Raw genomic sequence first — 72,089 nt, 5'->3', positions numbered from 1 at the left:
CCAAACTGATAGGATCCACTGACAATACAGCCTGACTTCTTGCATAACCGGAACCTGGCAATGAGGAAACGTTGGATGAAGCCAAATTGAGCAATAGCCTACAAAAAAAAAATGGTGTGTGTGGGGGGACTGTGGTCTTTCAAAATATCATGAAAGTCAAGGCAAGATGGAGCCACTCTTCCAGAGTGAATAAGACAAAAAAGACATAATGACTAAATGTAGTACATGATTCTGAACTACATCTTTTGCTACAAAAGGACAGGATTCAGATAGCTGGTGAAACTTGAGTTAGGTCTAAGTCCCAGTTGGTAGTAATGTATCAACATTCAGTTCAGTTCAGTTCAGTCACTCAGTCGTGTCCGACTCTCCACGACCCCATGAATCACAGCATGCCAGGCGTCCCTGTCCATCACCAACTCCCGGAGTTCACTCAAACTCATGTCCATCAAGTTGGTGATGCCATCCAGCCATCTCATTCTCTGTCGTCCCCTTCTCCTCCTGCCCCCAATCCCTCCCAGCATCAGAGTCTTTTCCAGTGAGTCAACTCGTCGCATGAGGTGGCCGAAGTATTGGAGTTTCAGCTTTAGCATCAGTCCTTCCAATGAACACCCAGGACTGATCTCCTTTAGAATGGACTGGTTGAATCTCCTTGCAGTCTAAGGGACTCTCAACATTAATTTCTAATTATATTCAAGTCGGAGGATGTCTGTCCTCATAGTATGCACCAGTATTCCTTAAGTGATGGAGCATTGGATCAGCAATTCACTTTCAAACGGTTCCAGAAAGAATTCTTCGTACTCTACTCAGATCTTTTCTATAAACACGAAGTTGTCTCAGATTGAAAACCTTATGCCAAAAAAACCTCCTTTCTTTTTTTCCTGGGTACAGTGATTATTCATTTCCCTTCTTTTATTCTATATAGCAAGCCAAAAGAAATATGGAATTCTTTAAAGAGAAAATTTAAATAAAAATCCCCAAATATTCAAAATTAAATAATTGAGAAGTTGGTGTTCATGAACTTGTTGGTAATGGTGGCTGCTGTGTTTGAGGTTATGGTTAGGAAGTTGGAAAACAAAAAGTGGAGAGGGAGAGAGTGGTAATAATAATAGCATCTGATGTATACTGAATGCTCATCCTGCAGTAGTATTTCTTGTCACCATTTTGCATGTTCATTCCTTCACTGGTTCATAACAGTCCTATAAGGAAGTCAATTTTGTTAGCCTCATAAGTTGATAAAACTGAGGTGCAGAGAGATAAGGTAACTTCCCTAATGGAGGAACGAGGATGTGAATCCAGGCAAGCTGGCCCCAGGACCTGTGCTCTTAATCACTAAAGGAAGAATAAGGGCATTCAAGGGACAAAAGAGCAGTCAAAGCACCGGGAAGATTTGAAGAAGCCCGAGACATTGTTGAGCAAACATTATCAACTATGCACATTTGTCTGAGGCTTGCCAGGAGCCCACTCATGTTAGTAAAAAGGTCTCTCTCCCTGTACTTCTGGTCAAGAGTCATAGTGTAAACATTTGGAAAGGGGGAAGTGATTTATAGCAGAGGCACTGATTGAGGACCTGTAACTTGGCAAAGTGTACCATGAACTTTTCATCTTCTTCTCTGAGTCACACCCACATGGTGAACGTGCAGTTTGCCTGTTTCTTGCTGCTGCTACTGCTGCTGCTAAGGCACTTCAGTAGTGACCGACTCTGTGTGACCCCATAGAGGGAAGCCCACCAGGCTCCCCCGTCCCTGGGATTCTCCAGGCAAGAACGCTGGAGTGGATTGCCATTTCCTTGCCTGTTTCTTGGAGGGGTGTTAACTCACATATTCAAGAAAAGGCAAGGCTGAGGTCTTGACTGATTTAGTTGCTAAAGGTACAGTGAATCACTCTTAGACAGTTTATCACTTTACTGACAGAAAAGAGAAGAATAGACCAAAAGTGTCAGATGCCTCTCATCTTTGTCCCATACATTAAAAAGGATAAAAATGGGGGCTTCCCTGTTTGTTCAATGGTTAGGAATCTGCCTTGCAATACAGGACACATGGGTTCAGTCTCTGGTTGGGGGAAGATCCCACCTGCCAAGGAGCAACTAAACCCGTGTGCCACAACTACTGAAGCCCAAGTGCCTAGAGCCCGTGCCCTGCAACAAGAGAAGTCTGCTCACCACAATGAAGGGTAGCCGTTGCTCACTGCCACTCAGAAAGCCCTCGTGTAGCAATGAGGACTCACCACAGCCAAATAAAGAAATCTTCTTTTTAAAAAAAATAAAAATAAAGGATGAACATGAAACAGAAGGGACTGGATGACTCCAAGGCCAGTTGTGGGGAGCTAATTCTAGACTGCAGTTGAGCAGTTTGGTTTGAATTATTCTGTAGCTCTTGTTCCAAGGCAGGTAGGGCAGAAAGTCCCACACCTTGTAGAACCTGGGAGGCAATGTCTTCCGCCAGCCACCCAAGAGAGATGTGAAGGTGTGTGGGAGATGGCTCCTGTAGCCCTCCATCCTCTCGGGTTCCAGGAGGACCACAAGGTGTTCCCCTAAGACTCAGATAAGCTATGGTTCAACCCTTCACCCGTGTGGATCCCTGTAAGGTCACCAGGTGATATGGTAAAGTCATTCCCCTATAAAGAGCAGCTGAAAGGTAGGATTTAGAGCATGATCTAGTCATGGAGAATGTCTGCTGGGCACTGGAGAGCTGCCTCTGGGAGTGCTGACATCTTTGCTGGAGGGAAGGTGTAGCAGATGCTATTCTGGTCCTCTAACAAGATGGTGACGTTAGCTGTGAATGTGAGGATGGGCCATCGATTGGGAGTATGGGGTCATCAGAGCCCAGACTCTTCACTGAAAGACCTTTCTGCTTCCCTTACACTAATCTGCTCTATAAACCCCTCTGACCAAGTTCACCCCTGCTCAAGAACCCATATATCTCACTACAGATCAAGTCTTGCCACGTCAAGTCCCAGTCCCAGGCCACCAGAAATTAGTTTTTTTATAGCCATACTTTCTCATTAACTCATCTGACACAATCCATAGGCTGTTTGATCGTAAACTAAAGATTTGTTTGAAATCTGCCATGGTCAGGGTCTGTGAACAAACAATGCTGGGCAGAGAAAGATGGAAGAGACTTTTCCCACACATCTTTCTTTTTAGTTTACTTACTTGTCTTAATTAGTTTCTTAAAACATTACGAATTCTAGTTTTAGCTCTCATCTTCTCTGCTTATCCAAATCTTTGAACTTAAGAACAACTTGAATTCACAAAGTCATCTTTGAAAACTCCAGCCTGGACAAATTCACTTTTTTCCATTTTTGAGGCTTCCTAGATTTTTACTTCAATTTGGTCTTGATTTATGGGTCATTTCCTGTGTTTCTCCCTCATGGGCTCATATTCTATTTGGACTTCCCTGCAGTGTCTATAAAGAGGCTAAAAGTTAGCCTTAAACAATAATGGACTGATTTTCATTAGAAAGTGTGAAAGTGTTGGTCATTCAGTCCTGACTCTTTGCTTTCCCACAGACTATAGCCCATCAGTCTCCTCTGTCCATGGAATTTCCCAGGCAAGAATGCTGGAGTGGATTGCCATTCCCTTCTCCAGGGGATCATCCTGACCCAGTGATTGAACCTGGGTCTCCTGCATTTCAGGCAGATTCTTTACTGTCTGAGACAATAGGGTAGGGAAGCCCTGCTGCTGCTGCTGCTAAGTCACTTCAGTCGTGTCCGACTCTGTGTGACCCCATAGACGGAAGCCCACCAGGCTCCCCCGTCCCTGGGATTCTCCAGGCAAGAACACTGGAGTGGGTTGCCATTACTTTTCACTAAATAGGACTCAATCAATATGGTAGATAGTCAGGAATATATATATATATATATATATTTTTTTTTTTTTTTTGCTTTTCTCCAAACTCCATGCGGTTGGTACACAAAGCTGTGACATTTGACTGTTACATGCTTGTGGTTTTCAAGACAAATTTTAAGACTATTTCCCCTTATTTAGGCCTTTGCTTTAAGCCATTTTGACCATCCAGTTTACAGCAAGCAGAAGAGACAGTGTCTCCAGTGTGATTTCCCAGTTACTGTCTCTTTTCACCTAGAAGGAAGAGTGTGAAATGAAATCTCAGGCTGATTCTTTTATTTTTCTTATCTGTGTCTTGAATCTACATTCAGCTGGCTTCTTTAGAACTCTCATTCTTCTCACAGAGACAAAAAGGACACAGTATATCGTTCCATCTGTTTGTGTCATCTTCGGTTTCTTTCATCAGCATCTTATTGTTTTTGCCTCCTTAGGTATATTTATTCATAGGCATTTTATTCTTTTCTGTGAAATGGTAAGTGGGATTGTTTCCTTAATTATTCTTTCTGATATTTTGTATAGAAATGCAACCTAATTTTATATCCTGCAGCTTGATCAAATTCATTGATGAGCTCTATGTAGTTTTTGTGGTAGTGTCTTTAGGATCTTCTATGTATAGTATCATGTCATCTGCAAGCAGTGATAATTTTATTTTTTCATTTTTAATTTGGATTCCTTTTATTTTTTTTTCTCTGATTGCTATAGCTAGGACTTCCAAAACTATGTTGAATAAAATAGGCAAGAGTGGACATCCTAGATTCATTCCTGATCTTAGAGGAAATGTTTTCAGCTTTTCACCATTGAGAATAATGTTAGCTGTGGGTTTGTCATATATAGCCTTTATTATGTTGGACTTACTGAGTTGCTTCTAACAGTTTCCTTTACTATAATTAAGAAGAGGCAGGAGTCATGTTATATTTCCAAAATCTACCACAGAAGCACATCAACCAAACATGCTCACTAAACACTTGTTGAATGACTAACTGAACTTCCACTCCCAATTATGAACTTAATCTCCACAAAAATTCATTCAAAAAACACACCCCAAATTAATTTAGAAACAGTGGCATTTATTTCCTTTTCATTTCTTCTCATGGATTATTTATTAACAAATGCTTGCTGGAAAAGCTTATTATTTAAGTTTTTAAAGGTGAAGAAATACAAATCAGAAGAAAGAGCTCAAATTCTGGCCACATTATATATATTTAAGTGACTTTGGCAATTAATTCATTGCTTTCAGCTTCAGACTTTCTTTTTTATAAAATGGAATTAAAGCTCTTTATCATCAGGGGTTTTATGAGAATGAAGTGGATACCATATGCAAAGTGTAGGGTCTGGCACAGGTTGTTAGTTCCTAATAATATTATCAAGTGTGTAGGATTTTGTGTTAGGATCCAAACATGAACAAGAAAAAGTCCTTCAAGATGTTTACAGATTAGTCCTGGGAAAGAAGAATGTGTTTTATATTTACACAGATCATCAGATCAGGAGATGACTGCCATCAGCAGATGAATGGATAAGAAAGCTGTGGTACATATACACAAAGGGGTATTCAGTTCAGTTCAGTTGCTCAGTTGTGTCCGACTCTTTGAGACCCCATGAATCACAGCACGCCAGGCCTCCCTGTCTATCACCAACTCCCGGAGTTCACTCAAACTCATGTCCATCGAGTCGGTGATGCCATCCAGCCATCTCATTCTCTGTCGTCTCCATCTCCTCCCACCCTCAATCCCTCCCAGCATCAGACTCTTTTCCAGTGAGTCAACTCGTCGCATGAGGTGGCCAAAGTATTGGAGTTTCAGCTTTAGCATCAGTCCTTCCAATGAACACCCAGGATTGATCTCCTTTAGAAGGGACTGGTTGGATCTCCTTGCAGTCCAAGGGACTCTCAAGAGTCTTCTCCAGCACCACAGTTCAAAAGCATTACTCAGCCATTAAAAAGAATACATTTGAATCAGTTTTAATGAAGTGGATGAAACTGGGGCCTATTATACAGAGTGAAGTAAGCCAGAAAGAAAAATACCAGTACAGTATACTAACGCATATATATGGATTTTAGAAAGATGGTAATGATAACTCTGTGTGAGACAGCAAAAGAGACACAGATGTATAGAACAGTCTTTTGGACTCTGTGGTAAAGGGTGAGGGTGGGATGATTTGGGAGAATGGCATTGAAACATGTATATTATCATATGTGAAATGAATCGCAAGTCCAGGTTCAATGCATGAGACAGGATGCTCGGGGCAGGTGCACTGGGATGACCCAGAGGGATGGGATGGGAAGGGATTTGGGAGGGGAGTTCGGGATGGGGAACATGTGTACACCCGTGGTGGATTCATGTCGATGTATGCAAAACCGATACAATATTGTAAAGTAATTAGCCTCCAATTAAAATAAATGCATTTATATTTTTTTAAAAAAGTTTGTTACAGAGATAGATTCCCAGAAAAGGGGCATGCCCCACACAGAGCAGTAGGGTGCATGGGAAGCACTAGCTTTGTCAGGAAGGTGTGGTAGGGGAGTGGGCAGGAGCCTTTACTCTGGTTTCTGTGAGAAGGGATGGGGAGACAGGGTAAGCAGGTTTAGGATAGGCTAGTTTGAATAATTTCAGTGGGCTCTGTCTGGCGTGTAGGCACTGTCCCTAGCTGTTTTGTACCTGCCTGGGCCTCAGGGGGTAATTGAGGCAGGCAGACAGTGGCCCAGTGTCGGGGCTCCCCAGGGAGGTGGCTGGCAGTGTGGACTGTAGATTGGCTGGTTTGCTTAGAAAAGCACATTCCCAGGTGAGTCATTTGCTGTCTAGGAATTAGTTAGCCCTGGGAAGGGTAGTCCCTCCAAGATCAGCAAGGCCCCAGAATGTCAAAGCATCAGAAATATGGACTAAAAAGACATAAATAATACATGGACTCAGGACACAGGAAGCATGGGAGTAGCCAAGCCTGAATGTCTTTTCAGGTCTGACTGTGCCCCAGCCCTCTTTGTCTCTACGATCAGTACACCCTGTTAGCTTCATCACAGCACTGATGACTAGTTCTTTATTTGTTTACGTGTTTATTGTCTGTTTATCCATCACTCTGTGAGTTCTATGAAAGCAGGAAAATAGCTTGCTTTGTTAACTGTTCAGTCTCAGTTCCTGACAGTGCTGGGCACAGAGGAGATGCTTAGTAACTATCTGTTGAACAAAAAATAGAAAACTGTTGTGTTTGATGGTTTTGTATGTGTCTGTTCATGTGCACATATTACTGTTCATGTAAGCGTGAGAACGTTTGTGTTTGTGACAGTGTGTGTGTGTGTTGCACGGAGGAGGTTCCAGTCTTTAGCTAAGCCATCCATGTTGACGACTAGGTTTTGGTGAAGACAACGTTAGGTCTACTGCTAGATGGGCTCACCAGAAATCTATTAGCACAGGGATCTGAGGAGCTTCCTGGGAGAGAGCTCACCTCCAGGACCAACAGACCAGCTGGAAACAGTGCCACACACTTCAGAGGTGGAAAGGGAGAAGCATCTGTGTGTGTATCACTCTGTTTCTCCTGGATTGATCTAGCCTTTTGTGAACTTGGAACTTGGCATTTATGAGAGAGAGGTTGTTTCCAAACTGAAAGAACTGTTTTGACCAAAAGCTCTATTATATTTTAGTATATGCCGTGTTACGCAGACTCCAACCAAAAAATCAAAACCATATCCGGTGAACACACAGGAAAAATTTTACTTGAAAGATAATTTACAAGGTGCTAGAAAGGCAGTTGAAGCAACCAGGGGAAAGATGAGTCAACCCAGAGATTAGAAGGTTCGGGAAGCTTCTACTGCTTCTTGGCCAGGAGGGACAGGGAGGGCAAGTGGGGTCCAGGCTGGGGCTGCGCCACTGAAGCTGGGTCAGTGGTGGGGCTCCCTGGCTTGTGTTGGACCACAGGTGAAAGGGCGTGTCTGGAAGGAGCCTTAGAGAAGTGGAGTCGCTGCCTGAGATGTCTCCTGAAGTAGAGAGAGGAAGAAGCATCCTGTTTTCTCCCTTTCTCTCCCCTAAATCTTATCCCAGGGCCTCCTGTTTGCCCTCCCTAACCAAAATGCTGTTGGCCAGGAAGTCTGGAAACCACAGTTTGGAAAACTGAGCTTCCCATAGTGCAGGGCAGAGAGGGTGGATGTGCACAGAGAGGATTTGAGAACAAAATGGAAACAACCAGCAGACATAGGGCAGTACCGGTTCCATATTCTGTCAAAATGTCATTAACATAAAAATAAAGGATGACATTGACTCGGTACCACTTCACCACATACAGCCTTGGCCCTGTGAGAGTTCTGGCTTGGGATAGTTCCCCAGGAATAGATGAAGCCTTCTTGGGCAGAGAAAGCAGTAGAAGGGGCAGGATTGAGTATGTGTGGCAGTAATAAATGATCTTCTTCATGTAGTTTATAAAGTAGCAGAAAAATAAAAGGTAGTTGTAACTCGGCAATATATGGAAATGAACAGCAGGTGACATTTATTAGGTGTTAATCTTGGGTTGGTACAGGTACATCCTGGGTCTACATAATTATATTAAATCCTCATAATAGCACCACACCCTCAAGCGGGGCCCCCACTCCTGGACTTGCATATAAAGTGGACTATGCTTTGATATGTCTTCCTCAGAAGGTTCTGAGTACCCCTTCAGTGGTGGGGGTGGCTGAGTCCAGCAACGTCATTTGGTTAGGTAGCCCTGAGCTGGGACTGGGACCCACCTGGACTCTGATCTCTATTTATCCCTTTCAAGGTTCATTCTTTCTTTCTTGCACTAGATACACCGAGGAGCTCTAGGGCTTGGGCTTACAGATAGGATCCTCCTGGGGCCCCATAGCTGAGTCCTGTTTGCAGGAGGGCAGCCTTGAAAGCAGACTGTTCCCCTGGCTAGCAAGTATTTAATTTGCATGATTGCAAGGGGCTGGACTGCCAAAAGGCTTCTGACATTTATGTTTTGGTGACCCAAGTTATTTATATGTATGCGATCTTGAAAAAAAAATTTTTTCCCTCACGGTCACACCCCTTTGGGACTGCCTTGATGTTAGCTGTTCAATTCAGTTCAGTTCAGTCACTCAGCCGTGTCCGACTCTTTGCGACCCCATGGAATTGCAGCACGCCAGACTTCTCTGTCCATCACCAACTCCCAGAGTTCACTCAAGCTCATGTCCATCAAGTTGGTGATGCCATCCAGCCATCTCATTCTCTGTCGTCCCCTTCTCCACATGCCCCCAATCCCTCCCAGCATCAGAGTCTTTTCCAGTGAGTCAGCTCTTCACATGAGATGGCCAAAGTATTGGAGTTTCAGCTTTAGCATCAGTCCTTCCAATGAACACCCAGGATTGAGCTCCTTTAGAATGGACTGGTTCCAAAGCATCAATTCTTCGGCGATCAGCTTTCTTCACAGTCCAACTCTCACATCCATACATGACCAGGGGAAAAACCATAGCCTTGACTAGACGGACCTTTGTTGGCAAAGTAATGTCTCTGTTTTTTAATATACTATCTAGGTTGGTCATAACTTTCCTTCCAAGGAGTAAGTGTCTTTTAATTTCATGGCTGCAATCAGCATCCACAGAGATTTTGGAGCCCAAAAGAATAAAGTCTGACACGGTTTCCACTGTTTTCCCATCTATTTCCCATGAAGTGATGGGACCAGATGCCATGATCTTTGTTTTCTGAATGTTGAGCTTCAAGCCAAAGTTTTCACTCTCCTCTTTCACTTTCATCAAGAAGCTTTTGAGTTCCTCTTCACTTTCTGCCATAAGGGTGGTGTCATCTGCATATCTGAGGTTATTGATATTTCTCCCGGCAATCTTGATTCCAGTTTTTGCTTCTTCCAGCCCAGTTTTCCTCATGATGTACTCTGCATAGAAGTTAAATAAGCAGGGTGACAATATACAGCCTTGATGTACTCCTTTTCCTATTTGGAACCAGTCTGTTGTTCCACGTCCAGTTCTAACTGTTGCTTCCTGACCTGCATATAGGTTTTTCAAGAGGCAGGTCAGGTGGTCTGGTATTCCCATCTCTTTCAGAATTTTCTGGAGGCCTTACAAATAGCTGTGAAAAGAAGAGAAGCGAAAAGCAAAGGAGAAAAGGAAAGATATAAGCATCTGAATGCAGAGTTCCAAAGAATAGCAAGGAGAGATAAGAAAGCCTTCCTCAGCGATCAATGCAAAAAATAGAGGAAAACAACAGAATAGGAAAGACTAGAGATCTCTTCAAGAAAATTAGTGATACCAAGGGAACATTTCTGCAAAATGGGCTTGATAAAGGACAGAAATGGTATGGACCTAACAAAAGCAGAAGACATTAAGAATAGGTGGCAAGAATACACAGAAGAACTGTACAAAAAAGATCTTCACGACCAAGATAATCACGATGATGTGGTCACTGACCTAGCGCCAGACATCTGGGAATGTGAAGTCAAGTGGGCCTTAGGAAACATTACTATTAACAAAGCTAGTGGAGGTGATGGAATTCCAGTGAGCTATTTCAAATCCTGAAAGATGACGCTGTGAAAGTGCTGCACTCAATATGCCAGCAAATTTGGAAAACTCAGCAGTGGCCACAGGACTGGAAAAGGTCAATCTTCATTCCAATCCCAAAGAAAGGCAATGCCAAAGAATGCTCAAATTACCGCACAATTGCACTCATCTCACACACTACTAAAGTAATGCTTAAAATTCTCCAAGCCAGGCTTCAGCAATACGTGAACCGTGAACTTCCAGATGTTCAAGCTGGTTTTAGAAAAGTCAGAGGCACCAGAGATCAAATTGCCAACATCCGCTGGATCATGGAGAAAGCAAGAGTTCCAGAAAAACATCTATTTCTGCTTTATTGACTATGCCAAAGCCTTTGACTGTGTGGATCACAATAAACTGTTAGCTGTTAAATGTCCTATTTTAGATGAGAACAATACTATAGAGCAACTATGGAATCCCAGGTCTTTAAAAAGACATTTTTACTTTAGGTCCTGAACTAAATGAGAACACAGAGAAGGCGTGACCCTAGGTGTTCCCCCCAGATAGGTGGGAGGCACTAGAAGTGGTAAAATATCTTGCCATGGTAGATATGTGACAAGTTTAGGGTGGGTAGAGGTAAATTTCAGAGAAACATGGTTACTAAATGCCATTAATCTGAGTCTATATTATTTCAGGGCTAAAGGGACCTCAAAATTGTCAACTGGGGCATTCATCAGGTAATGTGTTTCTCTGAACTTTAAATGAATAGAAAACTGGAGGAAAGCAAAAGAGCCTTAATCCTTTTAATCCTGATACAAAACCTTCTTTTCAGAGTTCTTCCAGGGAAAGGACTCTTAGAGTGTTTTGCTTACCACTGCCCCCTACCCCGCTCAGTGTCTCATGTAAGAGCTTGTGGTGTGAGAGAGCCTTGAGGGTGCTTTAAGTTAAGGCTTTGTTTCCCATGGGAACATGAGGGAAAGTGGAAAAAACCTTCAATTTGTTTAGAGAGGAAACATGACCTTCACGCTGTTCTTCCTAGGGGCGAGTCAAGTGGTCCTGACTGAAATCCAAGTCCTTGGCATATAAATACATGTGCGTGCAGAAGCCACTGCCACGCTTGGTACAGCAAGGGGAACCACTGGCTCAGGGGACTCCTTAGGTTTTCCAGTTTAATTTTAAACTCCAGGTAAACATCCCAGGTAACCCACCATGAAGCTGGTCACTGTGTTCCTGCTGGTGACCATTGGCATTTGCAGTTACTCTGGTAAGTGGCCTGGAACACATGGTCTCTCTCTACTTTCTTGATAACAGGAACACAACTAGTGAGCCGAGGCTCCTGGTGGTATATGGTGAAGGGACTTTTTTGGTAGGGTCAGAAGGGACTTCAGATGCCTCCTGCTCCCAGCTCCAAACTCTAATCCAACACAAGTTATCCCTGGTGTATCCTACAAAGAAATTAATCAGCTCCCACTGAGGGTCAGCAAATGCACTTCATTACTGAGCTTTGGCCACCACTGATTTTCCTTAATTTTGAATTAAGATTTGATTCTTTCATGTTTCTGAAATTATATGGAGTCATCCTTGCTCGCATCTCTAATCAGATTGCCATGCTGGTTCTCTTGAGACATAGCTACTTTTATATGTTCATACAATTAACAGGTATTTGTTGAATGGCTATAATCTGTTGGGCACTGGGTAGGCTTGGGAGACTCAGACCTGAATCAGACATGCATATTTCTGTCAAGGTTCTTATAGTCTGGCAGAGGAGTGAAGACTTCTACAGAAGTCACTATTGTTCTGGTCCACTGTGATACACGATGAAACTACAGATAGAGCTCTGTGGCAGGGGTGAGGGGTGAACAGTTCCATTACTAGGTAGGGTATAGAAGCTGGCTTCTTGGAGAATGGCAACCAATCCTTTCTTTTTGGAGGGAGTCATTTTAGCTGTAGGAAGATACATTTGGGTGTATCTGCAGAATACATCATAATGGCTGCTACTTATTTGGAGAACAGAAAGCTTTGAGGATCTCCCCCCTGAAATACATAGGTAAATACAGAGAAGACACTCACCAAAGTGCTGAAAGTAAGAAGTAGGGAGATTGATCATGAGAAACTGTGTGATACCCATGCTACAGTGGTGACTCTGACTTTTGAATTTTTGAACTAATTTGTAACTTTGCCTATTTGGGCTATTTTGTCATTCTTTAATGTCTAGGGGTACCTGAGGAGAGGTGACAGCAGAAAGATGGGTGGGAAGGATATAAATATCCCTTTTCTGGAGGAGAACTTTGGGTAGGAAAATAGGCAGTAGAAAGTGAAGGGAAAATAGGTGTACAACCTACTTTTTTTTTTTTTTTGAATGAGAAAACAGAAAGGATTGCAAAGGAGGATGAAGTGTTAGCCAGCAATACAGGGGGTAGAGTGCCAGCAGGAAGATGTGTGTCTCATGTATGTGTTTCTACATCTGTGTATTTACATACATGCACATGTATTTTGTAAAAATATGTATAATATGCATTTCCCCCATTCTCTAACATCTTCTATGTTAAAGTTATCTTGCTGAAGATATAAAATGCAGTTGTCCCAAAAAAGAGTCATGGTTGCTCCCCATTACCCTTGGGGGAAAAAAATCTCAGACTCATTCATATGACATTCAAGTCTGAAAATCTGACCTCACCCAGGTTGCAGCCTCACCTGCTTAGCACATCCAACTGGAATTCTGAAGAAGACTCACCATCCTGTGTATGGTCTTTAATCTTATTATCTTGGTGTCTTGGTCAATTATTTTCCTGTTTCAAATGCTGCTCCCCTTCTTTACCTGTCATCCTGATATTTAACTCAAGACACAACTATGGCAGCATCTATTCTGGGAAAATTCCTGTAACACTCTCCTATATTAGAATTAATCATCACTTCTGTGTTTCCATAGAGCTTTGTCCATAATATTAGCATAGCACATGCTGCACTGTGGCATACATAGATCTTTACTGTCCATCAGATTGCATGTTTTCTCTGAGTCAAATATCTTATTTTATTCATCTGTGTATCTGCACCAACTGACTTAGAGTTTCTACTCAGTTATGTTTGCAGCACTGAGTTGAGTTGGTTGGGAGCAGTTTCCTGGGCTCCAGTTGGGTCCATTCATGTGTCCAAGTGGAAGGTCATTATAGCATCTTTCCGCTGGTTTCAAACTCATGGGCTGTGGTGAAAGCCACATGCAAAATATGCCCCCGTCCAGTCAATCAATGGCATCTACTGAGTTCATACTGTGTACCAGGGTCTGTTGTAGGCATGGGGTACAGTAGTGAATAAAATGCAGTCCTTATTCTCAAGGGATACATTCCAGTGCGAGGATGAAGGTAAAATAAAGACAGAAAGAAAGATGTAATATTTTAGGCAGTGGCAAGAAAAATAAAGAAGGAGGGTGACTGGTGACGCCATTTTAGATACATCTCTGAGAGTGTAACATTGGAGAAGAGACCAAATAAGTGAAGAAGAAAGACATGTAGCTATCTGGTGAAGGAAAGTTCTAGAGAGATAGAAGAGTAGGTGCAGAGGTCCCGAAGCAGAAGTTTTTTGGGAAGTCAGGATGCATAGGGCTGGAATGGAGCCGCCGATAGAGTGGAGGGTGGTGAGGTCTCACTTGGGATCTCTTCTGCTCTGCAGCTACCGCCTTCCTCCTCAACAATTTGCCGCTTCCCGTGGACAAGGCCTTGCCTTTGCCTCTGGATGCTCTCCCACTAATGGACCCACTTAAGCTTCTTCTGAGTACTCTGGGCATTTCCGTTGAGCACCTTGTGGAAGGGCTGAGGAAGTGTGTCAATGAGCTGACACCAGAGGCTTCCGAGGCCGTGAAGAAACTACTGGTAACTGCAGCTTGCGGGGCTAACTTGGTCAAAGGGAAAGGTTTACTCACCCTGAGGGCCCTTCCTCTCCAGCCCACTCCCACCCGACCTGTCCTCATTTGTGAACCTGTGTTTCCCTACCGTGGATGGTACCTGTACACATTTAGCATGTCCTGGAATCTCAGGGCAGGTGCAGTATCCACAATTCTAGAAGGAATTTTTGAATGAGAAAGACTTGTGTTCTGGTTGTAAAATGTGTGCTACTTCCCAGCTCTGTGATTCTGGGTGGGACTCAATCACTCTTGAACTTTTGTTTCCTTGTCAGGATAATGGTGGTGAAATAGGATACTGACTACTTGCTAATGACATGTAAACTGCTCTTATTTTTAATATTGTCCTTTTGACTTTCAGGAGGCGCTCTCACATTTGGTGTGATGGCAGAAAAAGCAAGATGATGCTCCCCCTCCCTCTCCCGCAGAAACTCTTTCCATCCTAAAATGTAGCAGCCCCCAAGAAGAATGAATAAAGCATTGAAAAGACTTCAGTTTGTCCTGTTTTTGTTTGGGGGACTCTATTCAGAAGAGCCAAGCTAGATAGTCTTGTCCTGGGGTTATAAACTCTAGACAGTCTGTTGTTATAAAGACAACTTAACATTTCCATTTCTTTTCTTTTTTTAAGATGGTACTTTATTTATTTTTGCACATTCATTTCAATATTATTCACCTTTATTTTTTATTTTTTTAAAATTAAATTTATTGGAGTATAGTTGCTTTACAATGTTGTGTTAGTTGCTGTACAACAGAAACTAACTTAACATTGTAAAGACAACTCGAATTTTCAGTAAGGCATAATCATTCTTTCCCTTTCCTTTTTCTTATTATCTGATGCTTTTTCAGACTCCTCACATTCTTATTTCCCTACTTCTAAAGAAATTTTAAAAGATTTTTGTTAAAATATAGTTGATCCACAATATTATAATTACAAGTATACGATAGCGAATCACAATTTTTAAAGGTTGCACTTCATTTGTAGTTATCTGTAAGGGTGTATACAATACACCCTTGTAGCTTAGTTTATACATAGTGGTTTGTAGCTCTTTATTTTATACCCCTATTTTGCCCCTCCCCACTTGCCTCTTCTCACTGGTTTGTTCTCTATAGCTCTATATTCGTTTGGTCTCTATATCTGTGAGTCTGCTTCTTTTATGTTATATTCACTAGTTTGCCATATTTTTTAGATTCCACATATAAGTGATATCCTACAGTGTCTGTCTGTCTTTGACTTACATCACATATCACAAAGAAACTTTAAAACATGAAATACAACAGAAATTTCCAAGTATTGTCTGATAAGACTAAAGTGCTGCAAACCTCGTTGGTTGGGAGACTATATCACCGGAATGTGAGCTTGTACTAAGTCTGTAGTTAAATTAGGGCCACCCCATAGCTTCACAGAACTAACACCAAGTTAGGGTGCTATTATATCATTCTAAAATATCTTCCCTTTCCCCAGTGCTACATGTACAATGACTCCAGAATTATCTTTTCCAAGATAAAATTCTAGCTGTATATGACCACCTACAAAAGAGATTTCAAGCTCCTTAGCATGGTATATAGGGTCTTTCATGATCTGGACTTATTTTACATGCCTATTCCTTTCTTCACAAGTGCTCCAGCCCCAGTCATGCTGAAAACATAACTACATCTCTTTGCTGCTAACACATTTTATGCCTTAATGAAAAAATCAAGCTTCTTCTCACCTGGAATGCCTGCCCTGGTCTGCCTCCAGACTTGGACTTGTGCAAATCTTGGGACTATTTGCCCTTCAATCCATTCCCCACGTTCCCCGTGCTCTACTCCATGTTGGGGGAACTGAGGGGATGAGATGCTGATCCATGCAGGTGGTTCCCAGGTTGATCTCTCCGGTAATTACGAAAGTTGACGTTGTTGTTCAGTTGCTAAGTTGTGTCCGACTCTCCGTGACCGCTTGAACAGCAGCACGCCAGGCTCCCTGTCCTTTGTTATCTCCCTGAGTTTGCTCAAACTCATGTCCATTGAGTCAGTGATGCCATCCAACCATCTCATCCTCTGTCGTTCCCTTCCCCCTTTGCCCTCAATCTTTCCCAGCATCAGGGTCTTTTCCAGTGAGTCAGTTCTTCTCATAATTTGCCAAAGTATTGGAGCTTCAGCTTCAGCATCAGTCCTTCCAATGAATGTTCAGGATTGATTTCCTTTAGGATTGACTGTTTTGATCTTCCTGTTCAAGGAATTCGGGGCCCAGGCAGGAGATGATAGTGGAAAAAGGGGAAAGACCATAGTGTGGCTTCCTCTCGTTCTCTATTTGAGAGAAGTCAACTGTCTGTACTGGGTCTGAACCGCCAGTTCCTGCTGGAGAAGTTTATTTTGGTTTTAGTTTTTGCCAGGTGACCCAGTCCTTGGACTCTGGTTATACTATCTCTTCTTTTTCTTTCCAGCTGAAGTTCATAGTGGCTTTCTGCTGTTATCAGGTTCTAGGTTGCCTTACATCACCTACTTAATTGTTTTAGATATTCTGTCATCAATTGAATAAGTTCTGTGCATTACATTCCTTCTGTTCTATGCATTAAAATAGTTTCTGTTTCTTGGTTGGTTCCTGACTAATACAATGTTAACTGTCATCTCCTCTCTGGAAAGTATCTTGATACCTACCCTTCCTTAACCCCCATATTGAATTTTTTTTTAAATTTAATTTAATCTTTGGCTGTGTTGCATGGCATGTGATATCTTAGTTCCCTGACCAGGGATTGAAACTGTGCCCTTTACAGTGGAAGCACAGAGTTTTAACGATGGACTTTCCTAGCTGTCAATATAATCTCCATGTTAAGTGTGAGGGGACATGAGCAAACCTATGGCTGAGTCACGTTGATGTTTGGTGGAAACCAATGCAATACTATAAAGCAATTATCCTCCAATTATAAACAAATAAACAAGAACTCTAAAATATATAGCTGCAACCTATATTTTTCCTTTGAGAAGAAGAAAATTAGTTACTTATAAATCACCTCCAGCAGAAACTGTTTTTTAACGTTCAGCTCAAAAGATGTTTATATGGATTTTTTGTCTTTTTAAAACACACGCAGATGTTCTAATTCCCCACCTCAGTATATAGTACTATTTTCCTTTTTGGAAGGGGTCAGACACTTGGGAATCATTCAAAGTATTCCCTCTTCTCAGAAGCCTAATTTTAGCTGCATCTACTAAGAACAGACTAGGTTGCCTAGCTGTGGTAATGTGTGCGTGCGTGCCTGCTAAGTAGCTTCAGTGGTGTCCAACTCTTTGGGACCCCATGGGCGTAGCCCTCCATACTCCTCTGTCCATGGGATTGCCAAGCAATAATAATGGAGTGGGTTGCCATGCCCTCCTCCAGGGGATCTTCCCTATCCAGGGATCAAACCTGCTTCTCCTGTGGCTCCTGCATTGCAGGCAGATTCTTTACTGCTGAGCCACCAGGGAAGCCCAGCTATAGTAATAACTAACTCCAAATCTCATGTGCTTACATCCACAACATTTTAATTTTTTTTCATACTGTATGGCCATCTTGGGTTGGCTGTAGCTCTCCTTGTGTTGCCTGAATTCTGTGGCCCTGAACTCTCTTTATCTGGAGCATTTCAGATCATCATGGCACACGGGGAAAGAGAACTTAGGTGATAGTTACTTGGAAGTAGTCAAGTAATGTGGTAATTTACATTGTTTTAACCCATTTTTGGCATCTTCCATTCATAGAATTGTATATGCCCTCCCTAAATAAGTCATGCATGGTCATATGACTTGCTTTGGTCAATGAAACAGGACAGGATCACTTGAAAGTAAAAGCTTTAAAAGTTGGCCTAAGTTCTCTTTCCCCATGTGCTGTGATGGAAATGCAACCCAAGATGGCCATACAGTATGAGAAAAAAACTAAAATGTTGCAGATGTAAGACCATGAGATTTGGCGTCACTTATTACTTTCTAATTGGTAACAAAACCCTGCTAATTATAAGACTTTTTCATATCTATTATATACATTTTCATTATCACTACTGCTACTGCTTTCCCCAAAACCTTGTCATTTGTCACTTGACTACTTTGTTAATCTCCCAAATATTCTCTGTATTCCCAAAGCTGATCTTTTCCAATCAGCCACACAGAAGGAAAAGTGATTTCTTAAAATAGAAAAATCACTCCAGCTTCAAACTTATTGAAAGAATTTTAGTGCTGATTAAAAAAAAAGAGACACTATTTTAAACCAACAAACATACTCAAATCACAGATTTAGACATACTTATTTTCATACTTGGTCTTTCCAGGTGGTGCTAGTGGTAAAGAATCCTCCTGCCGATGCAGGAGACATAGGAGAGAAGGCTTCAATCCCTGGTTCAGGAAGATGCCCTGGAGGAGGGCACGGCAACCCACTCCAGTATTCTTGCCTAGAGAATCCCATGGACAGAGGAGACTGGTGAGCTAAAGTCTAAAGGGTAGCAAAGAGTCAGACATGACTGAACCAACTTAGCACGCACGCATTTTCATACTTATATCAAAATCTTCTTTCTCAACTGTGAAATCAGATTGATAGGGACCTGATTTTACTTATGTCTGTATTCTCAGCACATAGAACAGAGTCTGTAGGTAGTCAGTGTTGGGTTTGTGTTTATTGAATGGATGGATTTCTTTCTGTTAAGTTTTATCTTGTTGGGTTGATCCTTTTGTTCTCTCCTATCAGTTGTATTAGTAAGCTGTTCATTTCTCCTAGTTTGCTGCATTTTATATATTTAAGAAAGATGATGATGATTTTATTCAAGGTGCTAAATGGAGAAGCCTGGGACAAGAGTTCTGTTTCACCAAGTTTCAAGTAATAAATGTAACACAGCAGTCTGAAGGCTTTATTCCTGGGGGTGTATCAAAGGGAAAGACTTAGTTATGGACAGACTATGTGAGGGAACATAGGCAGAGCCCGATAAACATTTGGCAGAAGTTGATAAAACATATTATCAAAGTGACAACACCAAAAGCTGTCAAGCATATAGAAAAACTGGATCACTCATACATTGTTGATGTGAATATAAAGTGGTACAGCTACTCTGAAAAAATATGTTGACAGTTTCTTTAAAAATTAAGCATAGAACTATACCATACAGCCCAGCAATTACACTCTTCGGCATTTATCCAAAGAAATAAAATTTATGTTTATGCAAAAACCTGTACAAAAATGTTCATGGCAGTTTCATTTATAATAGTCAAAACCTAGAAACAATTGTCATTAAATGGATGAATGGTTAAACAAACTGCTATATATTTATCTACAGAATTGGAATACTACCAGCAATAAACAGAGAAGGAACTATCGATATACACAACAGTCTGGATGAATCTTTGGAAAATTATGCTTAAAAAAAAAGTGAATTATGTGAAAAAAGTCAATCTCCAAAAGCTAAATACTGTATAAGTCCATTATATAAACATAAACACTATCAAAATGACAAAGTTATAGAAAAAGAAAACAGATTTCTGAGTTCCAGGGGTTAAGAAGCAGACAGGAGTAAGAGGGAAGTGAATGTGTTATGTAAGGATCCCATGAGAAATGTTTATGGTGATAGAAATGCTTTGTATTTGTATGTATTGATGTCAATACACTGGTTTTGAAACTATAGCATCATTTTGCAAGAAACTTAGTAGAGAATATGGGGCTTTCCAAATGGTAAAGAATCTGCCTTCAATTCAGGAGACCCGGATTTGATCCCTGGGTCACGAAGATCCCCTGGAGAAGGGAATGGCTACCCACTCCAGTATTCTTGCCTGGAGAATCCCATGGACAGAGGAGCCTGGCAGGCTATGGTCCATGAGGTCACAAAGAGTCAGACACGACTAAAGTGACTTAGCACACATTGGGAAGATAATCAGAATATAGAAATACTTATTATATGCAATTTAATTAATATAAGCAATATAACAATATATGATATATACTATATGCATATATAATTATATACACATGTGTATAGTTATATATACATATATCTATATGTATATAATTACATCAGTTCAGTTCAGTCACTCAGTCGTGTCTGACTCTTTGTGACCCCATGGACTGCAGCACACCAGGCTTCCCTGTCCATCATCAACTCCTGGAGATTGCTCAAACTCATGTCCATTGAGTCAGTGATGCCATCCAACCATCTCATCCTCTCTCATCCCCTTCTCCTGCCTTCAATCTTTCCCAGCATCAGGGTCTTTTCCAGTGAGTCAGTTCTTCCCATCAGGTGGCCAAAATATTGGAGCTTCAGCTTCAGCATCAGTTCTTCCAATGAATATTCAGGATTGATTTCCTTTAGGATTTACTGGTAGGATCTCCTTGCGGTCCAAGGGACTCTCTAGAGTCTTCTCCAACACCACAGTTCAAAAGCATCAATTCTTTGGTGCTCAGCTTTCTTTATGGTCCAACTCTCACATCCATACTTGACTACTGGGCTTTGTCAGCAAAGTAATGTTTCTGCTTTTTAATATGCTATCTAGATTTGTCCTTTGTTTTCTTCCAAGGAGCAAGCGTCTTTTAATTTCATGGGTGCAGTCACCATCTGCAGTGATTTTGGAGCCCAAGAAAATAAGGTCTGTCACTGTTTCCATTGTTTCCCGTCTGTTTACCATGAAGTCATGGAATATGTAACCTTAACCCCTTTCTTCCATAAATCCAACAAACTCAAGAAACCCATTCATAGTTTTATGTGAGTTTTCAAAACATTTTTGGCACATTTAAAAGCAACCAGGATTTCCCTGGTAGTCCAGTGGTTAGGACTCCATGCTTCTACTGCAGAGGGCACGGGTTCGATCCCTTGTTGGTGAACTAGTATCCTACATGCCCTGTGGCCAAAAAAATAAAGAAACATGCATACATGAATAAGCCATACTTTATCTAAACTGACATCAATGTGAATATTTAAATCATTTCTAGTATATTTTTTGTTACTTTGAAGAGTTCTACATATTTGCATTTATTTTTCTGTTTATCTTTTCAGAAAAATCTTGGAAGTAGAAATGCAATGCCAAGAATTCTTTAGTGTTAAAATTTTGATAGCCACTGACAAAGTTTCATATAAAAGAGCAACTGGGATCTGAGGTTATTTAAGTCAGAGACGATCCATTACCAAAGATGAATTAGGGACCCAAGACAAGGCTTCTGGTGTAATTGTTCTGCCTGAGAAAGCAATAAATTTCTTTACTGGCTTGATATGTTGGAGGGTCAGGAGATGCAATATATGACATTCTATTTCTGGCCTCCGTGTTTAAGTCAAGTAATACAAACAAACAGATAGGAAAGTAAAACTTGCTGCGTTTAAATAAAGCTTGGAAAGGAATCGGCTGAAAAGCTTCCAGGCTGTTGAAACAGATTGAAGACGGTAGGGGGCGCTGATAGGTCGTTAGCAACATAAAAGAAGACATTTTATTTGTTACGTATTATCTATTGAAGATATTTAATAAGAAATATCAGCACCTTCTACTGTATCAAATTTTTGACTGGGAAACACACCTACATGAAAATGATATATGATTGTCCTTTCTAGTAACTACTTATGGCTTTATTTTGAGCATTTTAAAAAGGTGCATTTTTTTTTCTACTTTATTTTAATTTTATTTTTAAAAAATTTTAATTGGAAGCTAATTACTTTACAGTATTGTGTTGGTTTTGCCATACATTGACATGAATCCTCCCCGGGTGTACATGTGTTCCCCATTTTGAACCTCCCTCCTGCCTCCTTCATTCTTTGCCATTAGCTAGGTGTGTGTCTCTGTCCAACGAGAACTTGTTTCTTGATTGAATGATAGTAACCACTAACATGACTAATAGCTGTAGTAATGGTTGTTGGTGATGATTGAATATTAATTACACTATCTTTGCCAAAAACTGAGCACACGATGATAAAACAAAATGAACATGGCCCCACAGATTTTGCAGTGTGAAGAAAGACAGAAACTGTGTAAGTAAACACAACAGATCATTATGAATTTATGATAAGAACAATGAAATAAAAGGATAGGATTTTAAGAATAGTAATAGTGACAAGAGGTTCCGTTTTATATTGAGTGGTCAAGAAAGTCCTCTCTTTGGAAATGTCATTTAAGTTGGGACTCGAGGTTATGAAGAATCCATCTTGGCCAAAGAATATTCTGGGCTGAGTTTCCTGAATATACAATATCTTGAAAGTCACAGGCAGTTTTGTATCCAGTATCCCCATCTCCATCAATGGCACCACCACAGGTCCAACTGTGCTAGTCAGACAGCTGAGAGTCAGATTGTGTTAGTCAGACAACTTTTGATACTTCCATTTCCATGACATATCATATACAACTCATCATCTTGTCTTGTCCACCTTACTTCCAAATATTCTCGAGTCCTCCCACATGGCTCCATCTCCTTCACCCTATGTCTCTCTCATCTCTTGTAAGAGCTTACTCTGGGGCCCTCAGTCTGATCCTTGCAGCAGCCAAGCAATCTTTTCAAAATTCAGCAATGATCATTCTCATTCTACTGCTTCCAACCCTTTGATGGCTTTCCATTGTTCTTGTAGTTAAGAATGGAATCCTGACCATGCCTGTGAGGTCCTCTAGGCCTAGTGTTTGCTTTTCTTTCCTGCTCTCACTTGTTTCCCAGCCACCTTGAACCTCTGGCACCGAGGATGCCTGGCACAGGGCTTTTGCCTGTTTGCTCATAAGTACTTCCTCTTCATTTACTTCTGCTGAATTTTTTCTCATCATCTCCTTGTCATTTTCTTTTTTTTTCTTTTCCTGGATAACAGCTCAGGTCTAACTATCTTAGAAAACCCTCTTCCCAGTCCAAGTGAGATATACTTATTAGAGGCTGTAATAGAATCATGTTCCTTCCTTTCTGAGCATGTATCTCGAAAATAATTGTATACTTATGTGTGATTAGGTGATCATTATTTGTCTCTCCCACTTGTTTGTGAGCTCCAAGAGGGCAGAGTCCAGTATCTAGCATAGTACGTGGTGCATAGTAATGTTCAGTAAGTATTCTACGATTAAATGAGTAACATGAATTAATATATACCTGTTAGATGATCCATTTTCTAGATATTCTAGAAGGTGTTTTATTTAATGAAAGGATAGGAGACTACATTACCTTCAGGTTAGTCTAGTATTAGTCTGCTTTTAAGTTAACACTGCACTCTCCACCCATGTTGGTAAGAGGATTGCAAGTAAGAGGACTGAAAGCTAGAAGTACCCTGATTTCCCTCACATATTACCTGGAGCTAGAGGGGTATCAGTCATGTGTTTTGGCTTTCCCAAGGCCTCTCAGTACTCACATAAGCCAATTAGACACACTGCGTTGTCAGCTGTCGACTCAGTGTCTGAGACAGGACTGAAAACGTGGTGAGGAACAAATAAGTACTCCAAAGTCTATCTTATAATTCTAGAAAATGTAAGCTAATTTGTAGTATCAAAAAGCAAATCAGTAGTTCACTGTGGCCAGAATAAGGGGTGGTAAAAGGGAGGAATGACTTACAAATGGAAAGAGAAAACTTTGTGGGGATAATGGATATTTTCATTATCTTGATTGTGGTGTTGGTTTATGTGGCACTATATATATATATATATATATATACTTTTCAGTTGTACACTTTAAATATATGCAGTTTTTTATACATCAATTATGCTTCAGTAAAGTTGTAGAAAGTTATTCATACACTGAGAGATATATAGATCTCAGCTAATTTTTATCAATACGATGTCAATTTGAGACAGTAAGAGAATTGCTACATTTTAAGTTTTTTTTATTTTTTTGACAATATGCATCATAGATTAAAGAAAAAGTCCTTTCATCTAGCAACTTAGTTTTTGGAAGTCTTTTATGAAGATATAAAAACATCTCTGAAAGTGTTTTTATATATAAGAATGGTCACTGCAACATCCTATCAGTTCAGTTCAGTTGCTCAGTCATGTCTGACTATTTGCAACCCCATGAATCGCAGCATGCCAGGCCTGCCTGTCCATCACCAACTCCTGGAGTTCACTCAAATTCATGTCCCTCAAGTCGGTGATGTCATCTAGCCATCTCATCCTCTGTTGTCCCCTTCTCATCCTGCCCCCAATCCCTCCCAGCATCAGAGTCTTTTCCAATGGGTCAACTCTTCACATGAGGTGGCCAAAGTATTGGAGTTTCAGCTTTAGCATCAGTCCTTCCGATGAACACCCAGGATTGATCTCCTTTAGAATGGACTGGTTGGATCTCCTTGCAGTGCAAGGGACTCTCAAGAGTCTTCTCCAACACCACAGTTCAAAAGCATCAATTCTTCAGCGATCAGCTTTCTTCACAGTCCAGCTCTCGCATCCATACATGACCAATGGAAAAACCATAGCTTTGACTAGATGGACCTTTGTTGCCAAAGTAATGTCTCTGCTTTTCAATATGCTGTCTAGGTTGGTCATAACTTTCCTTCCAAGGAGTAAGCGTCTTTTAATTTCATGGCTGCATTCACCATCTGCAGTGGTTTTGGAGCCCAGAAAAATAAAGTCAGCCACTGTACTGTTTCCCCATCTATTTCCCGTGAAGTGATGGGACCAGATGCCATGATCTTAGTTCTCTGAATGTTGAGCTTCAAGCCAACTTTTTCACTCTCCTCTTTCACTTTCATCAAGAGGCTTTTGAGTTCCTCTTCACTTTCTGCCATAAGGGTGGTATCATCTGCATATCTGAGGTGATTGATATTTCTCCCAGCAATCTTGATTCCAGCTTGTGCTTCTTCCAGCCCAGAGTTTCTCATGCTGTACTCTGAATATAAGTTAAATAAGCCAGGTGATAATATACAGCCTTGACGTACTCCTTTTCCTATTTGGAACCAGTCTGTTCCATGTCCAGTTCCAACTATTGCTTCCTGACTTGCATACAGGTTTCTCAAGAGGCAGATCAGGTGGTCTGGTATTCCCATGTCTTTCAGAATGTTCCACAGTTTATTGTGATCCACACAGTCCAAGGCTTTGGCATAGTCAATAAAACAGAAATTGATGTTTTTCTGGAACTTTCTTGCTTTTTCGATGATCCAGCGGATGTTGGCAATTTGATCTCTGGTTCCCCTGCCTTTTCTAAAACCAGCTTGAACATCTGGAAGTTCATGGTTCACATATTGCTGAAGCCTGGCTTGGAGCTACCACATGCCAGAGGTCAGGGAAGGCGGCCTAGAGGAGCACCCCACATCCAAGGAGCGGCGGCTGCGCGGGCTCAGGCGGACTGAGAGGAGCTACTCCATGTTCAAGGTCAGGAGGGGCTGCTGTGAGGAGATACCCCTCGTTCAAGGTAAGGAGCAGAGGCTGCGCTTTGCTGGAGCAGCCCTGAAGAGATAACCCATGACCAAGGTAAAAGAAACCCAAGTAAGACGGTAGGTATTGCGAGAGGGCATCAGAGGGCAAACACACTGAAATCATAATCACAGAAAACTAGTCAATCTGATCACATGGACCACAGCCTTGTCTAACTCAGTGAAACTAAGCCATGCCGTGTGGGGCCACCCAAGATGGGCGGGTCATGGTGGAGAGGTCTGACAGAATGTGGTCCAATCGAGAAGGGAATGGCAAACCACTTCAGTATTCTTGCAACATCCTATAAGAGCTGAAAAAGTAAAAAAAAAATGAATTATTAACGTCCAGCAGTAGCGAAATTATAGTGTCGTAAGTTTTGAGCTATCAGGTAGCTTGTCAAGGTTTGTATCCAATTATCTAAAGTAAATACAGTGAGATAATGTTAAATGAGAAGGGCAAGCTGCAGAGTATAGGGCACACACAGACCTCTCTCTCTGTATGTACTTTACGATGGACAAGAGAATGGAGTTCACATCCACTGGTTGCTAGGAGGGCTGATTGGGGATAATGGTGTCTGAATGGGAGACAGTTAACTAGATTTACCCTTAGGGTGAACTTGTTGCTGTTGTAGTTTAGTCACGAAGTTGTGTCCAACTCTTTGTGAGCCCCCAGGCTCCTCTGTCCATGGATTCTCCAGGCAAGAATCCTGGAGTGAGATGCCATTTCCTTCTCCAGAGGATTTTTCTCAACTCAGGGATCAAACCTGTGTCTCCTGCATTGGCAGGTGGGTTTGTTTTTTCTTTTTTTACTGCTGAGCCATCGCATATACTACTTTAATCATTTCTGAAGAGGAATTTTGAATAAAATGTCTTGTCAATTAAGACCTGTTAGATAGTAAGTCCCCCTCACTCTAAAAACAACAACAACAGAAGGAAATCCTATCACAAACTTAAACCCGGGGCGAATTCATGTCAATATATGGCAAAACCAACCAATATAATATTGTAAAATAAAAAAAACCAAACAATTTAAAAAAAAAAGCAGTGAAGAAAAAACCAGGGGCTTTGGGCTCACAGAGAAATTTTTTTTAAGTTCAGTCTCCAACAGTGGTGATGTGAGGGATCTTGGGAAGTTTCCTTAAATTTTCAGGTTCTCAACTGATTATTTCAAGTGAGAAGTGAAAGTGAAAGTCGCTCAGTCATGTCCGACTCTTTGTGACCCCATTGACTAGTCCACAGAATTCTCCAGGCTAGAATACTGGAGTGCATAGCCTTTTCCTTCTCCAGGGGATCTTCCCTACCCAGGGATTGAACCCAGGTCTCTCGCATTGCAGGTGGATTCTTTAACAGCTGAGCCATAAGGGGAGTCCAAGGATACTGGAGTGGGTAGCCTATCCCTTCTCCAGGGGATCTTTCCGACCCAGGAACCGGGGTGCCCCGCATCGCAGGTGGATTCTTTACCAACTGAGCTATGAGGGAAGCCCCGATCATTTCAAAAGGGAATACTAATATCTAATTTTTGCATTTACAATGAGGATTAAATGAGGCATCATTTCTGAAGGTCCACGTATGGGTGATGTCCCAACGATATCCATTCTTTTACCAACTCAGGTAGGTTTTGAACAGCTACCATTGAATGTCAAGCATTGTCACAGTCTGAGCTTTAGTCTAAGTTGTCATCTGTGATTGAATTACCCTTCCTCCACTTTCTCTGGGTCTCCAAATCCTTTCTCATCTGTCTAGACTCTGTCTTCCCAGAGCTTCCAAATGAGAACTGATGGCTGTCCTGGTTCCAGTGCTACCATGTCTGTGCCTCTGTTAGATCAAACTGAATGTGGTCACCTGATTATGTGCTCATAACTTCTGCATCAAGACCAAGAACTGCTTGAAGGCCAAAATTACAGAATGTCCAGCTTTGTATCCTTACTATCTTGTCCTTATGTACAATTTCTTTTTCTTAATATGTTGTTGTTGTTCAGTCACTAAGTCATGTCCAGTTCTTTGAGATCCCGTGGACTGCAGCACACCAGTTTTCCTTGTCCTTACTATCTCCTGCAGCTTGCTCAGATTCATGTCCATTGAGTTTGTGATGCTACCTGACCATCTCATCCTCTGACTCTCTCTTCTCCTTTTGCCTTCAATATTTCCCAGCATCAGAGCCTTTTCTAATGAATTGGCTCTTTGCATCAGGTGGCCAAAGTATTGGAGATTCAGCTTCAGCACTGGTTCTTCCAATGAATATTCAGGGTTGACTTCCTTTAGGATTGACTGGCTTGATCTCCTTGAAGTCCAAGGGACTCTCAAGAGTCTTCTTCAGCACCACAGTTTGAAAGCATCAGTTCTATGGTGTTCTGCCTTTTTTATGGTCCAACTCCCACATCCATACATGACTACTGGAAAAACCATAGCTTTGACTATATGGACTTTTGTTGGCAAAGTGATATCTTTGCTTTTCTAATATGCTGTCTAGGTTAGTCATAGCTTTCCCTTCAAGAAACAAATGTCTTTTAATTTCTTGGTTGTAGTCACCATTCATAGTGATTTTGGAGCCCAAGAAAATAAAATCTGTCACTGCTTCCATTTGGCCCCATCTATTTGCCATGAAATGATGGGACTGGATGCCATGATCCTAGGTTTTTGAATGTTGAGTTTTAAGCCGCTTTTTCACTCTCCTTATTTACATTCATCATGAGGTTCTTTAGTTCCTCTTCACTTTCTGCCCTTAGAGTGGTATCATCTGTGTATCTGAGGTTGTTGATATTTCTCCTGGCTATCTGGATTCCAGCTTGTGATTCATCCAGCCCCACATTTCACATAATGTACTGTGCATATAAGTTAAATAAATAGGATGACAATATATAACTTTGTTGTACGCCTTTCCCAATTTTGACCCAATCAGTTGTTCCATGTAAGGTTCTAACTGTTGCTTCTTGACTCACATATAGATTTTTCAGGAGACAGGTTTCTCAGGAGACAGGTAAGGTGGTCTGGTATTCTCATCTCTCTAAGAGTTTTCCACAGTTTGTTATGAACCACTCAGTCAAAAGCTTTAACATAGTCAATGAAGCAAAAGTAGATGTTTTTCTGGAACTCCCTTGCTTTCTCTATGCTCCAGCAAATGTTGGCAATTAGTCTCTGGTTCCTTTGCCTTTTCTAAATCCAGCTTGTGCATCTGGAAGTTCTCAGTTCAGGTACTATTGAAGCCTAGCTTGAAGGACTTTGAGCACTACCCTATTAACATGCAAAAAGACTGCAATTGTATGCTAGTTTGTACCTTCTTTGGCACTGTCCTTCTTTGTGATTGGAATGAAAATTAACATTTTCCAGTCCTGTGGCCGCTGCTGAGTTTTGCAAATTTGCTGGCACATTGAGTATAGGACTTTAACAGCATCATCTTTTAGGATTTGAAATTCTGGAATTCCATCACTTCCACTAGCCTTGTTTGTGGTAATGCTTCCTAAAGCCCACTTGACTTCAGACTCCAGGATGTCAGGCAGGTGAGTGACCATACCATTGTGGTTTTCTCGGTCCTTAAGACCTTTTTCGTATAGTTTTTTCTGTGTATTCTTGCCACCTCTTTTTAATCTCTTCTGCTTCTGTTAGGTCCTTACCATTTCTGTCCTTTATTGTAGCCATCTTTGCATGAAATGTTCCTTTGAAATCTCCAATTTTCTTGAAGCAATCTCTAGACTTTCCCATTCCATTGTTTTCCTCTACTTCTTTGCACTGTTCATTTAAGAAGGCCTTCTTATGTATCCTTGCTATTCTCTGTAACTCTGCATTCAGTTGGGTGTATCTTTCCCATTCTTCCTTGCTTTTTGCTTCCCTTCCTTCCTCAGCTATGTGTAAAGTCTCCTCAGACCACCACTTTGCTTGTTGCATTTCTTTTTCTTTGAGTTGGTTTGGTCACTGCCTCCTGTACAATGTTATGAACCTCTGTCCACTATTTCTTCAGGCACTTTGTCTACCAGATCTAACTTCGTGAATCTATTTGTCACCTCCACTGTACAATCATAAGGGATTTGATTTAAGTCATACCTGAATGTCCTAGTGGTTTTCCCTACTTTCTTAAATTTAAGCCTGAATTTTGCAGTAAGGAGCTTGATCTGAGCCAGTCAGCTCCAAGTCTTTCTTTTGCTGATTATATAAAGATTTTCCATCATTAGCTGCAAAGAATATAATCAGTCTGATTTCTGTATTGACCATCTAGTGATTTCCAGTGTAGAGTCGTCTCTTGTGTTGTTGGAAAAGGGTGTTTGCTATGACCAGTGTGTTCTCTTGACAAAACTCTGTTAGCCTTTGCCCTGCTTCATTTTGTACTCCAAGGCCAAACTTGCCAGGGCATAGACTTGGCTTACTGTGATGCTGAATGGTTTGCCTTGGAAACAAACCGTGATCATTCTGTCATTTTTTAGATTGCACCCAAGTACTGTATTTCAGACTTTTTTTATTGACTATGAGGGCTTCTCTGTTTCTTCTAATGGATTCTTGCCTACAGTAGTAGATATAATGGTCATCTGAATTAAATTTGCCCATTCAGATCCATTTTAGTTCACTGATTCCTAAGATGTTGATGTCCACTCTTGCCATCTCCTGCTTGACCACACCTAGTTTACCTTGATTCATGGACCTAACTTTCCAGGTTCCTATGCAATATTGTTCTTTATATCATTGGACTTTACTTTCACCACCAGACACATCCCCATCTGAACATTGTTTCTGCTTTGGCCCAGCTACTTCATTCTTTCTGGAGCTATTGGTAATTGACCTCTGCTCTTCCCCAGGATCATAATGGACACCTTAAGACTTGGGGGGCTCATCTTGCAGTGTCATATCTTTTTGCCTTATCATACTGTTCATGGTGTTCTCATGGCAAGAATACTGGAGTGGTTTGACATTCTCTCCTCCAGTGGACTGCATTTTGTCAGAACTCTCCACTAAGACTCTTCTGTTTTAGGTAGCCCTTCACAGCATGGCTCATAGCTTCATTGAGTTTTGCAAGCTCCTTTGCCATGACAAGGCTGTGATACCTGAAGGGGTTTGCTTAATATAGAGCACAATAAATATTTATTGACCAGTTACTCTTTGACAGATGCTGTTCTAATTGCTTCTCATATATACTTCCAGGAATATTGAACAAAAGAAGTAAAAGTATAGCCTCATAGAGCTTGTAGTCTATTGAGGGTGCAAAAAAGGGAACAAAATAAATAAAATTCTTAACACGTGTTAAAAGATGAGTGCTATGGACTAAAATATAGCAGCCTAAATGGATAAGAAAGAGGCCAGAAGATGCAACTTTAAGCAAAATACCAAACAAAGATCTCACTGAGAAGGTAATCTCAAAGAGAAAATTTAATGAACTAAGGAAGCAAGCCATGTGGCTGTCTTGGGGAATGGTATTTTAGGCAAAGGATACAGTAAATGCAGTGCTCTGAGGAAAGAATGTGCCTGGAGTGTTAAAGAAAGGCAAGGATCCCAGATGGCTAGAGTGGAAGGTGCAAAGGAATGAATGGCAGTAGAAGAAATGTGACCTGGGCAACTCAGGGAGGTCCCCAGCCACCAATGTAAAACAATCTGAATAGCTTTTCTTCAGAATGAGATGGGAAGTTGCAGAAGGAATCCATACAATTAGAATATTTTAATAGAAGTACTCTTTCTGCATGGCTCAGAAGGTAAAGAATCTGAATTTGAATATTTTAATAGATGTGCTGTTTCTGCATGGCTCAGATGTTAAAGAATCTGAATATTTTAATAGAAGTACTCTTTCCCTGGTGGCTCAGACAGTAAAGAATCTGCCTGCAATGCAGGAGACCTGGATTCAATCCCTGGGTTGGGAAGATTCCCCGGAGAAGGGAATAGCAACCCACTCCAGAATGCTTACCTGGAGAATCCCATGCAGAGGAGCCTGGTGGGTTATAGTCCACAGGGCCACAAAGAGTCAGGCACAACTGAGTGATAAACACCTTATTTCACTTTTCCTGCATGGCATTTCTGTAAAGTGTAAGAGGTAAATTCTCTGAAGTGCTGATGTCAAGGTAGGGACGTTGGGATTGTGGACACAGTGATGCTGTGAACTGTGTCCTCAGGGTGTCATAGGGCAGCAGAGTTGTGCTGGAGATCGGACCAGCCTCACACTCGGCCACCATCAGTTCTCATATCTTAGGCATGATATCCATTAGCTTCTCTAAATCTTGGTTTCCTCACCTATCTTGTGAAGAAACTAATACGTGGCCCAGGTTACTTCAAGTGTACTGCAGTTATAAGGTTACAGTGAGATAATAGTGTCAAGGGATCATAAAAAAGCAAAAAAAAAACCATGAAGATATGAGAGATTCTTGATCTTCAAAAACAGTTGTTCCTCGAATTTGGGTCATTTGTGATGTGGATGGACCTAGAGTCTGTAACACAGACTGAAGTAAGTCAGAAAGAGAAAAAACATATATCTTACATTAGTGCATATATATATATGGAATCTAGAAAAATGGTAGAGATGAACATATCTGAGGGCAGGAATAGGGGTGCGGAAGTAGAGAACAGACTTGTGGACGCAAGGAAGGAAGGAGCGTGTGGGACAAACTGAGCGAGTAGCACCGACATATATACCCCGCCATGTGTGAAATAGATGGTGACTGGGAAGCTGCCAGATAGCACAGGGAGCTCAGCCCGGTGCTCTGTGATGACCTGTGTGTGCTTCGCTGCTCAGTCTTGTCCAGCTCTTTACAATCCCATGCACTGTAGCCTGCCAGGCTCCTCTGTCCATGGGGATCCTCTAGGCAAGAATACTGGAGTGGGTTGCTATTTCCTTCTTCAGGGGATCTTCCCAACCCAGGGATTGAACCTGGTCTCCTGCGTTGCAGGCAGATTCTTCACCATCTGAGCCACCAGGGAAGTCCTCTATGATGAGCTAGAGGGGTGGAATTTTGGAGGAGGTGGGAGGGAGGCTCAAGAAGAGAATATATGTGTATACATAGAGCTGATTCGTGCTGTACCTCAGAAACTAACACAACATTGTAAAGCAATTATACTCCAATTGAACAAATAAAAAATAGAAAACAAAACAAAAATAAGTGTTCCTGCTGGCTGCAGAGCGGGGTCTTATTGGAGGGTGGGAAGAGAGGTAACAGAGGGTAGGAAGAGGAAATGTGCATTGTAGAGCAGTTGGGATTTTTCAAAATCTCTATAGGTTGCTGGAGATCTTAGATATTGCTTGTGTATTGGTTGCTCAGTTCAGTTCAGTTCAGTTCAGTCGCTCAGTCGTGTCTGACTCTTTGAGACCCCATGAATCACAGCACGCCAGGCCTCCCTGTCCATCACCAACTCCCGGAGTCCATTCAAACTCATGTCCATTGAGTCGGTGATGCCATCCAGCCATCTCATTCTCTGTCATCCCCTTCTCCTCCCGCCCCCAATCCTTCCCAGCATCAGAGTCTTTTCCAGTGAGTCAACTCGTCGCATGAGTGGCCAAAGTATTGGAGTTTCAGCTTTAGCATCAGTCCTTCCAATGAACACCCAGGATTGATCTCCTTTAGAATGGACTGGTTGAAACTCGTTGCAGTACAAGGGACTCTCAAGAGTCTTCTCCAGCACCACAGTTCAAAAGCATCAATTCTTCGGTGATCAGTTTTCTTCACAGTCCAACACTCACATCCATACATGACCACAGGAAAAACCATAGCCTTATCTAGATGGACCTTGGTTGGGAAAGTAATATCTCTGCTTTTTAATATACTATCTAGGTTGGTCATAACTTTCCTTCCAAGGAGTAAGCGTCTTTTAATTTCATGGCTGCAGTCAGCATCCGCAGTGATTTTGGAGCCCAAAAAAAGTCTGACACTGTTTCCCCATCTATTTCCCATGAAGTGATGGGACCAGATGCCATAATCTTTTTTTCTGAATGTTGAGCTTCAAGCCAACCTTTGCACTCTCCTCTTTCACTTTCATCAAGAGGCTTTTTAGTTCCTCTTCACTTTCTGCCATAAGGGTGGTGTCATCTGCATATCTGAGGTTATTGATATTTCTCCCAGCAATCTTGATTCCAGCTTGTGCTTCTTCCAGCCCAGCATTCCTCATGATGTACTCTGTATATAAGTTAAATAAGCAGGGTGACAATATACAACCTTGACGTACTCCTTTTCCTATTTGGAACCAGTCTGTTGTTCCATGTACAGTTCTGACGCTTCCTGACCTGCATACAGGTTTCTCAAGAGGCAGGTCAGGTGGTCTGGGATTCCCATCACTTTCAGAATTTTCCACAGTTTATTGTGATCCACACAGTCAAAGGCTTTGGCATAGTCAATAAAGCAGAAATAGATGTTTTTCTGGAACTCTCTTGCTTTCTCCATGATCCAGTGGATGTTGGCAATTTGATCTCGGGTGCCTCTGCCTTTTCTAAAACCTGCTTGAACATCTGGGAGTTCACGGTTCACATATTGGTGAAGCCTGGCTTAGAGAATTTTGAGCATGACTTTACTAGCGTGTGAGATGAGTGCAATTGTGCTGTAGTTTGAGCATTCTTTGGCATTGTCTTTCTTTGGGATTAGAATGAAAACTGACCTTTTCCAGTCCTGTGGCCACTGCTGAGTTTTCCAAATTTTATGGCATATTGAGTGCAGCACTTTTACAGCATCATCTTTCAGGATTTGAAATAGCTCAACTGGAATTCCATCACCTCCACTAGCTTTGTTCGTAGTGATGCTTTCTAAGACCCACTTGACTTCACATTTCAAGATTTCTGGCTCTAGGTCAGTGATCACGTTATCGTGTCCAACTCTTTGCAACCCCATACACTGTAGCCCACCAGGCTCCTCTGTTCATGGAATTCTCCAGGCAAGAATACTGGAATGGGTAGCCATTTCCTTCTCCAGGGGATCTTCCCGACCCAGGGATCGAACCTGCATTGCAGGTGGATTCTTTACCATCTGAGCCACCAGGGAAGTCTTACATATTTCTTTGTAGTGCACCAAATCCAGTACCGTTTGGCGCCTACGTTTTTGCTGTTGTTATTTGTTTTGTTGTGTTGTGTTTTGCTATTTTACCAGCATGAAAGATGGATTTCAAGTTGTACAACAAACAGATGGAGATAATGACAAAAGCTCTGATAGGGCATGTCTCTCTCCCACACAGGGAGGACACCAATCATTTTACTTATAGTAAATTTCCTGAGCACAGATTAGGCACTCAGCTCTGAAGGAGGATTCTTGGGTCTTATTTGTTGGGAAAAAGCAGTTCGCATGTCAGATGCTGAATATAATAGAAATCTTAGATAACTTTAAGATGACGTGATGTTTAAATTTAGCTTAGTTTTGAAATGATAAACAAAATGAAAAGGTGGCCCACGGAATGGGAGAAGTGAAAAGTGAAAGTGAAGGTCACTCAGTCGTGTCTGACTCTGTGAATTCTTGGACTATACAGTCCATGGAATTCTCCAGGCCAGAATACTGGAGTGGGTAACCTTTCCCATCTCCAGGAGATCTTCCCAACCCAGGGATTGAACCCAAGTCTCCCACATTTCAGGCAGATTCTTTACCAGCTGAGCCACAAGGGAAGCCCCGAATAGGAGAAAATATTTGCAAATCTTATTTCTGGTAAGAGATTAACTTCCAAAACAAATAAGGGACTCATAGTGATCAACAGCAAAACTGAATTTTTTTTTTATTAAAAAATGGGAAAAGGACCTGAAGAGACATTTTTTCCAAAGAAGACATAAAAATGGCTGACAGGTACATGACAAGGTGCTCAACATCACTAATCATCAGGGAAATACAAAACAAGGCTATGATGAGCTATCACCTCACACCTGTTAGAACGGCTATCATCAAAGATAAGAGATAACAAGTGCTGGCAAGGACATGGAGAAAAGGGAACCTTTGTGCACTGCTGGTGGGGGTGTACATTGGTGCAGTCATAAAGGAAAACGGTATGCAGGTTCCTCAAAAAATGAAAAACAGAACTACCAGACAATCCAGCAATCCTACTTCTGGATATATATCAAAGGAAATAAAACCATTATCTCAAAGAAATATCTGTACCTCCATATTCACTGCAACATTAGTCACAATAAACAAGACATAGAAACAGCCTCTGCCCGTCAATGGATGAATGGATAAAGAAGATGTGGTGTGTGTGTATATATCTATATATATACACACATATTTATGTAATATTGTTCAACCTCAGAAAAGAAGGATATCCTGCCATTAGAAGCAATTTTTCCCCTACTAGCCCAGTTGGTAAAGATGTTACCTGCAGTGCAGGAGACCTGTGTTTGATCCCTGGGTTGGGAAGATCCTCTGGAGAAGGAAATGGCAGACCACTCTAGTATTCTTGCCTAGAAATTACTATGGGCAGAGGAGCCTGGAGGACTTCTATGGGGTCGCAAGAGTTGGACATGACTGAGTGGCTAAACCACCAGATAAATTGTGATGATGTTATGCTAAAGTGAAGGAAGTTAGACAAGAATACTGGAATGAGTAGCCATTCACTTCTCCAGTGGATCTTCCTGATCCAGAAACCAAACTAGGGTCTCCTGAATTGAAGGTGGATTCTTTACCAGCTGGGCTATCAGGGAAGCTCAAGTTAGACAAAGGAAGACAAATATTGTATGACTTCATGTATATATGAAATCTTGAAAAAAAAAGGGATGTTATTCAAGTAGAGAGTAAATTGGTGGTTGCCAGGGCCAGAGCAGGTGGTGAGAGGAATGGGTGAAGCGGGTCAAAGTTTACAAACTTCCAGTTATAATATCAATAAGTTGGGGATCTAAATATACAGCATGGTGCTATAGTTAATAATACTGTACTGTGTACTTGAAAGTTGCTAAGAAAGTAGATCTTAAAAGTTCTCACTATATGGACTTCCCTGGAGGTCCAGGGGTTAAGAATGCACTTTCACTGCAGGGGGTGTGGGGGTCCATCCCTGGTCAGGGAACTAACATCCCACTTGCTGCACATAGCCAAAAAATAAATTAAAAAAAAAAAGTAACCATGTGAGGTCATGAATGTGTTGACTAACCTTTTCATGGTAATCATTTTGCAGTATACATGTTTATCAAATCAACACTTTGTACATCTTAAATTTACACAATGTTTATTAAATGTAAATGGAGTTGGGAATAAGAAACTGAAAGTCTCTGCAAAATGAAGAAGGTGGATTATCTAAATTTATGGTAGAAAGTAATATATTTTTCAGTATTTAGTAGGTATTCACTCTTTGCTTAGTTATCTGCATTATGAGAGTTTCTTTGTGTTGCATGCACACCTATCCTGGCTTAAAGGAAGACAAACAAAAAAAAAAGATTTATTGAAAATACACTGGAGTAATGCTTGGGAAGAATAGGATCCAGGACAGAAGCCACAGATCTTTTATTCTAGACTACAGTGCCATATGCTGTAGAGTGCAATGAATGCCATAACTGTCCTTGTGCTTTATGGTTTCAGTCTTGTCTTACTGTCCACATTAAGTAATTCTGGGAGAATCTTCCTGGCTCAGCTGGGTCAGATTTAACAGTGGTTCAATCCTTTATGACCGATTGGGCAAGAACCACACCAGTGGCCACTGAGGACCCACATCTGTGTAACAAGGTTGTAGAAAAAATTAAAAGACTGCACTGGACTTGCCAAAATTCTTCCATCCACTCTTTTCAAGTGTCTTCAAGGGCACTCTGCTAGTCCATGAGAATAACAAAGACTGGTGGGAGTAGTGGTTTACCTGCTAAATCATGTCTGACTGTTGCAACCTCACCAGGCTCCTCTGTCCCTAGGGTTTTGTCAGGCAACCCACTGTAGTGGGTTGCCACTTCCTTTTCCAAGTGATCTTCCTGATCCTGTGTTTCTCCTATGTTGCAGGTAGATTCTTTACTGCTGAGCCACTAGGGAAACCCAATGAAGACTATGGAACACCAATAACCTTGTTAATTTTTTTTTTAAAGGTCAGATTTGAGGAGCCTGGTGGGCTGCCATCTGTGGGGTCGCACAGAGTCGGACACGACTGAAGCGACTTATCAGCAGCAGCAGCCCAACAACATGGGTTCAGATTTTTGAAAGACTTTTCCAAAAAGGATTTATGAAAATTTTAACTCTGAAATTTTATACATTTTTAGGGATTAAGGCTTGTTCTTTGTAGTCAGGTTCAAATTGTTTTTCTGTCATTTACTGGTTCTGAGACTTTGGACTTACGTTATCTGAAATTTAGTTCTCTTAATTTGAAATGTTCTTCAGTTATTCTGGATAATAATAATTTTTATATATTTCATATTTTTTTGCATCATTAAAAACTGTAAACGTGTTCTGGAAAAATTACTTCTACCAACAAAAACCTTAATGATTTGTGACCCATGGTGGACATATTTATTTTGACTTCTAGAAGAAAAATTGCAAAGTCAGGATGTTCAGAATAAATTGTGTTTGGTTGAAGCCAGGGACTGAATTCTGAGCACTTGCTGGGAACTGCTTTGAGCCCTCTGTCCTGGAGGACTTGTGAAACAGAACTGGAAAAGCAGGATTTGGTTGCCCTTGGCTTATTCTGGAGCCATGTAGGTGTGTCTTTAGAAACAAACCAGACACAGGGAAACAATTACCGGCTAGAGAGGGCTTAAGACCTAGGAAAAACACAAACATTTTTATGTCTCTGTACTTTAGAACATGAGATGATTTATTATAATGAAATCAACTATAGTATGTATTTGAAAAAACAAGCAGCAGCAACAAAAATGAAAATGCAAGATATATGAGGCAAGAATCAATAACAGGGATGAGGGGAGAAGGCACATATGTTAAACACTGGGATAAATTGAGTCATCAGTTTTTCTTTGAGTTTCTGGATAGACAGGAAAATTAAATGAAATAGACCAAGCTACATAAATCTTACAACCAGAAATGGGGAAGCAGTCCTTAGGGACGGCTCGGGTTTTTTCTTGCTCTAAATTCTAAAAGAAACATTTCCCATCAGGCTTCATGGAGTAGATACTGAGTAGTGTCTTGCCTATCTGCAGTTTTACTCATTGTTTACTTAAGGATTTCCTATGGAATTCATTTTTTCTAGCTCCCTCCTGAGGAAGCTGTGACTCAGCAACTCTAAACATGTCATCTAGTGTGTCAGTTACACTTTTTTCTTAATTAAAAAAAATGTACATAGATATTGAGAATTTGCAAAGTGCTTTGCCATCTTTACTTCTCTTATAACCTTAGTGAGATTCATCAGATTCTTATTTTAACATAAGAAAGGTGTGTTAAATGTCAAATGACTTAAGACATTGGGAGACTTGAATCCCCATGATTTCAAGTGACGCAGGACATTAGGAGGTGAGATTGTAAGGCTAATAACATAAAGAAATTGTGTCAATGTGATTAAGCAGAGGTTGTGAGGATCTCAGAATAATTAGGTGTCCGATTACTAGATGATTTGTTTGTGAGAACTTGCCCCTTTCTGCTCATTATCTGAGACTGTATGGAAATGCACCTTCTTTGTAAAGCCCTCCTAATGCCCACCCCTTCCTCCAGGTCTTCTTTTTTATATCCTTTCTACAAGGCATATCCACGGCACTTTTACATAGAACTTGACCGTTTCCCTGCACAGTCCTGGAGCGCGCTGTGCTAGGTGATAGTACAAATTAGAAATTTCTTGATGATGGGACAGTGTTATTATCTTGGTAGCATTGACAGAATTTGACACTTAGCAGGAATGGGTTAAATGAGTGTTAAAGGACTGTGTAAGAAAGAGGCATATGTTATAGGAGAAAGGTGGCTTATTTATATTTCTACTTATAGATATATAAATATGAATCCCAGAGATGTACAGAACTCAACTAACCAGAGGGGTAGTGTATTATTTCTATGGACACCTCGAGGCATGTCTAAAATCACATGGTTTAGTCACTGTTCTCTGTTCTCCAGGGAGCTCTATTGGTTAGTGGTAGAGCACAGACTATGGACTCAGGCTGGTTGAATTCAGATCACATTAATTAAGCTCCCCGAGCTTTAGTTTCCCTATTTATAAAATTTTAGAAGGACGATACCTATCTTTCATAGAGAATGTTAGAATTAAATCAGGTAACACATACATAGCACTCAGCTTAATGCCTAAAACTAAACCTAAAACTAAGCTAGTTCATGCTAGTTACTTATAGAATTCCTTTCCCAGGTCTAACATTTCTATATTTATATTTCGATACCCATTCTCAAGAGAGAACTGGATAAGGAACCAGCAGGCATCTCTGAACACAAACCAGACTGTTTTCATATAAATTAGAGAGCTTATTAGTTCTTTCCACTGGAATTAGTTTCTTTAAATCTTATTGTCAGGAGTAACTGCATGATTTCATGGGTCCTTAGACTTTAGTGCATATAAGCTCCTCCTTTCACAGGCAGAACTTGCACAAATCAAGTTCCAAGCAGAGCTGGGACAAGACCAGCTCTCCTCATTTCATTGCTTACTTGTTTCACCCCACGATTGTGTTTCTTCCCTTAAGAGAATCTTACTAAGTCTATGACCTTGAGATAATAAAAATACATCTATTTAAAATTATTTTTAAAAAACAATGCAAGAACAAAGCAAATACACACACAAAAACATTGCTGTGTTCAGAATACTATTTTTTGTTTGTAAGTTTTTAAGTTAAAATCACCTGAGAAAGTCACTTTGATGAATGTTCTCCTTGTTTATCACCATGTTCCCAAAATTCTCTTGAAAAAAAATAAAGAGAAAAAATTGAATTATTATTTAGACTGATCAGGAAAGTTAAAAATATCACTAATTTATAATATTTGAGCAATACTTTTCTTCTCCAGGTTTTCCTGTGTCGTAAAATCATAAGATCTAAGATTTCTACAGTAGTGCATATTTGACAAGCCATGCATGTGTAATTATCTCTTTAATTCTGCCAAGAAATCTATTAGTTTGGTGTCTAGTCTTACATATATATATATGTAAACTCTATAAAGTTTATATATATATAAACTCTATAAAGATAGATATTTTGATCTATTTGTTTCATAATACATCCCCAATACCTAGAATACCTGGCATATAGTATGAATTAATAAATATTTGTTGAATAGGTAAGTGATCATTTTTAATCTTTTTTGCATATGAAAAGACCTCTGAAGCTCATAGAGATCAAACAACCTGTTCAGGTCACATGCCTGGTAAATTGCAAAGCAGAATCTAAAACTTAGGTCTCCAGAAGCATGAATTAATGTCAGCGGTTTCTATACTGTTTAAGGATTGGCTGTGGGGTAGCTGTTGAGAAGGTAAAAGGAAAAAATACGGTCTATGAGGATATTCTTGTCTAGTGGAGAAAACAGATGCATTCAGAGACAAATAATTTAAAACAGTCAGGTAAGAAAAGCCATGTGCCTTCATAATGCCTTTGTGGGAATTTGCCTTCCTGCAAAGGCATTATGAAATCCCAGCATCTGAATATCTGAACTTTCTAATAGTAGGGGTCTGTGACATCTTCACAGAGCTTGTCTTTGGACTGGATTTTACAAAATGATTAGACTTAGCAGGTGAACAGAGTGAAGCTGGGGTTTGAGGGTGAGGCACTGATGGCAGAAAATCGTGGGCAAAGATAACTGGAGATTTAAACAGTTTCTGTTCTGAAACAGAAGTTACTTGTCACTGGGGCATCAGGTGTTTGACTTCAGAAGGGAGAGATTTGACTGAAAGATACATTGGCATCAGAGAAGGCCCTTTAGCATCAGCTGATGCATTTGCTTTGATTTTGCAGGTAATGGAAGTTCACTGAAAGGGTTTCAAGCATGGCAGTGATAGAATCAAATTTGTAGATAGGTAGAGGATGGGTTGCGGAGAAGGCATTGGCACCCCACTCCAGTACTCTTGCCTGGAGAATCCCATGGATGGAGGAGCCTGGTGGGCTGCAGTCCATGGGGTCGCTAAGAGTCGGACACGACTGAGCAACTTCACTTTCACTTTTCACTTTCAAGCATTAGAGAAGGAAATGGCACCCCACTCCAGCGTTCTTGCCTGGAGAATCCCAGGGACGGTGGAGCCTGCTGGGCTGCCATCTATGGGGTCGCACAGAGTTGGACACGATGAAGCGCCTTAGCAGCAGCAGCAGCAGAGGATGGGTTGGAGGGGGGAGAGACAGAAACAGTGTAACTAATGATAGATCTAATGAGAAGAGCTCTGGAAAGAGATGATGAGGGACTCAACTAGCCCTACTAGTCAGTGGAGTTGAAGAAAAGGAATAGTATAGGAAGAAAAATTTGTTGTTTAGTCACTAAGTTGTGTCCAACTCTTTGCAACCCCATGGACTATAGCCCACCAGGCTCCTCTGTCCATGGGATTTCCCAGGCAAGAATACTGGATTGGGTTGCCATTTTCTTCTCTGTGGGATCTTCCCCACCCAGGGATTGAACCTGTATCTCCTGCATTGGCAGGTGAATTCTTTACTGCTGAGCCACCTGGGAAGCCCTAAGAAAAACTTAGAAAATTTAGCAACTAGATGGAAGTGGTGATGAGCAGGAAGGATCAAAGAATACCTGAATTATCTAGATTCTGCATAGATGGAAATATGACTTACTGAGATAAGGAAAAAATGAAGAGGAGCAGATTTGTAAGTGAGATGATGGGATTGGGTTTAGACCAGCTGAATTTGATGTATAAGGTTTTTGTAGTAACCCATGAATTGTTACATTCTGTAGCTCAGGGAAAAGAATGCAATATACATCTGTATTAGGAGCACATCAGACTGTAAGTAATATTCCTAATGTGGAAGCTGTGATGTGAAAAATCAGGGAGGCTCTACATTTGGAACGTTGAGTAGCAATGATGTTTGAAAAGGCAGATGCATGAAAAGTCAAATAGAATAAGAAAGAAAGGCTTGTGGTAGGGAGTGAACAAGTAAAATATTGTGTCATGGAAACCTGGGGGTCAGGGTGAAATTCACAAGAATTGGAGGCTTCTCAAAGTGCCAGAGGAATTAAGAATATGGATATTTTTAAATCAGTGGTGACCAGAATGTAGTTCATATAGTTTACCCAGAGGGTAAGTGGAGGGAGTGAGCTGGTCTATTCACTGTCCTGAAAGCACATACCCAGCATTTGTTACGTGATTGACACGGTATGTAGGCATCAGATACACAGGAGTAAACAAAGCAAAACTTCTATATTTATGAAGTTACATCATTCTTGTCATTCTCTCTTCTAATCAAATCTCATCAAGTCCTTTAAGATCCAAAGTACGTCTTGCTTTTGTCAGAAATACTCCCCTAAGCATCCTTGCCCAGTGCTAACTCCTTTCCTTAGACCCTTTACTGTGAAGGTTGACTGACATTTACCTAAACATTTTAGTTATCACTAGATATGTTCATGTCATCTTATACAATAAGGACTGCAATTTCTTTGAGGAGACTTCTAGACTTCTAGTCTAGATTGTTTCCTTCACAATTCCTCCCCCTACTTTCCTTAGCACACATTAAGTTCTTAGGTATAGTTCTTGAGGGTCTCTTCCCACTCACCATCCTCTGCCATATTTATGGTATTTTCTTGGACTTCTAGTCTAGATTGTTTCCTTCACAATTCCTCCCCCTACTTTCCTTAGCACACATTAAGTTCTTAGGTATAGTTCTTGAGGGTCTCTTCCCACTCACCATCCTCTGCCATATTTATGGTATTTTCTTGGACAGAGGGAGGGCAGTTAGATGTGTTTCCTTGAAGACTGTTGTGTCTTTAATGAAGATCCCTCAAGTTTGAGTTAACAGAGAAACAAGTGCTATTTTATAATATGTCTAGAGAATTCCCTGAGGAAGGAATAAAAGGAATTATTATTGTTATGATTCTTTGCACTGCTATTGTTATGATTTATAACAATTTGAATTCAACTGGTGTCTAATCTGTACTTTGTGGATGAAGAGTGTTGCTCTTATTCTTTTCCTTGTCAGTTTTTTCCTTGTTTACATGAACAGTCGTGGGAACTCGACAGTTGCAAAAGCAACCATGATAGGACAAATGAAAACACAAAATAAACACCTTTAAGTTTTAACAGTTTGTTCTTGATTGTATGCAGACTCCTGCCCATTCACCTGATTGTAATATATCAATTTAAGCAGATCGGGCATTACAAAATGGCCCTTGATCACTTCTATACAAAAGTGGCCCTTAATCTGTCACTGGTTATAGACTATTTTGAGAATCTTATAAAGTCAGAAGCACTGTCCCTAGAAAACTAGAAAGATTCACATCTACACGAAATGTGAATATAAATTTAAAGGTAATGTGGACCTTTAAGGCACAGCCATGTAGCTCAGAGCATCCAATCAATGGTTAATCAATATTAGAATAACCTGAAAGGTTGTTAAAATGCAAACCAGCAGCTTTGCCCCGGGAAGGTGCAACACGGAATGAAGGGGTCTGCATTTTGTAAAGTTCTCCAGGAGATTCTTAAGCAGGTAAGTAATAGTGTATACTTTGTCAAACTCTGCTTAGGGTGTTGTGAAGAGAGAATTAGAGAACAGAGTGTCAGAGAGGTTAGCACCTAGAAATTCAGGAAAACAAATTAGACCCTGGCGAGCTGAACTGGGAGAGGCTAACGTCAGGAGAATGAACAGGGTGAAGTAGATATAGAAACCAGCGCTATGTAAATCTGGGTAGGATGTATTAGGAGTTGGGCACAGGAGCTTGGAAGCAGGTTGAAAATCATGGGAAGATTCTGGGCTGTGCAATTTGCCAGCAAGGCAGTCTCTCAAGATCAAAGCAAACCGTCCCTCCTAAGAGAGGTTCTCTAGGCTGCCTTGGAGGAGAGATAGCTACTGTGTCTGCTAATCCTCCTAAATTACTCAGACTAAAAATAAAGACAGAACTCCTCATACCCCTGACTACTGAGCACATCCCTGCCCACCACCTTCATCAGAGAATTACTGTGTCTGCTTTGGGTGGGTCCTTATTCCTTTAACTTTACAGATTAGCCAAATGAGGCACACAGTGAGGAAGAGTCTAACCGCAGATCACCCAGTAAGTAGCACCTGTGTCAAGACCAGAACCTAGTTTTCTGCCCGTTGGTCTGGTGCTCTTCTTCCCCCCTACCTGGTCCTGAAATAAAACATATTTTATGGATCCCCTTGTTTCATAAATTCCTTGGGAATGTTCTCACCCCCAAAGAGTTTAGGGAAATCCATGCAGATGCAAATAAATGTTAAGGTAGGCAACATTTCAATTAAAACAGTACATTGGCATGCATGTAATTTTGTTTCTTATTCATTTTAATGCAACGTGGTCATTACCAACAGCCAACTGGACAAAAGCAAGGTTTGTCTCAGTGCTTACGTGCTCCTCATCATGGAGCGGAGGATGAACTCCACTGCATTCTCAATCATCTCCGAGCCCAAAAGGTTTAGGAATTTTGGGAACTCTGGCTCTGAATTTTTGCCTGAGTCATGTGGTTGCTCATCTGGCTTGCCCTCTGGCTTGTCATCTGAAAAACAAAACGGAATTTCAGGTTTGATTCTCAGCAAAAAAATAAGGCAGTTTCTTTCATTGTAAGGAATCCTAAGGCCCTTTATAACACTCCCCCCAATTATATAACCTCATATAATTATATTTATGGCTCATCTAATGCCTGCCTATTGTCTTCATGTGCATGATGCCATTTATTCCTAAAACAAACAGACCCATATTGATGCCTAGGTAGACACGGTTTCTCTCTCTGGATGAGAAAACTGAAGCTCACAGAAGTTGTTACTTGTTGAGAGTTAAAGCAGCTAGTAAATGCCAGTGTTGGGACTGAAATACAGGATGCTTGGTTTTAATGTATTTTTCTCATGTAATCCCTGGACCTCTGGAAGTGATAATGAGGAGGAGGATATAATAATAGGTAGCATTTGCTGAGCATATGGGACAGGCAATCTATGTGCATTATCTCATTTTATTCTCCCAGCAACCCTATGAGGGAGGTAACATTTTTATCCCAAGTTAAAGGTAAAGAAATGGAAGTTGAGAAAGGTCTAGAAAGGGACCACAGTCACAGTGTTGAAGTGGTAGAATCACAATTCACCCCCATATTTGTCTGGTATTAAAACCTGGGTTCTAAAGCATAGTGATGAACTGCATAGACTTGGACAAAAAAGGTATGAACTAACTACATGTGTGTTATAAGACCGAAAGTATTATGTCAAGGAGAAATTCTGTCATTTGTATCACAGCATGTGATAGTTCTGTAAATAATGATTTTACATCTATATGTAATTTTAAGTTTGATCAATCTTTTGGAGAGTGCAGATTTTAGCTCACTGGACTCAGAATCTGAGAACACTGGGTGACTTGCAGAAGATCTTACAAAGAGCAGGAGAAGATGTGATTTTAACTGCGGGTCTCTTACTTTTTAAAAAACAGTTTTAATTGGAGGATAACTGTTTTACAGTGTGTTGGTTTCTGCCATACAATAACCTAAATCAGTCATAAGTACACATATATCCCCTCCCTCTTGAAAGTTCCTTCCGCCCCCCACCCCATCCCACCTCTCTGTATGTCATCACAGAGCACTGGGTTGAGCTCCTTGTGTTCCAAGGCAAGTTCCCATTAGCTGTTTGTTTTACACATGGTAATGTGTATGCTTCAATGTTCCTTAACTCGCCCCACCCTCTCCCTCCCCTGCTGTGTTCACAAGTCTGTTCCCTACCTCTGCATCTCTATTCCTGCCCTGCAGATAGGTTCATCAATACCATTTTTCTAGATTCCATATGTATGTGTTAATGTATGATATTTGTTTCTCTGTTTCTAACTTAGTTTACTGTGTACAACAGGCTCTAGATCTCTTACTTTTGATATTTAATCAAGTGCCTTTTGGAATGAAGCCAAAGATCCAGAAAGTGAAGTTGGTGACATGCAAGGTCCCTTGGTGGATTTGGTTTTGCTTAGTGGTCTAACAGGTTCAGGTGGTTGGTTAAAAGCAATGAAGAGCGGAATTTAGAAGGTACGAATGGCCTCCCCTTTGGACACTGGTGTCAAGATGAAGCAGAACCCTTTATCTTTTGATTTAACTGTAGTCTTACAAGTAGTGCTGGCAGATTTGGTAAACAAAAACACAGATGCCGAGTTAAAACTGAATGTCAGATAAACAACAATACATTTTTAGTATAACGACGACCTGTGAAACATCACTTCATGGGAAATAGATGGGAAAACAGTGGAGACAGTGTCAGACTTTATTTTTTTGGACTCCAAAATCACTGCAGATGCTGATTGCAGCCATGAAATTAAAAGACACTTACTCCTTGGAAGGAAAGTTATGACCAACCTTGATAGTATATTAAAAAGCAGAGACATTACTTTGCCAACAAAGGTCCGTCTAGTCAAGGCTATGGTTTTTCCCGTGGTCATGTATGGATGTGAGAGTTGGACTGTGAAGAAAGCTGATCGCCAAAGAATTGATGCTTTTGAACTGTGGTGTTGGAGAAGACTCTTGAGAGTCCCTTGGGCTGCAAGGAGATCCAACCAGTCCATTCTAAAGGAGATCAATCCTGGGTGTTCATTGGAAGGACTGATGCTAAAGCTGAAACTGCAATACTTTGGCCACCTCATGCGATGAGTTGACTCACTGGAAAAGACTCTGATGCTGGGAAAGGTTGGGGGCGGGAGGAGACGGGGACGACGGAGAATGAGATGGCTGGATGGCATCACTGACTCTGTGGACATGAGTTTGAGTGAACTCCAGGAGTTGGTGATGGACAGGGAGGCCTGGCGTGCTGTGATTCATGGGGTCGCAGAGAGTCGGATACGACTGAGCGACTGAACTGAAATGAACTGAACCTAAACTAAAATAGAAAATTGTTATTTATCTAAAATTCAACTTTAACTGGGTGCCCTGTGTTTTATCTGTCAATCTCACCACAAATTTTGACTCAAGAAGTCCCACCCTCTAGACAATGTACCCCATGACTCTGAATGAAGGCGATGCAATTAGCTTTTGGTGTGGAGGCCATCAATTAGCGAGAAGAGTTGCATTTACATCATATCCTAAAATAGAGACTCATAGTAAAAAATATGGCTTTCAGTTCTGCAAACATTTGTTTTTTACTTTGCCACAAAAAAAGATTCAATAGTCTGAGACCTAAAGACAAGATCAATATACTAACCACCAAGTATTTATTCAGCTGTTTGTTTTTACATTCAATAAGTGTTTTTGAGCCAACTATTATGTACATAGCATATACTGTTAAGGGTTAAGGCAAAAATGGATGTATATGGACATGATCCTTACATAAAGGGCAGGGCAACCATGGAGACTAGAATTGCTTTGTTTTCATTACAAGAAGGGGAAGGAAAGAGAAGGGATATTTGGGATGTATAGGTACTAAGATGTACATTTATCACTTTCCTAATCTTTATTCAATTCAGTGATAGGATTACAGTTTTATAGGAGAGAAGACAGATGCTCAGAGAAAATAAATGACTCACCTAAAGGCACACATCTAGAAAGTGGATGAGCCAGGGTTTGAATCTTTTTTTTTTTTTTTTTTTCAAATTTCACAGAACATGTTTCTTACATGAAATCCTGCCTTCAAGTATTTGTTCTCTGGAGACATTTACCAGCTGCAAACGGAAATTCCTTCCATGAAAAATTAATTATTTTCTCTGGTTCCTATCTGTCTACTTGCATAACAATTTAATTTTATTATTTTTATTGTAACTTTTTATTTTAACATGATGCTAAGTTTTCAAAAGAAACCCTGGCTTAGGGTGTGTGTGAAGATCAAATCCTTGGCTCTGCCCTTGGATCATATATATAAGAGGTACTACAGTGTGGTGGGTGATGTTTTGAAGTCTTGTATACCTGAGTTTGATTCTTATCTTCAGCAAAAAATTCACCATGTAACCAATATTTAACTGCTCTGCCTTTCAGTTTCTTCATTGTGTTCTTGTCAAGATGGAAGGATACTTGATATATTTTTGTATATCATATATATGTGTATATATTACTGGAGTGGGTAGCCATTCCCTTCTCCAGCGGATCATCCCAAACCAGGGATCAAAGTGGGTCACTGGCATTGCAGGCAGATTCTTTACCATCTGAGCCACTTCAGTTCAGTTCAGTCTCTCAGTCATGTCCGACTGTTTGTGACCCCATGAATCACTAGGGAAGCCCAAATAAAAGCTACCCCATATTATACTTGAAAGGAGAATATATTCAACTATTGGCTTTGATAACTTTTTTCTGGTATGTCAAATATATTAATTTCTATTATTTTCCAAAATTTTAAAATTTCTTAATATTTTAGCAGCATTTATTTACATTAATACCTGATTGTATTTCTTAGTATAATCATAAAGTTTTGAAAAACAATAATGCGATATTTCTACAGTTTTTGTAGCTTATAAAGTGATTACAAAAGCATGTTCATTTCACCTGGTGAAGTTGGTAATTATCCTATTTTACACATAAGGAAACTGAGGTTCAAAGCAGTGAACTATTTTATCCAGTTTCAGTGTTCACGAGAGACAGACCTAGGACTGCTCTCTAGGATATAAATCTCACTTTTCACTTTATCACAGTGATTACTTAGGGGTAGATGGACACAGTGGGCTTCCCAGGTGGCTCGGTGGTAAAGAATATTCCTGCAGTGCAGGAGACGTGGGTTCAATTCCTGGGTCAGGAAAATTCCCTGGAGAAGGAAATGGCAACCCATTCCAGTATTCTTGTCTGGGAAATCCCATGGACAGAGGAGCCTGGCAGGCTACAGTCCACGGGGCTGCAAAGAGTCAGACACTCCTTAGTGAGTAAACCAAAACCAAAGAACCAGATGGACACAGTAATCTGTGAGGCCACCCCTGCCATAGCTCTGTTGGAGTGTCTGCCCACCTGTTGTGCCAGTGGACAGTGGGTGACCAAGGTTGTGAGTTCTGCCAAATTATATTTAGAATAGCTCAAAAGTTTCTATTACTAATTAGCACTGTCTGTATTTTCTGATCTGTCATTCTGAATGGAGACAGATTAAGGGCTCATTGTCTTCTGTAGACCAAAAATTAATTAATGAGGCTTCTGCATGCTGCCTTGTGGTCCTCTTTGTGCTTGGAACAGACATGAAAGAAGTAGATGCTTTATAATAGAAAGACTCTAAAGACTTGGGTTTCAGCCCCAGATGTGCCACTTCTGCCTGTGTCAATGCTCAAGTAACTTTCCCTCTGCAAGCCTGGTTTATTTACCTGCAAAAAGGGAAATGATAAAACTGTTCATGTTTACTTAAAAGGATTATGAGAATCAAATGAGATAATACATAACAATAATGGTTAATGTTGGTGTTTATTATGGAACAGTATGTTTTATCTTTAATTTTTATGACAGCTAAATGAGAAAGTTAACTACCGATACTTCCTTTTAAGTGTGAGGCCCATAGAGGTTAAATAGTGTTCCTGAGTCACATTTCTGATTAGTGGTGCAGCCAGGCCCAGGAGTCTTATTCTAGAGTATTCACTTTAGAATATTATTAGTTACAGTCATTAAAAAAGAAAAAAAAAGCGCCCCCAGCTTTCAAGGAATTTATAGTATAGTAATGTCACTATATCATGTGAGGATATAAGAAAAAAAATCGTTCTAAACTTCATACATTGACTGAGGATAGAGGCTGTAGCACATTTGAGTAAAAATCCTACTTGCTTTTTGTTAAGTCTGCCTCTGTCTCCCAGTCCAGTGCTCTTTCTGCTGTGCCCTAAGTTCCCCTCATTCCTCTGCATGTTCCAGATCAGTGCCACTGACTTCCTCCAGCCGTGGCTAACTACTGCACAAGGCATAAGCTGAGACTTATCGTACTTACCGGCCTGGCAAGTCAGGATTAAGACAAGCAGTCCCCAGACAGTTGTCAGCCGAAGCACTGCAGCAGCCATGTTTGTAGCAGTGGGTATCAATGCAGATAAATTGTTCAGATGCACCCGAAGTGTTGCATTTATAGGGCATTTATAGCTGACATCATCTGCTATGGAATTTAGGTTGTTGCATAAGATATCAGTACAGCTTGCTTCTGAATCTCTACTAATGGGCCCTGCCCTATCTTTCAAACCAAGAGTTTTATAGATAGGAAAAGAAAAACCCTCTTGGTATTTTTAATGTGTGTTTTATAAATGACACTGCAATCATTCTTTGGCAGTTATTTCCGTGCCAGGGTAGACAGGTGAGGATCAAGCAGAATTGCGTTTCAGTGCCAAAGAACAAGCGATAAACCAGTCAGTAAGGTGTGCCTACTCGCCTCCCTGTACACTCTGCTTCCTTCCTTGCTCTGAGCTAGTGACTTGTCCCCACCTGGGCTTGCCCATTCACACCCACATGCTGTGCTCATGCCCTTTGTTTTTCCTGCGTATGTTATCATCCCTATTATCTCCCCTTGCTGCGTTCCCACTTATTCCTCAAGCTCAGGTTCAAATGCTCCCCCTGCAGAACCTCCATCATGGCCATTGCATCCCACTCCAGATAGTTACTCCATCACCTGCCATATATCCTCCTTGACCAGTTATTTGGGAACTAAGTATTTTAATAGTTCTCTTCTCCTTTAGCCTATAGATCTCTTAAAGGCAGGGTACTTTATTCACTTTTGAATCCTCAAGGATCCTAGCATAGTACTTGGCATTCATCTCAGCTTTCACTTCACTTCCCTGGGAACGTTGTTCTGGTTCTCCGGGGAAGGGCTAAGTGTTCTTTTTATGTACCTAATAGGCACCTGCTTAAATATCTCCACAAATTGGCTATAGGCTCCTTGAGGACAAGTTTATCTTTTTCAGAATTTATATATATATATATATATATATATAAAACTCAAGGCCTATAGCAGACATTAAAAAAGAGAAAAAAATTAAATTACAGCACTCACTGAAAGGTAATATTGGGTTTGACATGCTGTTATGTAAAATATCCTTCCTTTCGGATACAGACATTCAAGAAGAAACAATTTGGTTCAAATCTAGGTGATACTGCTTATCCTGAGGAATGATGTAATAAAACAGTTACCTGGAATAAGGATTTAGGGATGGTCCCTAAACTTACATATTGACCGAAACTTATACATTGTGAGTGTCAGAAGATCCTTTTAATGAATGGTGAAATTTACCAAGCTACAGAAATAGGCGTTTCTGGTGTCACAGGGCCTAGGCGAGGTGCTCTTACTCTCAGTTTAGTACTTGAAAGCCATCAAGAAACTCTACTTGGATGCTTTCAGGCCTCTCCAACCTATCCTCTAGTTTGTAGAGAGTGGTTGTGACCTGGAGATTGTGTTCACAGTAGGGAGATTTCAGCAAGTTAGATTTATGCCATTAGGGTCACTGCTTAGTACTGAGCATTGTGCTCTCCAAGATCCTAGTGGGGAAATAACATTCAAGCTAGCCTTGCCATGGACCCTGACATGTGGCTGTATTTGCAGGCTAACAATTCCTTTTACTTTGCACAAGGTTCAAGTCCTTAGGGCTTAATCAGCCAAGAGAGTGGTGTGTTTTTCTAATTCACCACAAGAATGCTGTGCAGGCAAGCAAAATTTCTGAGTATTACAACATAGGGCCTGCTGGCTTATCAAGGATATATCAGCTAAATGGGGCATGGAGACCAATCTGTATACTCCATGTAATGGCTCATTTAATGAAGAATGAATGGCTGTCAGTAGTCGGGTGTCAAAGAAATAGCACCATCCACGGGGTCAGAATGGTGCTTCTTCTCTCTTATTATTTTTATAAAATTCATTTCTGTTGGAGTATAGTTGATTTAGTGTTGTGTTAGTTTCTACTGTATAGCAAAGCGAATCAATTATACACATACATATACACTCTTTTTTAGATTCTCTTACCACTGTGTGGCACTGCAGTGGCGGCTGCGCCATGCTGAAGCAACTGTGGGGATATAAGCCTGTCCAAGGGCAAAGACGCCCCAGAAAGACGGTAGGCGCTGGAGCAGTGGCTGTGTGGCGTGGGAGCGGCTATGAGGAGATACCCCACGTCCAAGGGCAAAGGAGAAGCCCCAGCAAGAAGGTAGGAGGGGCAAAATAGCATTTAGAATCAAACCCATACCTGCCAGAGATGCTCAGAGAGCTCAAACAAACCTTGTGTGCACCAGGACCCTGAGACCCCATGGAGACCAAGACAGAACTGTGTCTGAGCGCCTCCTGTGGAGGTCCAGGTTGGCAATGGACTGTGGTAGGGGCAGGGGCTCTGGGTGCAGCAGACCTGGGGATGGCATAAGCCCTCTTAGAGGAGATCACCATTAACCCCACCATAGAGCCACCATAGAACTTACACAGGACCGGGAAAACATACTCTTGGAGGGCACAGACAGAACCATATGCGCATCAGGACCCAGGAGAAAGAAGCAGTGACCCCACAAGACACTGACCCAGACTTGTCTGGGAATGTCCAGGAGTCTCCGGTGGAGGCGTGGGTCAGTGGTGGCCTGCTGCAGGGTTGTGAAAGGTTGCTGTTGAACCATGAAAGATGCTGGGATTCTTGACCTCTGGAGGAGAAGAATTCAATCTGGGGCCAGAAACGAGGCTTGATTGCTCAGAGCTTTTGTGTAATAGAGTTTTATTAAAGTATAAAAGGGACAGAGAAAGCTTCTGACATAGACATCAGAAGGGGGCAGAAAGAGTACCCCCTTGCTAGTGTTAGCAATGAAGTTATATACCTTTTAATTAGTTATTACAATGAATCAAAACATGTCTCAAGTTTGTGAAAATTTTACCAGACCCACTCCCACAATTTACATTTTAGGATAACAAGGTTAGAATTTAACAATAGAAAGATCCTACCAGACCCACTCCCATAATATACATTCTAAGATATCAGGATTAGTCATAAGGTTTTCAGGAAGGAGAAACTGTCCTCCAGCAGGATACATTGTTCTTGTATAATCCTTAGTACAGAGTTTAAACTGAGTTGTGTAATTAACTAAAACTAAGCAATGTAGGCCTTCCCTGGTGGCTTAGACGGTAAAGTGTCTGCCTACAATGTGGGAGACCTGGGTTCAATCCCTAGGTCAGGAAGATCCTCTGGAGAAGGAAATTGCAATCCACTCCAGTACTCTTGCCTGGAAAGGAATGTAGAGGGGGAAAAAAGTTTGTCCTTTTCTCCTCCTTGAGAATTCCAGACCCCTATGTCCACTTTGAGAGCCCAAGCCCCCTCACCCCTTGGGAACCATGGACTTCTTATCAATCTGCCTAGGAACTGACTCTCTCAGTTGGGGACACTACGTGTAGCAGTGCATGCATGGGACCTTTTGAAGGAGGTCGCCATTATCTTCATGATCTCAACCATAGTTTAGATCAATCCTGGGTGTTCATTGGAAGGACTGATGCTAAAGCTGAAACTCCAATACTTTGGCCACCTCATGTGACGAGTTGACTCACTGGAAAAGACTCTGATGCTGGGAGGGGTTGGGGGCAGGAGGAGACGGGGATGACAGAGAATGAGATGGCTGGATGGCATCACCGACTCTGTGGACATGAGTTTGAGTGAACTCCGGGAGTTGGTGATGGACAGGGAGGCCTGGCGTGCTGTGATTCATGGGGTCACAGAGAGTCGGACACGACTGAGCGACTGAACTGAACTGAACTGATTGGAGGGAGGGAACACAGCTCCACCCATCAACAGAAAATTGGATTAAAAATTTACTGAGCATAGCCCTGCCCATTAGAACAAGACCCAGTTTTCCCCTCAGTCAGTCTCTCCCATCAGGAAGTTTCCAGAAGTCTCTTATCCTTCTCTATCAGAGAGCACACAGACTGAAAACCACAATCACAGAAAACTATGAGCAGGGCCACCCTAGATGCGTGGGTCATGGTGGAGCGTTCAGCTAAAACATGGTCCACTGAAGAAGGGAATGGCAAGCCACTTCAGTATTCCTGCCTTGAGAACCCCATGAACACTATGAAAAGGCAAAAAGATAGGACTCTGAAAGATGAACTCCCCAGGTTGGTAGATGCCCAATATGCTACTGGAGATCAGTGGAGAAATAAATCCAGAAAGAATGAAGAGATGAGCCAAAGCAAAACAATACCCAGCTGTGGATGTGACTGGTGATGGAAGTAAAGTCCGATGCTGTAAAGAGCAATATTGCATAGGAACCTGGAATGTTAGGTCCATGAATCAAGGAGATTGGAAGTGTTCAAACAGGAGATGACAAGAGTGAACATAGACATTTTAGGAATCAGTGAACTAAAATGGACTGGAATGGGTGATTTTAACTCAGATGACCTTTATATTCTACTACTGTGAGCAAGAATCCTTTAGAAGAAATGGAGTAGCTATTATAGTCAACAAAAGAGTCCGAAATGCAGTACTTGGATGCAATCTCAAAAACGACAGAGAGATCTCTGTTCATTTCCAAGGCAAACTGTTCAATATCACAGTAATCCAAGTCTATGCCCCAACCAGTAATGCTGAAGAAGCTGAAGTTGAACAGTTCTATGAAGACTTACAAGACCTTCTAGAACTAACACCCCAAAAAGATGTCCTTTTCATTATAGGGGACTAGAATGCAAAAGTAGGAAGTCAAGAAACACCTGGAGTAACAGGCAAAATTGGCCTCGGAGTACAGAATGAAGCAGGGCAAGGCTAATAGAGTTTTGACAAAAGAACGCACTGGTCATAGCAAACACCCTCTTCCAACAACACAAGAGAAGACTCTACACATGGACATCGCCAGATGGTCAACACCGAAATCAGATTGATTATATTCTTTGCAGCCAAAGATGGAGAAGCTCTATACAGTCAGCAAAAACAAGATTGGGAGCTGACTCCCGGCTTAGATCATGAACGCCTTATTGCCAAATTCAGACTTAAATTGAAGAAAGTAGGGAAAATCACTAGACCATTCAGGTATGACCTAAATCAAATCCCTTCTAATTATACAGTGGAAGTGACAAATAGATTCAAGGGATTAGATCTGATAGACAGAGTGCCTGAAGAATTATGGATGGATGGAGGTTTGTGACATTGTACAGGAGGCAGGGATCAAGACCATCCCCAAGAAAAAGAAATGCAAGAAGGCACAATGCTTGTCTGAGGAGGTCTTACAAATAGCTGAGAAAAGCAGAGAAGCAAAAGGCAAAGGAGAAAAGGAAAGATATACCTATCTGAATGAAGAGTTCCAAAGAATATCAAGGAGAGATAAGAAAGTCTTCCAAAATAAACAATGCAAAGAAATAGAGGAAAACAATAGAATGGGAAAGACTAGAGATCTCTTGAAGAAAATTAGAGCTACCAAGGGAACATTTCATGCAAAGATGGGCACAATAAAGGACAGAAATGGTATGGACATAAGAGAAGCAGAAGGCATTAAGACGAGGTGGCAAGAATACACAGAAGTATATAAAATCTTCATGACCCAGATCTTCATGACCCAGATAATCACGATGGTGTGATTGCTCATCTAGAACCAGACATCCTGGAATGCAAAGTCAAGTGCGCCTTAGGAAGTATCACTATGAACAAAGCTAGTGGAGGTGATGGAATTCCAGCTGAGCTATTTCAAATCCTGAAAGATGATGCTGTGAAAGTGCTGCACTCAATATGCCAGCAAATTTAGAAAACTCAGCAGTGGCCACAGGACTGGAAAGGTCAGTCTTCATTCCAATTCCAAAGAAAGGCAATGTCAAAGAATGCTCAAACTACCACACAACTGTACTCATCTCACACACTAGCAGAGTAATGCTCAAAATTCTCCAAGCCAGGCTCCAACAGTACGTAAACTGTGAACTTCTAGATGTTCAAGCTGGATTTAGAAAAGGCAGAGGAACCAGAGATCAAATTACCAACATCTGTTGGATCATCGAAAAAGCAAGAGAGTTCCAGAAAAACATCTATTTCTGCTTTATTGACTATGCCAAAGCCTTTGACTGTGTGGATCACAATAAACTGTGGAACATTCTGAAAGAGATGGGAATTCCAGACCACCTGACGTGCCTCTTGAGAAATCTGTATGCAGGTCAACAAGCAACAGTTAGAACTGGACATGGAACAACAGATTGGTTCCAAATTGGGAAATGAGTACGTCAAGGCTGTATATCGTCACCCTGCTTATTTAACTTTTATGCAGAGTATATCATGTCAAATGCCAGGCTGGATGAAGCTCAAGCTGGAATCAAGATTGCTGGGAGAAATATCAATAACCTCAGATATGCAGATGACACCACCCTTATGGCAGAAAGCAAAGAAGAACTAAAGAGCCTCTTGAGGAAAGTGAAAGAGGAGAGTGAAAAAGTTGGCTTAAAACTCAACATTCAGGAAACTAAGATCATGACATCTGGTCCCATCACTTCATGGAAGATAGATCAGGAAACAATAGAAATGGTGACAGACTTAATTTTTGGGGGCTCCAGAATCACTGCAGATGGTGACTGCAGCCATGAAATTAAAAGATGCTTGCTCTTTGAAAGAAAAGTTATGACCAACCTAGACAGCTTATTAAAAAGCAAAGATATTACCTTAACAACAAGTGTTGGTCTAGTTAAAGCTGTGGTTTTTCCAGTAGTCATGTATGGGTGTGAGAGTTGAACTATAAAGAAAGCTGAGTGCTGAAGAACTGATGTTTTTCAACTGTGGTGTTGGAGAAGATTCTTGAGAATCCCTTGGACTGCAAGGAGGTGAAACCAATCAGTCCTAAGGGAAATCAGTCCTGAATATTCATTGGAAGGACTGATGCTGAAACTGAAACTCCAATACTTTGGTCACCTGATGGGAAGAAATGACTAATTTGAAAAGACACTTGCTTGGAAAGATTGAAGGCTGGAAGAGAAGGGGACGACGCAGGATGACATGGTTGGATGGCATCACCGACTCAATGGACATGAGTTTGAGTAAACTCTGGGAGTTGGTTATGGACAGGGAAGCCTGGCTTGCTGCAGTCCATGGGGTCACAAAGAGTTGGACATGACTAGTGACTGAACCTAACAGAACCATATAGGTTATTACAGAGTACTAATCAGAGTTCCCTGTGCTATACAGTAGGTTTCTGTGCTTAGTTCCTGAGCTGCTCAGGAACTGCTGCTCACTCAGTCATGTCTACCTCTTTCTGACCCCATGGGCTGTTTCCCACCAGACTTCTCTGTCCATAGGGATTCTCCAGACAAGAATACTGGAGTGGGTAGCCTATCCCTTCTCCAAGAGATCTTCCAGATCCAGGAATCAAACGGGTCTCCTGCACTGCAGGCAGATTCTTTACCAGCTGAGCTACCAGGAAAGCCCAAAGTAGGTTCTTAACTAGTTATCCATTTTATATATAGTAGTGTGTATATCATTCCCAGTCTCTTAATTTATCTCTCCACCCTTTCCTTCCTTGGTAACCATACGTTTGTTTTCATCATCTTGGACTCTATATTGTAAATAAGTTCATTTGTATAATTTTTATTAGATTCTATATGTGATACCACATATTTGTCTTTCTTTGTTTGACATACTTCACTATATATGACAGTTTCTAGGTCCATCTATATTACTGCAAATGGCATTATTTTTAATGGCTAAGTAGTATTCCATTGCATATATGTACCACATCTTATTTATCCGTCCTCTGTTAATGGTAATTTAGCCTGCTTCCATGTTTTGTCTATTGTAACTATGCTTTGATGAACATTGGGGTGCATGTAACTTTTTGATTTATGGTTTTCTCCAGATTTATGTCCAGGAGTAGGATTTCTGGATCATATGGTAGTTTATATAAACTCTATTTATAGTTTCCTTATAGTGCTTATACCAGTTTACATTCCCACCAATAGTGTAGGAGGATTCCCTTTTCCAGACCTGCTCTAGCATTTATTATTTTTAGATTTTTTTTTGTATATTCTGATTTGTGTGAGGTGATACCTCATCGTAGTTTTGATTTGCCTTTCTCTGATAATTAATGATATTAAGCATCTTTTCATGTGCTTTTTAACCATCTGTAGTCTTCTTTAAAGAAATGTCCATTTAGGTCTTCCACCCATTTTTTGATTTTTTTTTTAATACAAAAAACTGCATGAGCTTTTTGTATATTTTGGAGATTAATCCTTTGTCAGTTGCTTCATTTGCAAATATTTTCTCCCACTCTTTGTCTTTTCATTTTTATGTTTTCCTTTGCTGTGCAAAAGCTTTTAAATTTAATTAGTTCCCATTTATTTATATTTGTTTTTATTTTCATTACTTTAAGAGATGGATCAAAAAAGATCTTGCTGTGATATATGTCAGAGAGAATAGCTTCCTTCTGTTCCTGGCAGTGGAGAAGGCAATGGCACCCCACTCCAGTACTCTTGCCTGGACACTCCCATGGACGGAGGAGTCTGGTAGGCTGCAGTCCATGGGGTCGCTAAGGGTCGGACACGACTGAGCGACTTCATTTTCACTTTTCACTTTCATGCATTGGAGAAGGAAATGGCACCCCACTCCAGTGTTCTTGCCTGGAGAATCCCAGGGACAGCGGAGCCAGGTGGGCTGCCGTCTATGGGGTCACACAGAGTTGGACATGACTAAAGCAACTTAGCAGCAGAAGCAGCAGCAGCATTCCTGGCAGTACCCCTTATTAAATACTCTCCAGGCCTGACACTGTTTTCTCTGTTGTGTTCTTATCACTTCTCTTCTTTTAGTTGATTCATTTTAGCTTCAGATTTCAGCTAAAATATCTTTTCTTTTTGGTGAAAACTTTAATGATCCTCTAATTCAACTCGTATTGCTCTATTACAGTCTTTTTATTTATTTTAAAAAATTTATTTATTTTAATTGGAGGCTAATTACTTTACAATATTGTAGTGGTTTTTGCCATACATTGACATGAATCAGCCATGGGTTTACATGTGTTCCCTATCTTGAACGCCCCTCCCACCTCCCTCCCCATTGAATACATTTTAGTCAGTTCTAATGAGGTGGGTGAAACTGGAGCCTATTATACAGAGTGAAGTAAGCCAGAAAGAAAAACACCAATACAGTGTACTAACGCATATATATGGAATTTAGAAAGATGATAACAATAACCCTATATGTGAGACAGCAAAAGAGACGCAGATGTATAGAACAGCCTTTTGGACTCTGTGGGAGAAGGTGAGGGTAGGATGATCTGAGAGAGTAGCATTGAAACATGTATATTATCATTTATGAAACAGATCACCAGTCCAGGTTCAATGTATTACAATCTTTTATACACTCTATATTCTTCCTTCTTAGCACTTAGGTATTAATTTTTATTTTAATGCCTCTCTTTTAAGAAAATGTTAAAATCTTGTCTGTGTTGTTCACTAAGATGGCACTGTTTTCTAGAATAGTGCCTTAGGCATAAGAGACCCAGCAATATGTACTAAATACATGAGTTAATAATTTTCAGAAGAGAAGCATGGACTCATGTAATAGTTCTATCAGTTATTATCTGTGGGACTATGGCGAGTGATGGACACCACTCAAGTCTCAGATTCCTCATCTGTAAAATTGAGTCATAATTTCATGCCTATTTATCTGTACTATCTTAAGAATTTAGGAGTTAACAGATAAAATACCTGATAAACTGTAAAGAACCTTTAATATGTGCCATATTAAAAGCATTTAAGAAGTTGTGACTTACCCTCCACTGGCATAAGCAAATGAATCTGACTTTAGGTAGAGGGGAAACAAATTATGAAAGACAGTTTCACCCAAGCTGGGAAGAGGAAATGGGGACCTTCTTTCAGAATGCTGTTCTAGTTTGGCAAGAAGATAGGAAAATAAAAAGAATATGGCATTCTTTAGTTCTTGTGAACATTTCCATGCATAACTGAAAGTCATCACAGTTCTTTCTTCAGGTCAGTAATATTTGTAGTCTGGTTTGGAAATCTCATAAAGAGATCTTGATGTGTGTGTTAGTGACTAAGAGCATGAGTTTTGGGATCAGACAACTGAGTTAGAGTTTCAGATTGCCACTTACAAGCTGTGTGTCTATGTGATCTTTAGGAATAGTTCTTAATTTCTTTATGCCTTGGATTCAGTGTCTAAAAAGAGCAATAATGATATCTCTCAGGGTTATTATGACGATTGGATGGAAAAGACACGTGGAAACAGCACAGTATCTTATATATATTTAGTGAAAAATAAATGGTAAACCTGTTTTCCTATCCTGTTCTACCTTGGATTGTCCCAGAGGAGGATGTGACTGCCATGTAAACAGCATTGGGAATGATAATAATAAAACAACAACAACAATAATAATAATAGACTGATGTTGTTAACTCTGGCCAGGTATCAAACTAGATCAACTATATTGACAAAGCAGTTGAGAGGCTGCCATTATTATCCTGATTTTATATAATGAATCTCAAGTTTGGGGAAGTTAAGTAATTTGCCTAGCATTATAAATCATGTATGTGCCAGAGCAAGGAACTGAACTCAAGGACGTGATTTTGAAATTTGTGCTCTTTTTTAAACTTAATTTTTATTGGAGTATAGTTGATTTACAGTGTTGTGTTAGTTTCTGCTGTACAGCAAAGTGAGTCAGTTATGCAAACATGTATCTGCTCTTTTTTATATTTTTCACATGTAGGTCTTTACGGGGTATTGAGTAGAGTTCCCTGTCAAAGTTTGTGCCCTTAACTATTACATTATTTGCAATGGCACATGCTCAGTGCTGTAACTGATGAAAAGCCTGAGTCAAGCAAGGAGCCCTGCAGTCACCAGCCTGTTTGTGTAGATTCATCTGTTTTTCCCCAGTAAATTCCAGACTGTGTGTTGACCTGAATCATTCACCTCTGATTAGCTCAGTTTGATGTATCAACAATTAGGGGTACAGAGTACCTTCTCAATCCTTGGCAGAAAGGAACTGGAGATAGGGCTTCAGAATTAAATATAGGCTACATCATTAAATTTGAGTTTCAGAGAACTAGTGAGAAATTTCTATAAGTATGTCCCAAATATTTCACAGAACATGCTTTACTAAAAGAAATTTTGTTGGTTATCTGAAAAATAAATTTAACTGGGCATACTAAAGTTTTGTTTGCTAAAATTGACAATGCTATCTGGAAAAGCCCTCATCAGTGTTTTCTTACATTAAATCTCAGATCAGAGAGTAAAGGACAGGATGGAGGGGGAATCAAAGAAAAGATTAAAAGGTAGTATGTGAGATGTTAAAACCATACATGGAAGGAGGAAGTTACTGAAAAGCCCCAGTTCTATATTATCATGGCTAGAGCATATTTCACTCCTGGGTTCGTCATAAGGGAATCATTAGCCCCTCTGTTGTTCTTGGTTCAGTCTACCTAAAGTCTCAAACCAGCCCCAGAAGGGACACACATACTTGCAGGAAGAACTCCCCTTCCTATGGCATCCATATGCTGAGGAGTGGCTGTAATTTTATCACCCTAATCACCTTTGTACATGTAACTTGTAACTTACTCAATCCTCATGCTACCCATGAATTTATTAATTTCTTATTCAGTGGACACATCTTGGGCTTGGACTGTTTGCTAGGTGCTCTGCAAGACTCCGGGGACAAAAACAAAACAAAACACCAAACACCAGTCCCTGACCTCACCTTTGTTGAGGAGGCAAACAAACAACCAAACAACTGCAATTTAAATAAGAGAAATGCTGATGGAGGTATGAACAGATTGCTATAGAAGACTATTAGGGAGTGGTAGCATTGCCCAAGGAGGCAGTTATGGGGGTACCATTTGTGTGGAGCCTGGAAAAGTGGGTGTGTATGTGTTCACTGTACAAGCAAGGTATGGAGAAGATACTTCATGTAGGAGGATAGCATCTGCAAAGGCACAGAGCAGAGCATTTCCAAGAATGACCCCTCAAATTCTTGAGTGTTGATATCAGAAGTGAAAATTAAAGTGAGCTAACTGAATGTTGACACGTATTTAAAAAAATATGTATTTATTTTTGGCTGCATCAAGTCTTAGTCATGGCAGGAGGGTTCTTCATTGCAGCATGAGGGCTTAGTTGCCCCATAGCATGTGGGATCTTAGTTTCCCGACCAGGGATTGAACCCACATTGCCTGCATTGGAATCTTGGAGTCTTAATCACTGGACCGCCAGGGAAGTCCCTGTGTACTTTAAGTATGTGCAGTTTATTATACATCAATTATGCTTCAATAAAGTTAAAGAAGATTACTCATGCACACTGAGATACAGATCTAAGCTAATTTTTGTCAATAAAATGCCAATTTGGGTCAATAAGAGAACTGCCACATTTTGAAGGTTTTTTGACAACATCCATCATAGTTTTCTTTTAAAATTAATTAATGTATTTTAATTGGAGGATAATTACTTTACAACATCTTGATGGTTTTTGCCATGCATCAACATGAATTGGCCACAGGTATACATGCATCCCCCTTGTCCCATACTCCCCCTCCCACCTCCCTCCCCACCTTATCCCTCTGGGTTGTCCCAGAGCACAGGCTTTGGGTGCCCTGCTTCATGCATCAAACTTGCACTGGTCATCTATTTTACAAATGTCATATATATGTTTCAATGCTATTCTCTCAAATCATCCCACCCTTGCCTTCTTCCACTGAGTCCAAAAGTCTGTTCTTTACATCTGTGTCTCTTTTGCTGCCCTGCATGTAGGATCATCTGTACTGTCTTTCTAAATTCCATTAATACAAATTCCATTTGTATTAATATATAGTATTTGTCTTTCACTTTCTGACTGACTTCACTCTGTATAAAAGGCTCCAGGTTCCTCCACCTCACTCGAATTGATGGACATCTAGGTTGCTTCCATGCCCTAGCTATTGTAAATAGTACTGTAATGAATATTGGGGTACATGTGTCTCTTTCAATTCTGGTTTCCTCCGGTATATGTCCAGCAGTGGGATTCTGGGTCATATGACAGTTCTATTCCCAGTTTTTAAAGAAATCTTTACACTGTTCTCCATGGATATACCAGTTTGCATTGCCACGAACAGTGTAAGAAGGTTTCCTTTTCTCCACACTGTCTCCAGCTCTTATTGTTTGTAGACTTTTTGATGATGGCCATTCTGACCAGTATGAAATGATAGCTCATTGTGGTTTTGATTTGCATTTCTCTTTTGAGTGATGTTGAGCATCTTTTCGTGAGTTTATTAGCCATCTGTATGTCTTCTTTTGGAGAAGGCAAAGGCAACCCACTCCAGTACTCTTGCCTGGAGAATCCCATGGATGGAGGAGCCTTGTAGGCTACAGTCCATGGGGTCGCTAAGAGTCAGACACGACTGAGTGACTTCACTTTCACTTTTCACTTTCATGCCTTGGAGAAGGAAATGGCAACCCACTCCAGTGTTCTTGCCTGGAGAATCCCAGGGACAGGGGAGCCTGTTGTGCTGCCGTCTATGGGGTCACACAGAGTCAGACACAACTGACGTGACTTAGCAGCAGCAGCAGCATGTCTTCTTTAGAGAAATGTCTATTTAGGTCTTTTGCCTACTTTTTGATTGGGTTGTATATTTTCTGGTATTGAGCTGCCTGAGCTGCTTGTGTATCTTGGAAATTAATTCTTTGTCAGTTGTTTTGTTTGCTATTACTTTCTCCCATTCTGAGGGCTGTCTTTTCACTTTGCTTATAGTTTCCTTCATTGTGTAAAAACTTTTAAGTTTAATTAGGTCCCATTTGTTTATTTTTGTTTTTATTTCCATTAATCTGGGTGGTGGGTCACAGAAGATTTTGATGTGAGTTATGTCAGAGAGTTCTGCCTATGTTTTCCTCTAAAAGTTTGATAGTTTCTGGTGTTACATTTAGGTCTTTAATCCATTTTGAATTTATTTTTTGTGTGTGATGTTAGAAAGTGTTCTAGTTTCATTCATTTACATGTAGTTGATCAGTTTTCCCAGTGCCACTTGTTGAAGAGACTGTCTTTTCTCCATTGTACATTTTTGCCTCCTTTGTCAAAGATGTGGTGTCCATAGGTGCATAGATTTATCTCTGGACTTTCTATTTTGTTCCATTGATCAGTATTTCTGTTTTATGTGCAGTACCATATTGTCTTGATGACTGTAGCTTTGTAGTATACTCTGAAGTCAGGAAAGTTGATTTTTCCAGTTCCATTCTTCTTTCTCAAGATTACTTTGGCTATTCAGGATCTTTTATGTTTCCATACAAATTGTGATATTATTTTTTTCTAGTTCTGTCAAAAATACCATTGGTAGTTTGATAGGGATTGCATTGAATCAATAGATTGCTTTGGGTAGCATACTCATTTTCACTATATTGATTTTTCCAATCCAAGAATATGGTATATTTCTCTATCTGTGTCATTTTTGATTTCTTTCATCAGTGTTTTATATTTTTCTGTATTCAGGTCTTCTGTTTCTTTAGGTAAATTTATTCCTAAGTATTTTTTTTTGGTTGTTGTTGCTGTTGCAATGGTGAATGGGATTATTTCCCTAATTTCTCTTTCTGACTTTTATTGTTAGTGTGTAGGAATGTAAGGGATTTCTGTGTATTAATTTTATATCCTGCAACTTTACTATATTTATTGATTAAGTTAAGTTCAGTTCATTTCAGTCACTTAGTCATGTCTGACTCTGTGACCCCATGAACCACAGCACGCCAGGCCTCCCTGTCCATCACTAACTCCCGAAGTTCACCCAAATCCATGTCCATTGAGTCGGTGATGACATCCAGCCATCTTATCCTCTGTTGTCCTCTTTTCCTCCTGCCCTCAATCTTTCCCAGCATCAGGGTCTTTTCAAATGAGTCAGCTCTTTGCATCAGGTGCCCAAAGTATTGGAGTATTTCAGCTTTGAATTCAGTCCTTCCAATGAATACCCAGGACTGATCTCCTTTAGGATGGACTGGTTGGATCTCCTTGCAGTCCAAGGGACTCTCAAGAGTCTTCTCTAACACCACAGTTCAAAAGCATCAATTCTTCAGTGCTCAGCTTTCTTTATAGTCCAACTCTCACACCCGTACATGACTACTGGAAAAACCATAGCCTTGACTAGATGGACCTTTGTTGATAAAGTAATGTCTCTGGTTTTCAATATGCTGTCTAGGTTGGTCATAATTTTCCTTCCAAGGAGTAAGCATCTTTTAATTTCATGGCTGCAATCACCGTCTGCAGTGATTTTGGAGCCCAGAAAAATAAAGTCAGCCACTGTTTCCAATGTTTCCCCATCTATTTGCCATGTAGTGATGGGGCCAGATGCCATGATCTTAGTTTTCTGAACGTTGAGCTTTAAGCCAACTTTTTCACTCTCCTTTTCACTTTCCTCAAGAAGCTTTTGAGTTCCTCTTCACTTTCTGCCATAAGGGTGGTGTCATCTGCATATCTGAGGTTATTGATATTTCTTCTGGCAATCTTGATTCCAGCTTGTGCTTCCTCCAGCCCAGCATTTCTCATGATGTACTCTGCATAAAAGTTAAATGAGCACAGTGACAATATACAGCCTTTAACATACCAAAATTAATACATTGGTAGTTTTGCTTTATATAAATGCCCTCAAATTTAAATGTGATTTATGTGTAGCAGTGAGGTCTACATCTTTGGGTTATATATTCCTTGCATCATAGGTGCCAAGAAACTGTTCTCACTGCCTGGAATTGTTATACCTTAAAAAGTGCTAATCTAGTTGTGATGTTTTGAGGCTTCACAGCTTAAATCCATAATATTACAGAATCCACAGCTCAGGGTTGTAGAGAAAGACAAAACTTCAGAAGTTTTTGCTGACATCCAATTAAAGGACCATTTCAGGAATTGTTGGAAGGTGGGTTATTCTGTAGTAACTGTGCCTCAGTTGCCGTACAGTATGCCCAGAAACAATCTGCTTCAACTTCAGAATATTTGGTTTGACACACTTGTTTGATGAATGTTCAGTTAAACAATTGGATACAAGCTCTTGCCAGAAAGTCAAATCTCTGCCACTGATCTTGGAATGTTTCTGAAGATGTTCTACTCCTTCTGTTAAGTCTATACACTTCTGTGCTTGGATCTCCAATGCAGTGATAGACAATGCCAACACAGATGGCTTTGCTTTAGGAAATATGATCCTGCAGTAGCATTCCTTAATTTGGACTTCAAGTCTTTCAAAATTAAGGCTGCTCTCCTTTCATGTGGCACATTCTCTTGAAGACGTGAGTGATAGAGTTGTAGAAACTAAAAGGCAGTTGTAGCTTTAACTTTCCAACACACTTTCTCCAATACGATCTTCTCCATTCTCATCAAGTCTGAAACTGTGAACTGTACTGGCTTATTCAGATCAAGTCAGTTGCCAATGGGATATTCCTTTCCTCTTCTGTTGATTTTACAGCCAAATAGAAGCAGCTTAGTCCAACACAGTCAATGTGCTTGGGCTGTACCTTCATTTCAGACAGGAATCTGTCCAGTAAATTCACAGCTAGAGAAAATGTCTCTGTGTCAAAGCCAAAGAACTGAATTAGACTAACAGGATCTTTTACTTCGAAGTCCCTCAGTCTTGCAGCCATTCTAAGGACATTATCATGTGCAGATTCAGTGAGTCTTAAGCTGCAGACCTTTGGCTGACATCTCAGCTCCTGTTCCAACAGGGCATTCAGCTGGTGTAGCATTTCTGAGAGTCAGTTGTTGTCAATACCTCTATCATCCTGATTGTGACTTCAGTTCCTCAGCGGTAACCACCCTCCCTGGGCCTGCTCTCACCTCACCCCACAATATTAGATTCGAGGGGCCTATGAGGCAGCAAGAGGACTCGCAGGCAAGAGGGGACAGGCCCGGGGAGGGGGAGCCGTCTTGGGTGGAGTTCTCTGCAGCGCCATCAATATGACAGTAAATTTATTTATTTTTAATTGAAGGATAATTGCTTACAGTATTGTGTTGGTTCTGCCAAACATCAACATGAATCAGCCATAGGTATACCTATGTCCCCTCCCTCTTGAACATCCCTCCTTCCTCCCTCCCTAACCCACCCCTCTAGATTGTTACAGAACCCCTGTTTGAGTTCCCTGAGTCATACAGCAAATTCCCACTGGCTATCTATTTTACATATAGTAATGTATGTTTCCATATTACTCTTTCCATACATCCCACCCTCTTCTTCCCCCTCCCACCCCACGTCCATAAGGCTGTTCTCTATGTCTGTATCTCCATTGCTGAGCTGCAAATAGGTTCATCAGTACTGTCTTCCTAGAGTCTATATATATGCGTTAGTATATGATGTTTGTTTTTCTCTTTCTGACTTACTTCATTCTGTATAATAGGCTCTAGGTTCATCCACCTCATTAGGACTGACTCAAATGCATTCCTTTTTAAGGACGAGTAATATTCCATTGTATATATATACCACAACTTCTTTATACATTCATCTGTCAATGGACATTTAGGTTGTTTCCATGTCCTCGGTTCAGTTCAGTTGCTCAGTCCTGTCCGACTCTTTGTGACCCCATGGACTGCAGCACACCAGGCCTCCCTGTCTGTCACCAACTCCCGGAGTTTACCCAAACTCATGTCCATCGAGTCGGTGATGCCATCCAACCATCTCATCCTCTGTCATCCCCTTCTCTTCCTGTCTTCAATCTTTCCCAGCATCAGAGTCTTTTCCAATGAGTCAATTCTTCCCATCAGGTGACCAAAGTATTGGAGTTTCAGCTTCAGCATCAGTCCTTCCAATGAATACCCAGGACTGATCTCATTTAGGATGGACTGGTGGGATCTCCTTGCAGTCCAAGGGACTCTCAAGAGTCTTCTCCAACACCACAGTTCAAAAGCATCAGTTCTTCGGCACTCAAGCTTTGTTCACAGTCCAACTCTCACATCCATACATGACTACTGGAAAAACCATAGCCTTGACTAGATGGATCTTTGTTGACAAAGTAATGTCTCTGATTTTCAATATGCTATCCAAGTTGGTCATAATTTTCCTTCCAAGGAGTAAGCGTCTTTTAATTTCATGGCTACTGTCACCGTCTGCAGTGAGTTTGGAGCCTCCCAAAACAAAGTTGGCCACTGTTTCTACTGTTTCCCCATCTATTTGCCGTGAAGTGATGGGACCAGATGCTGTGATCTTAGTTTTCTGAACGTTGAGCTTTAAGCCAACTTTTTCACTCTCCTTTTCACTTTCCTCAAGAAGCTTTTGAGTTCCTCTTCACTTTCTGCCATAAGGGTGGTGTCATCTGCATATCTGAGGTTATTGATATTTCTCCTGGCAATCATGATTCCAGCTTGTGCTTCCTCCAGCCCAGTGTTTCTCGTGATGTACTCTGCATATAAGTTAAATAAGCAGGATGACAATATACATGTCCTAGCTATTGTAAATAATGCTGCAATGAACATTGGGGTACATGTGGCTTTTTCAATTTTGTTTTCCTCAGAGTATATACCTAGGAGTGGGATTGCTGGTTTTATTCCTAGTTTTTAAAGGAATCTCCATACTGACTTCCACTAGTGGCTATATCAATTTACATTCCCTCCAGTAGTGCAAGGGGGTTCCCTTTCCTCTACACCCTCTCCAGAATTTATTGCTCTGGGATTTTTTGATGATGGCCATTTTGACTGGTGTGAGGTGGTATCTCATTGTAGTTTTGATTTGCATTTCTCTAATAATGAGTGATGTTGAGAATCTTTTCATGTGTTGACTAGATCTTTTGCCCACTTTTGATTGGGTTGTTTTTCTGGTATTGGTTTTTATGAGTTACTTGTATATTTTTGAAGTTAATCCTTTGTCAGTTGTTACATTTGCTATTATTTTCTCCTATTCAGAGGGTTGTCTTTTCACTTTGTTTATAGTCTCCTTTGCTGTGTGAAAGCTTTTATGTTTAATTAGGTCCTACTTGTTTATTTTTGTTTTTATTTCCATTACTCTAGGAGATGGGTCATAGAGGATCTTGCTGTGATGTATGTCATCAAATTTCTGCCTATGTTTTCCTCTAAGTGTTTTACAGTTTATGGTCTTACATTTAGGTCTGTAATCCATTTTTAGTTTCTTTGTTGTATTGTGTTAGGAATTGTTCTAATTTCATTCTTTTACATGTAGCTGTCCAGTTTTCCCACCAGTACTTACTGAAGAGACTGCCTTTGTCCCATTGCATATTCTTGCCTCCTTTGTCAAAAATAAGGTACCCAATAGGTGCGTGGGTTTATCTCTGGGCATTCTATCTTGTTCCATTGGTCTATATTTCTGTTTTTGTGCCAGTACCATTCTGTCTTGATGACTGTAGCTTTCAAAGATCTCCATCTATGTTTGTATGTACATTTGGATGGACAGGACAATGAAACCAACTATTGGTTTTTGGGAGGGCTATTTGGGGATAATAGTGTTTGAGTGGGTGATGGTTAACTTTTAAAATGTATACATTTTCCCCACTTTGCCCCTCATTTTTACCCTTAGAGTGAGTGTATGCTACTTTAATCATTTTTGAAGAGGAATTTTGAATAAAACATCTTCAAGTATCATATCCTTCAGAAAAATATCTTGGTCATGCTGCTGCTAAGTCACTTCAGTCGTGTCCGACTCTGTGTGACCCCATAGACGGAAGCCCACCAGGCTCCCCCGTCCCTGGGATTCTCCAGGCAAGAACACTGGAGTGGGTTGCCATTTCCTTCTCCAATGTGTGAAAGTAAAAAGTGAAAGTGAAGTCGCTCAGTCGTGTCTGACCCTTAGCGACCCCATGGACTGCAGCCCACCAGGCTCCTCCACCCATGGGATTTTCTAGGCAAGAGTACTGGAGTGGGTTGCCATTGCCTTCTCATATCTTTGAGCTAATCCATGGCAGAATTCACCACTTCTGCTATGGGCCCACACTGTACACAGTTCTATTGTAGTATGTATTATTTTGAATCAGAGATTATTGTTTTATTTCTGACACCTTCATTAATATACAGTTTCCTCAAGTGTGAGCCATGCCTTATTTATCCTTGAAAATCATTTGCCTACAACATGACTAGCAAATAAACAGTGATGAATAAATGTAATAAAAGTTCAATGAATGCTCATTAGATGTGTAAATGGAAGAGTCAATGGCAGAGTGATTCAGGAACTCCACTAGAATAAGAACCAGAGCTCAAATGAAGAGACCAGGTATAAACAAGGAAAGTTAGTTAAGAGTCTCAGTCAGTGACTTAAGAGTCTAGGCTTTGACTCTAGCAGTTAGAGCTATGGTCGAGGATAGAGGCAACATTCCAAAAGAGGTACTTGATCATGGCTTTGGCATATGGGATGGAATGAAAGGAGTTAACAAAAAATTAAGCATAAAGTAATCACATGGAAATAGTGAATTTCCCCTAAGTTATGAAGGCCCTAGCTCTGAATTCACAGTATAAAAATCTCTATGCCAGTCATATGTAATTTGGGCTTCCCTGGTGGCTCAACAGTTAAGAATCCACCTGCCAATGCAGGAGACGTGGGTTTGATCCCTGGGTTGGGAAGATCCCTGGAGAAGGAAATGGCAACCCGTTCCAGTATTCTTGCCTGGGAAATCCCATGGACAGGGGAGCCTGGTGGGCTATTGTCCATGGGGGTCACAAAAAGTTGGCCATGACTTGGCAACTAAACAACAACACTATATTTATTAAAGTATGAAACCCAAACTTTAAAAGTTTCCAATAGAAGAAACTCCAGGATAACTTCACTAGTAAATTCTATCAGGGAATAAATAATAATGGATCTATAGAAGACTTATTCAGAATGCAGAAAACAGGCCTTCCTGGTGGTCCTGTGGCCAAGGCTCCATGCTCCCTATGCAGGGGTCCACGTTTAATCACTGGTCAGGGAACAAAATCCCACATGTCACAACTAAGAATTTGCATGCTGCAGCTAAAATCTCGTGTGCCTCAATGAAGATTAAAAATCCTGCATGATACAGTTAAGGCTCAGTGAAGCCAAATAGATAAATAAATAAATATATATTTTTTAAATGTAGAAGAGGGAACAGTCTTTGACTAATTGTTTTAAGAGCTTTATTGAGATGTAATTCACATACTATACACTTCAACCTTATACAGTATGTAGTTCAATATTTTTTTAGTGCATTCATGGAGCTGTCATAATCAATTTTACCATTTTTTCATTGCCCCTGCAAAGAAACCTATACCCAGCAGTAGTCACTCCTCATTTCTCCCTAATCCATCCCCCTCCAGCCCTAGAATCATTAATCTGCTCTTGTTCTCTATAGATTTGCCTGTAAGGAACATTTTATATAAATGTAGTCATACAATATGTGGCCTTTTGTACCTGGCTTCTTTCACTTAGCATAATGTGTTCAAGGTTCAGTCATGTTGTAGTATGTATTACACTTCATTAAGTTTTATTACCAAATAATATTCTTCTGTATGGATGTACTGAATTTTATTTATTCATTCATCAATTGATAGAAATATGAGTTATTTCTACTATTTGCCTATTATGGATAATGCTGCTATGGATATTCTTATACGAGTGCTTAAATGGATATATGCTTCTATTTCTCTTAAGTATACACATAGGTAGGAATAGAATTGCTGGGTCATATGCTGACTCTGAGTTTAATCTTTTGAGGAACTGCCAGGTACTTCCAAAACAGCTACACTATTTTACATTCTCATTAGCAGTGTATGAGTGTTTCAGTTTCTCCATGTCATAACCAACCCTTGCTGTTATGTCTCTTTTTATTCTAGCCGTTCTAGTAGGTGTGAAGTAGTATCTAATTTTGATTTTGAATTTCCTTAATAACTAATAATAATGAGCGTCTTTTGTTGTGCTTGTCGGCCCTCTCATTTTATGAAGCCAATATTGCCCTGCTACTAAAATCAGATAAACAAACTACAGGAATGAGAAAATTACAGATCACTATC

General features: G+C 40.6%; 2 protein-coding genes and 1 pseudogene across 4 annotated transcripts; 1 reads left to right on the top strand and 2 right to left on the bottom strand.

Moving 5' to 3' along the window:
* The first annotated feature begins 11,399 nt into the window (after positions 1-11,399).
* On the top strand, positions 11,400-14,677 carry SCGB3A2 (secretoglobin family 3A member 2). Its single transcript, XM_055429938.2, has 3 exons — positions 11,400-11,556; positions 13,959-14,158; positions 14,549-14,677. The coding sequence occupies exons 1-3, from the start codon at positions 11,502-11,504 to the stop codon at positions 14,570-14,572; spliced, it is 279 nt and encodes a 92-aa protein (XP_055285913.1). The 5' UTR covers positions 11,400-11,501; the 3' UTR covers positions 14,573-14,677.
* Positions 14,678-37,775: 23,098 nt separating this feature from the next.
* Positions 37,776-50,366, bottom strand: C8H5orf46 (chromosome 8 C5orf46 homolog). 3 transcript variants are annotated; one of them, XR_016038026.1, is made up of 4 exons: positions 50,221-50,366; positions 44,695-44,885; positions 40,078-40,135; positions 37,776-38,052 (listed from the first exon to the last, which is right to left on the bottom strand). XR_016038026.1 is itself a non-coding variant. In XM_055430929.2 (4 exons), the coding sequence occupies exons 1-3, from the start codon at positions 50,288-50,290 to the stop codon at positions 40,087-40,089; spliced, it is 267 nt and encodes an 88-aa protein (XP_055286904.1). In that variant the 5' UTR covers positions 50,291-50,366; the 3' UTR covers positions 37,776-38,052; positions 40,078-40,086. The 3 variants fall into 3 exon arrangements, 2 of the variants coding, with proteins under 2 accessions (XP_055286904.1, XP_088694705.1); XM_055430929.2 differs by having other exon boundaries at positions 44,738-44,885; XM_088838579.1 differs by lacking the exon at positions 37,776-38,052 and having other exon boundaries at positions 40,026-40,135.
* Positions 50,367-66,024: 15,658 nt separating this feature from the next.
* LOC129558951 (cyclin-G1 pseudogene) lies at positions 66,025-66,909 on the bottom strand (annotated as a pseudogene).
* Positions 66,910-72,089: the final 5,180 nt, after the last annotated feature.

The sequence above is a fragment of the Moschus berezovskii genome, chromosome 8 (assembly GCF_049115385.1).
Source record: "Moschus berezovskii isolate FMDL1 chromosome 8, NW_MosBer_1.0, whole genome shotgun sequence".
NCBI classification, from domain to species: domain Eukaryota; kingdom Metazoa; phylum Chordata; class Mammalia; order Artiodactyla; family Moschidae; genus Moschus; species Moschus berezovskii.
Note: the sequence above shows the minus strand (reverse complement) of the source record. Positions and strands in the feature narration are given on the sequence as shown.

Bases quoted from the DNA above. Each gene is read 5' to 3' on its own strand.
- SCGB3A2 (XM_055429938.2), top strand. From the start codon at position 11,502: ATGAAGCTGGTCACTGTGTTCCTGCTGGTGACCATTGGCATTTGCAGT. The intron at 11,557-13,958 runs GTAAGTGGCCTG...TCTGCTCTGCAG, and splicing joins TGGCATTTGCAGTTACTCTG to CTACCGCCTTCCTCCTCAAC. The intron at 14,159-14,548 runs GTAACTGCAGCT...TTTGACTTTCAG, and splicing joins AGGCCGTGAAGAAACTACTG to GAGGCGCTCTCACATTTGGT.
- C8H5orf46 (XM_055430929.2), bottom strand. From the start codon at position 50,290: ATGGCTGCTGCAGTGCTTCGGCTGACAACTGTCTGGGGACTGCTTGTC. The intron at 44,886-50,220 runs GTAAGTACGATA...TTTGTTTTTCAG, and splicing joins AATCCTGACTTGCCAGGCCG to ATGACAAGCCAGAGGGCAAG. The intron at 40,136-44,737 runs GTAAGCACTGAG...TTTTTTTTCAAG, and splicing joins CGCTCCATGATGAGGAGCAC to AGAATTTTGGGAACATGGTG.